The sequence below is a fragment of the Theropithecus gelada genome, chromosome 10 (genome assembly GCF_003255815.1).
Source record: "Theropithecus gelada isolate Dixy chromosome 10, Tgel_1.0, whole genome shotgun sequence".
NCBI classification, from domain to species: Eukaryota; Metazoa; Chordata; class Mammalia; order Primates; family Cercopithecidae; genus Theropithecus; species Theropithecus gelada.
Window position 1 is genome coordinate 71,442,139 of NC_037678.1, and position 72,089 is coordinate 71,514,227.

At 37.4% G+C, this 72,089-nt stretch overlaps 3 protein-coding genes across 3 annotated transcripts; 2 read left to right on the forward strand and 1 right to left on the reverse strand.

The window, feature by feature from the left end:
* Positions 1-26,922: 26,922 nt before the first annotated feature.
* On the forward strand, positions 26,923-29,383 carry DEFB126 (defensin beta 126). Its single transcript, XM_025400547.1, has 2 exons — positions 26,923-27,240; positions 29,052-29,383. Exons 1-2 carry the CDS (start codon positions 27,183-27,185, stop codon positions 29,381-29,383), a joined length of 390 nt encoding a protein of 129 aa, XP_025256332.1. The 5' UTR covers positions 26,923-27,182.
* Positions 29,384-38,941: 9,558 nt separating this feature from the next.
* On the forward strand, positions 38,942-40,642 carry DEFB127 (defensin beta 127). The gene is made up of 2 exons (XM_025400307.1): positions 38,942-39,065; positions 40,271-40,642. Exons 1-2 carry the CDS (start codon positions 39,017-39,019, stop codon positions 40,501-40,503), a joined length of 282 nt encoding a protein of 93 aa, XP_025256092.1. The 5' UTR covers positions 38,942-39,016; the 3' UTR covers positions 40,504-40,642.
* Positions 40,643-61,756: 21,114 nt separating this feature from the next.
* DEFB128 (defensin beta 128) lies at positions 61,757-63,574 on the reverse strand. The gene is made up of 2 exons (XM_025400707.1): positions 63,474-63,574; positions 61,757-62,022 (listed from the first exon to the last, which is right to left on the reverse strand). The coding sequence occupies exons 1-2, from the start codon at positions 63,520-63,522 to the stop codon at positions 61,790-61,792; spliced, it is 282 nt and encodes a 93-aa protein (XP_025256492.1). The 5' UTR covers positions 63,523-63,574; the 3' UTR covers positions 61,757-61,789.
* Positions 63,575-72,089: the final 8,515 nt, after the last annotated feature.

Here is a 72,089-nt window from a genome sequence, read left to right on the forward strand (position 1 = left end):
GCACAGTGCAGCCTCCACTGCTAAGCCTGAGTGCTTTGCTCCACCGGAATACATTCCCAGTGACCTGGGAGCACTTCAGATCCCCCTGAAGTGCAGCTAGAGCTTGACCCCAAGCCACAGATCATCCCAGTGCCCCAGGGCTGCAGCACACAGCTTAGGAGCATGCAGCTGAGATCTGTGGCTGACAGGCAAGTAAAGGAGAAGCCCCCAATCTCAGAGCATTGAGGGGGCAAGAGATGTGTGGGTTCATAGGCCAGCTTGGGAGCAAGGTGTGCCTCCCTCTGAAGGGTTGGTCTGGAAAGGGTGTGGCCCATCTCCCTGCCATGGCCTCTGCCCAAGGAAGCCCCACAGCCTGGAACACCTAACAAAAGAAACATAGAAATGATGCCAGTGATCAGAGTGGGGTCCCTAAAGGCCCAAGAGCAGACCTGGTGAGGAGTTATCTCTCCTGCCCCACTTACCATAGAACATGCCTGCGAATGGAAGGACATGCAGAAGAGCTGAATAAAAGCCTATGTACCAGTCGCTACTTAAGCATCAATGACTAGATCTCAGACCCAACTACAACACCAAAGATGATTCTGCTAATATACACCCCTGTGAAACCAAGTGCAAGAATTTGCCCATACATAAAGATTCTGTACAAAGCCATGGCCCTCTGAAAACATCCAGAAATGAACTCAACTGACTATACTCAACTTACACCACAGTTAAAAGAAAACCAGCCCCCTCCCACCAGAAGAGAAAGAATCAATGCAAGAACCCCAGCAGTTCAAAAAGCCAGAGTGTCCCCTTACCCCAAAATGAGCCCACATATCTCCCCAGCAGTGATCCTTAACCAGACTGAAATGACAGACATAGAATTCAGAATCCAAATGGCAAGAAGCTCATTGAGATTCAGTAGAAAGTTAAAATCCAATCCAAGGAATCCAGTAAAATGATTCAATCACTGAAAGATGAAATAGCCACTTTAGGAAAGAACCGAACTAAACTTCCAGAACTGAAAATTTTACTACAGTAGTTTCATAATATGACAGCATAACAGTATTAACAGAATAGACCAAGCTGAGGAAAGAATCTCAAAACTCAAAGGCTACTCCTTCAAATGAACAAAGTCAGAAAGGAAATATCTTTAAAATTGAACAAAACCACAAAGAAATATGAGATTATGTACAGAAACAAAACTTCTGACACACTGGCATTCCTGAGAGGAGGGAAAGAGAGTGAACAACTTGGAAAATATATTTGAGGATATACTCCATGAAAATTTCCCTAATCTCACTAGAGAGGTTGACATGCAAATTCAAGAAATACAGAGAACCCCAGCTAGATAAAATACAACATGACCATCCCAAGAAACATAGTCATCAGATTTGCCAAGGTCAGCATGAAGGAAAAAAATCTTAAAGGCAGCTAGAAAGAAGGGTCACTTCATATATAAAGAGAATCCCATCAGGCTAACACCAGACCTCTCAGCAGAAACCTGACAAACCAGAAGAGATTAGGGGCCTTTTTCAGAATCCTTAAAGAAAAGAATTTCTAACCAAGAATTTCAAATCCCATCAAACTAAGCTTAATAAACAAAGAGGAAATAAAATATTTCTCAGACAAGCAAATGCTGAGGAAATTCATCACAACGAGACATGCCTTACAAGAGATTCTTAAGGAAGCTCTAAACTTACAATCAAAAGAACAACATCTGCTACGAAAAAAAAAAAAAAAAAAAACTTACGCATACAACTCAAAGACACTATAAAGCAACTACACTATCAAGTCTACATAATAACCAGCTAACAACACAATAACAGGATAAAAATCTCACATATCAATACTAACCATGAATGTAAATGGACTAAACACCCCACTTAAGGGATATAGTGTAGCAAGATTGTTAAAAAGACAAGACCCAATTGCCTGCTGTCTTTAAGAGACTCACCTCACATGTAACCACACCCACAGGCTCAGAGTAAAGGAATAAAGAAAGATCTATCACACAAATGGAAAACAAAAAAGAGCATGAGTTGTTATTCTTACATCATATAAAACAGACTTTAAATCAACAACTATGAAGAGGGACAAAGAAAGGCATTACATAATAATAAAGGATACAATTCAGTGAGAAGACTTAACTGCTGGGCCTGGAGAGACTGGGGCCACCTTTGCCATGGGACTGGGGTGCGTCTGTTCTACAGGCCCTCCTACTCTCAAGCCCCTCCAAGGGCCCCTGCCTAGCGACCCTGCAGAAGCATGTGCACAGTGCAGCCTCCACTGCCAAGCCTGAGTGCTTTGCTCCACCCGAATATGTTTATATTCTAAACATATATGTCCCTAACATTGGGACACCCAGATTCATAAAACAAGTTCTTCTTAACCTATAAAAAGATGTAGATAGCCATGCAATAATAGTGGGAGACTTCAACACCTCACTGAGAGTGTTAGACAAATCACTGAAGCAGAAAATTAACCAAAAAATCCTGAACTTCAACTCAATATTTGACCAACTAGACCTAATAGACACCTACGAAATATTCCACCCAACAACAACAGAATATAACCTCATTCTTCTCTTTGGCACATGGAACATATTCCGAGATTGACTCTATGCTCAGTCATAAAGCAAGTTTCAATAAATTAGAAAAAGTCATACTAAGCACATTCTCAGGCCACAGTTCAATAAAAATAGAAATGAGGCCGGGCGCGGTGGCTCAAGCCTGTAATCCCAGCACTTTGGGAGGCCGAGACGGGTGGATCACGAGGTCAGGAGATCGAGACCATCCTGGCTAACACGGTGAAACCCTGTCTCTACTAAAAAATACAAAAAACTAGCCGGGCGAGGTGGCAGGCGCCTGTAGTCCCAGCTACTCGGGAGGCTGAGGCAGGAGAATGGCGTGAACCCGGGAGGCGGAGCTTGTAGTGAGCTGAGATCCGGCCACTGCACTCCAGCCTGGGCGACAGAGCGAGACTCCGTCACAAAAAAAAAAAAAAAAAAAAAAAAAAAAAAAAAAAAAAAAAAAAAAAATAGAAATGAATATCAAGATCTCTTAAAATTACACAAATACATGGAAATGCTCCTGATACCTGGGTAAACATCAAATTAAGGCAGAAATTTAAAAATTGTCTGAAATTTATAAAAATAGGGACACAATTTACCAAAATATCTGTGATACAGCCAAAGTAGTGTTAAGAGGGAAATTTATAGTGCTAAACGTCATCATCAAGAAGTTAGAAAGATCTCAGATTAACTATCAAAGTTTGCACTTAGAAGAACTAGAAAGAAAAGAACAAACCAACCCCAAAGCTAGCAGGAGAAAAAAAAAATTACTAAAATTAGAAAAGAACTGAACAAAATTGAGATGCAAAATTCTATAGAAAGGACCAATAAAACCAAAAGGTGGTTTTTTGAAGGAATAAAAATGTTGATAGACTGCTAGCTACATAACCATGAAGAAAAAAGAAGATCCAAATAAATACAATAAAAAATGAAGAAGATGACATTACAATGAATCCCACAGAAATACAAAAGATACTCAGAGATTATTTTGAACAACTCTATGCACACAAATTAGAAAATCTAGAGGAAATGGATAAATTCCTGGAAACATAAAACCTCCCAATATTAAAGCCAAAGGAACATGAAAACCTGAACACATCAATAACAAGTTTCTAAACTGAATCAATAATAAAAACTTACCAACCCAAAAAAGCCCTGGAACAGATGGATTCACAGCCTAATTCTACCAGACATAAAAAAAAGAACTGGTATCGATTCTACTGAAACTATTCCAAAAAAATCTAGGAAGAGAGGTTCTTCCCTAACTTAGTCTATGAAGTCAGCATCAGCCAGATACCAAAATCTGTCAGAGACACAAAAAAAGAAAACTTGAGACCAATATCCCTGATTAACATAGATGCAAAAATTTTCAACAAAATACTAGGAAACCAATCCCAGCAACACATCAAAATTAATACATCACAATCAAGTAGGCTTTATTCCTGGGATGGAAGGCTAGCTCAATATATGCAAATCAATAAATGTGATTCACCACATAATCAGAATTAAAAGCAAAAAAATATGATCATCTCAATAGATGCAGAAAAGGATTTGAAAACAACCCAACATACCTTAATGATAAAAACCCACAACAGACTAGGCACTGAAGGAACATACCATAAAATAATGAGCATCTATGAAAAACCCATAGCCACGATCATTCTGAACTGGTAAAAGCCAGAACCATTGCCTTTCAGAACTGCAACAAGACAAGGATGCCCACTCTCACCATGCCTATTCAACATAGTACTGGAAGTGCTACTAGAGCAATCAGGCAAGAGAAAGAAATAAAAGGCATCCAAATAGGAAAAGAAGAAGTCAAACTATCTCTCATTGCTCATGATATGATTCTACACCTGGAAAGCCCTAAATACTCTGGCAAGAGGCTGATAATACTGATAAACAACTTCTGTAAAGTCTCAGGATACAATATCAATGTACATTTCTATGCACCAATAACCTTCAACCTGAGAGTCCAATCAAGAACACAATCCCATTTATCATAGCCATTAAAAAATGAAAATCCCTAGGAATACAGCTAACCAACGAAGTGAAAGGTCTCCACAAGGAGAACTACAAAATAATTCTGCAAGAAATCAGAGATGATACAAATAAATATAAACAATTCCATACTCATGTATCAAAAAGATCAATGCCATTTAAATGCCTTTACCATCCAAAGCAATCTACAGATTCAATGCTATTTCTATCAAAGCACAAAAACTATTTTTCACAGAATTATAAAAAAACTATTCTACCATTCACATAGAATCCAAAAAGTACCCAAATCACCAAAGCAATCTTAAACAAAAGGAACAAAGCCAGAGGCATCACATTACCCGACTTCAAACTATATTATAAACCCACAGTAACCAAAACAGCTGATACTGGTACAAAAATAGACATATCACTAATGGAACAGAATAGACAACCCAGAAATGAAGCCACACACCTACAGACACCTGATCTTTGACAAAGACAACAAAAATAAGCACAGGGAAAAGACCCCCTATTCAATAAATAATGCTTGGGTAACTGGCTAACCATATGTAGAAGAATGAAAGTGGACCCCTGCCCTTCACCAAATATAAAAATTAACTCCACAAGGATTAAATATTTAAATGTAAGATCTTAAACTATAAGAATCCTGGAAGAAAACCTGGAAATACCCTTCTCAACATCCACATTGGTAAAGAATTCTTGGCTAAGTCTCCAAAAGCAATTGCAACAAAAACAAAAATTGGCAAGTGGGACCTAATTAAACTAAAGAGCTTCTGCACAGCAAAAGAAACTCTCAACAGAGTAAACAGACAACCTACAGAATGGGAGAAATTATTCACAAACTACACATCCACTAAAGGTCTAATATCCAGAATCTATAAGGAAATTAATTCGATAAGCAAAAAACAATATCCCATTAAAAATGGGCAAAAGTTATAAACAGACACTTCTCAAAAGACATACAAGTGGCCAAAAAACATGAAGAATTCTCATCATCACTAATCATCAAAGAAAGGCAAATCAAAACAATTACATACCATCTCATACCAGTCAGAATGGCCATTATTCAAAAGTCGAATAATAACAGATGCTAGTGAATCTGTAGAGAAAATGAAACACATACAGTCTTGGTGGGAACAAACATTAGTTCTGCCAGTTTGGAAAGCAGTTTGGAGATTTCTTAAGGAACTTAAAAATGGAGCTACCATTTGATCCAGCAATCTCATTAGTGGGTATCTGTGCAAAAGAAAACAAATCATTCTACCAAAAAGACACGTGTACCTATATGTTCATTGCAACACTATTCCCAATAGTAAAGCATGAAATCAACATATGTTCTCGTCAATCATCAACGGTGGATTGGATAAAGACAATGTGTTATACATACAGCATGAAATACTATGCATCTGTAAAAAAGAATGAAATCATGTTTTCTGTAGCTGGAGACCATAATTCTAAGGAAATTAATGCTGGAACAGAAAACCAAATACTGTATGCTCTCACTTAAAGGTAGGAGCAAAACATTGTGTAGGCATGGACATAAAGATGGAAACAATAGACAATGTGGATTACTAGAGGGAGGAGGGAGGAAGGGGGGCATGGGTTGATAAACTATTGGGTACTATGCTTACTACCCGAGTGAGAGGAAACATAACCCAAATGACAGCATCACACAATATACCCATGTAACAAACCTGTACCTGTATCCCATGTATCTAAAATAAAAGTTGAAGTTATAAAGAAAAATAAGTGTTAGAGTTTATTTCTTGGCTCATAATTCTACTCCATTGATATATACGTTTAGCTGTACTGAGTGGTCTCCAAGATCACCCTCAGGTTTGATGACTCACTAGAAAAACTCACCAGACCTATAAAAACAATTATACTCATGGTTACAGCTTAATACAGTTAGGAGATACAGATTAAAGCCAGCAAAGGTAGAAAGTGCACAGGGTGATGTCTAGGAAAAAACAGGTATGAGCTTTCAGTTGTACTCTCCCTCCAGAATCACATGAGTAGAACTCAATTCTTCCAACCATAAAGTATGACAATAAGTGCAAAATGGTGCCAGTCATTTTCAGTGGGAGTCAATCACATAAGCATGAAGCATCCCCAAGAATGAATTTAGCTACTCAATCTTCAGTCCCTGACCTTTAGTAGTGAAGCTAATACAGCTTGGCCTGAAGCCCCAGTCATAGAAAAACATGTGATTTATTTACCATAAATCACATTGTTAGCATAAACTATTTGGCTTGGGCCAACTCTCAGGTATACAAAGACACTTTATCAGGCAGGATAATTAAAGGGTTCAGAGATTATCTGCCAGGACCTTTGAAATATGCAGGGTCAGGACAACCCCAAATCTTCTGAGTTAACCCTCTATTACACAGTCCAGTCCACGCCCCTTGGCCTAGGCTGTCTTTCAGCAAAACAGTTCTGTATTTCTGAGCATCTACGTTTAGTATAGCATTTATATAACAGAACTAGAAATAGTATCAGTATGAAGAAAGATCTCTAGTTATAGTAGATAAAATATAGCAGTGGAAGGCCCAATATACTATGGTTGTGCTATGCTCAAACACATTTGGAGAAGCTAGTGTGGGGTAGGGATAAACATTTAAAAAACAACTAATCTATTTCATAAAGCCATTACATGCATTTTCATGTTTTTGTACTGATTTGTTACTTGTTTCTCCCCTTGATCTACCACTTTAATCTTACAGCTGCAGAATTATTTAGCCTAGAAATTAGTTTATGGTTAACTAAATCCAATTCTTCCTTAGGCTAGTCATTTTCCATTGGTAATACATCCTGAGGAGGCTTAATGCAATCTCTCAACACATTTGATCATCAGTATCAGTACCATCCTATGACTTATTTAATAAGGTGGTTGAATCTTACCAACAATAATAGTGTCACACTGTATAGCAATATGGTCATGGAACAATTTAGTTTCATTCATAGAACAAATTAGTTAAACTTACATAAGTTTTGCTATGCCTCTCCAACAGAAACAGTCCTTGCTTATATACAAGATATTCTTATGGACAAGCATTGTTATAATTGTTAGAATGATTTGATTATTTCTGGCTTCCATGTCAGCGGAGGACAAAGACAGCTACCCGCTTTTAGTTTTCAAGCTTGGACAGAGACTGGTTTCCATTGTGTGATTTTATATAGTAAGACCTCCCCACCCTCCTGTGGGAGGTCACAGGTGATAGCCCGATAGCTTCAATCCCTGCTAACTGTACTGCAGAATATGTCTTATTCCGAAGCTCTAATGGGGCAAGAATAGTTCATAGTGCATCAACGCACATTTACAAATGCCCTGAGAGATCTTTCATAAGTTTGAAGGCCCATAAGATTCCCATAAGTGTGCCCCTTTTTCCTCAGCAACTAGAGTGTAGTGCTATTTCCCCAAGGTTACTTTGACCTTCATCTGTAATTAAAATAGTCAAAAGCCACTGGTGGATCAGGGTACAAGCCTTTTCCCAACGTTGGATCTTAGCATTATCTAGCATTATTTTTGAGTCTACTTGTTTCATTTTAATAAAGCCTCATCGCTTTCTCAGGATGACCCTCATCTTTTGCCTTCCTCCTAGAAAAGAATTCTCTCCAATCTGCTCATTTTAGTCCACTAATATTTCCTCTAAAGGCTTCACTAAGAGGGAATTCAGCTTGTTCCATGATGCCTGAACTGACACCTAATGCCCCTAAAAAGTCTGTCTTATGCACCTATGTAGTTTAATTCACCATGCATGTTGTTGGCATTGTATACTTATGGCCTGAGTGCAGTTAGGATATGTGGGTTTTACCCCAAATGCGGGTTCTTCATATATAGGTTAGATGAATTGTGGTCAAACTAGATCTAATTTAGTTTTTAGTATGTTTTAATGCCTTTCATAATCTTTTTTGTCTCAGGGTGGGGCCATTACCCCAGAGGAATTCAAGTCACCATGTAATGGCTACTGCTTTAATCCCATCATGTATTAATTGCCTTTCTCTCTTTTTTCAACTTTCATTTTAGATTCAGAGGATACATGTGCAAGTTTGTTACCTGGGTATATTGCATGATGCTGAGGTTTGGGACATGAATGATTCTGTCACACAGGTCTGAGCATAGTACCCAGTAGTAAGTTTATCAAACCTTGTCCACTGCCCACCCAGTAGTACCCAGTGTCTGTTGTTTTCATCTTTATGTCCATCAGTACTCAATGTTTAGCCTCCACTTATAAGAGAATATATGGTGTTTGGTTTTCTGTTCCTGTGTTAATTCACTTAGTATTATGACATCCAGCTGCATCCATGTTGCTGCAAAGGGCATAATTTCATTCTTTATTATGGCTGCATAGTATTTGATGGTGTATATATGACACATTTTCTTTATCCAGTCCACCATAGATGGGCATATAGGTTGATTTCATGTCTTTGCTATTGTGAATAGTGCTGTGATGAGCATATAACTGCATCTGTCTTCTTGGTGGAATTATTTGTTTTCTTTTGCATAGATACCCAGTAATGAGATTGCTGGGCTGAATGGTAGCTCTGTTGTTAAGTTCCTTAAGAAATCTCCAAACTGCTTTCAAACTGGCTGAGCTAATTTACATTCCCACCAAGAGTGTATAAATGTTCACTTTTCTCTGCAACCTTACCAGCATCTGCTTTTTGTTTGTTTGTTTTTCACGTTTGAATAATTGTCATTCTGACTGTTGCGAAACGGTATCAAGTCATGGTTTTGATTTGCATTGCTCTGATGATTAGTAATGATGAGCATTTTTTCATATGTTTGTTGAGAGCTTATATGTCTTCCTTTGAGAAGTGTCTGTGTATGTCCTTTGCCCATTTTTTTATGAGTTTTTTTTATTGAATTGTTTAATTGCCTTATAGATTCTGGATATTAGATCTTTGTTGGATGTATAGTTTGTCAATATTTTCTCCCATTCTATAGGTTATCTGTTCACTCTGTTGAGAGTTTTGCTGTGTAGAAGTTTAATTAAGTCCCACTTTCCAATTTTTGGTTTTTGTTTTTTCCAATTGCTTTTGAGAACTTAGTCATAAATTATTTTCCAAGGTGATGTTGAGAGTGGTGTTTTCTAGGTTTTCTTCTACGGTTCTTTTTTTTTTTTTTTTTTTTTTTTTGAGATGGAGTCTCACTCTGTCGCCCAGGCTGGAGTGAAGTGGCGCGATCTCAGATCACTGCAACCTACGCCCTCTGGGTTCAAGCTGTCCTCCTGCCTCAGCCTCCTGAGTAGCTGGGATTACAGGCGCATGCCACCACGCTCGGCTAATTTTTGTATTTTTACTAGAGATGGGGTTTCACCATGTTGGTCAGGCTGGTCTCAAACTCCTGACCTCATGATCTGCCAGCCTCGGCCTCCAAAAGTGCTGGGATTACAGGTTTGAGTCACCGTGCCCAGCTCCTCTAGGATTCTTAAAGTTTTGGATCTTACACTTAAATCTCTAATCCAACTTGAGTCAATTTTTATATATGGTGAAGGGCAGGAGTCCCTTTCATTCTTCTGCATATGTCTAGCCAGCTATCCAAGCACCATTATTGAATTATTATTTTTTTCTTATTTATTTATTTATTTTTATTTATTTTTTATTATTATTATACTTTAAGTTCTAGGGTACATGTGCATAACGTGCAGGTTTGTTACATATGTATACTTGTGCCATGTTGGTGTGCTGCACCCATCAACTCGTCAGCACCTATTTTTAGATTTCAAAGATTTTCTCACTTTATCTTCAAATATGCCTGTTAATCATTTTTCTAATTTCCAAGAGTTTACTACTTTTCCTTACATAGCATGATATTATTGCTTTATGGATGGAATACACTCTTGAAACTCTCTCCAGCCCCTAAATAATAGTTATTCTAATGTGCCTTTCTTCATTTATTTTCAGTCATATTAAAGATTTTCTCAAATAGATAGCCAGCCAAGATTGTTTATTCATATTTCACATGTATACTGAGCCATTTTATGTGTGCAAACTTGTCCAAAACTTTTGTTTTAAAATACTTGAACTGTGAAGATAGAAAAAACATGTTTGCTGGAATGCATAATACTGAAGTTTACTTCTCGTAGTCTTTCTTTAGAAGTCATCACCTAGGCAGAAAAAGAAAGTAACTGAAAAAAATGAAAACATAATTTCCAGGAATATCTGTGCCAACTCAGGTGATTAGTAAAACAAAATTCTAAGATGACAGCTCTCATAGCCTACATAGGAAGCAACCAGTTCACATTATAGAAGGAAGAATGAATGTTCCAGAGACAAAATATAGTTATGATACACCCTCATCTACTGTAGTATAAAAAAGCTGAAGTCTAAAGTACACAAATGTAGCAGCATAATACTATTAAATAATAAATAATTTAATATTCTATTTTATGGCGTTATTTTAGAGGAGCATTATTTGATCATCTTCTGTTTATCACACATATATCTACCATTTATCTTATATTATCCTTACATAAACACTAAAATAGTTATACTCAGATTGTACACTTTTGAAGGGAGTTAGCCTATTTGAGTCAATTATTTACTAAAACAAAGCTAAATAACAACAACAAAAAAGCCTTGTTGGAATAGGGACCAGGGGAATGATCAGAGCAATAGGTAGCTTGCATGAAAATATTATTAACTCTGAATACTTTCTCATTAACATTAACAGTGTGTCCTGCCTGTATATTTAATCCATTTAGGATTAAACTATTAATATATTGTGTCCTAGGATGGCAGAGTTATTAAGCAGCCCCTATATGCTCCAGGGGATATAGGTTGATATTCTTTAGCTGTCAAAATTCTTCAGCTGACTTAAATCAGAAGTAGTGGCATTTATCACCAGTCAACAAAGTTCTTCTATCCTCCACTTCTTTAGCCTACTCATCTAATGGATGGTGGCACGAACATGAAGTTTCTCTCCTAAATATCTATGATATTTCACAAATCATGGGATATGCCTGCAGGCTGCCAGCACAATCAGATCTTCCTGTTCCAAGAAAGGGATCATTAGTTTGGCCCTGCAAGATGTGCCACCTTTCTTGGAGAACTGGGTGTTCCACATGCAATCTGCTGAGGCATGAACGTGCTCTTGGCATTTCTGTTTATTTGCTCCTTATTACACTGTATTGTGTCAGAATGATGGTTTGGGTTCAACAGTATGCTCACGTAAGCAACTGTTCCAAACTTCCTAAACGCACAGTTGTGGAATGTGACACAATTATTGGCAATGATATTTAAACAGGTTATGTGCTTTTGGTGGGGTCTCTGGGAAAAATTACTCAAGGGAGGGGTGGAGTGATCCAAATATTCAAGTGGTAGACACCCACTTGACTTTGGCCTTCCACTTCCTCCTGTTTGGAACATAGTCATAATGCTGGAAGTAATGCTGCCATCTATAACAACGAAGCAAAAACACTGGGTAACAGTATGTGAACAGAAGAGTAGAGGCTGACTAGCATAGTGAAGCTGTTATATAATTTCTGGACTTTATGTTATACAAGAAAATAAAACCTGAATTTGTAATAAACGAACAACACACCTTTTTCATGTTTTTCTGTTTCACATTACAGTCTAATATACCTTTTACCTGGCACATCATGGATTATAGATAGAATGTGATTTAGGATTAAACTCTCTTAAGTTTAAAATCTGTAGTTTTATTCTTTCTTGTTCCTTCTCTTACTGCCTCCAGTTCATTTCAGAGGATATGAAAAGAGACAATAAGAGACTTTTAGCTGGAAGTTTACATTGTCTTATTGAGTAGGAGGAAAGTAGCTTAATAGTTCTATAAAGAGTATCATTACAATTTTAAAAACAAACAGAAGCATAAATTATATACCTGTAGTCTATCCTGAAAATATTTCCTGAAGTCACAGATTTGGAGTATTGTTGACTTGTGCATAAACTTCCTGAGACCATGGACTATTGTTTTTCTCACTGCTTTATCCCTAGCTCCTTGATCAGAACAGGCAGAGAGAAGATGCACAATAAATAATTGTGAAATGAATAAATATAATAAATGAATATATCCTTTATTACTTACACAAACACACAAACACATGCGCACCAACACATCTGTGAAGTTTTACATGATAGTATAAACATTGCTTTGGTGGAGGAAGTTACTGATTTTCTTTTAGCTTGTTTTCCTGCTTTATTTTTCTTTACCAAACAGGTTTCACTTTTGCTATTAGAATATAATAAATAACAGAAACCTCATGAACAAAGTAGCAGCTGAAAAAAAGAAATGGAAAATTCTTAATTCATATATGATTGCCTCTGTGAAACAGTTAAAAGTGGTCATCCAATTTCAGTTTGAACACTTTTTTCCTCATAAAGTCATCCTACACCTTTGCTTAAATTTAGTTTTAGGTGGATTAGGAGTTAAAAATAAAACATAAACCCATTTAAGAACCAAGAGAATTAGTAAGATAAATTACTTTGGTAAAATGCCCAGGTTCCGGGCTCTGCTGAAGAGATATTGTTGACTCAACCTTAAAATATTTGAAGTCTCTGGTAAGGTGACTTTAGCTAAAGCTGCAACCAGCTCAGAAACAAATCAGAGTGACTCACTATTCTAGCAACTTGACAGAAGAACAATACTAGACAGAATATTAATTACCTTTTGGAGGTAATTATTATTTATTGAAAACTCTACTGAACTTTTATATGTCTGGCATACAATAAAGGTTATGACATATTTTTAAAAAGAAAGAAAATATAACTTATTGTTCAGAGAGGAAATGATCAATACCCAGTCAATGGAATTATCAACCAGAAACTCAAGATAACTGTGATAGAAATATGCTAAAGAATATGGTGGGAAAGTAAATAGTACTGGTGTTTACTGATAAGATAGAGAATTTTACCCATGAGCCAAAACAAAGCAATACAAATTAAAAATTCAATATCAGAAATGGATAATTCATTCAATGGACTGAATAGCAGACTGGGAGAAGCAAAGAAAACAATCACTTCACTTGAAACTCTAATGAATATTTGAATAGAAATTTCCCAAATGAACACAAAGAGAAAAAAAGTAAAGAAAAATTGAATACAACATCAGAGATATGTGAGATATTATCAAATAATTCAACGTGGGTTTAATTGGGTCCCCAGAAGAAGGGAAGGAGAGAATGAGGCAGAAGAAATAAGAGCTAATAGCCTCCTACATAGCAAAATTGATCCAAGAACTTCAGCAAGGTCTAATTAGGACAAATTCAAAGAAAATTTCTAGACACAGTGGATTTCAAACTGCTGAAAACCAAAGACAGAGAACAAATCTTAAAAGTAGCCAGAGGAAAAGGACATGTTATCTAAGGAGGAACAATGACACAAATGATGCTGAGCTACTTCCAGAAAAATAAAAACAGTGGGTGACATCCGCAAGATGGCAGAATAGGAAGTCCCAGATCTCATTTCCACATGGAAACACCAGTTTAACAATAGATGAACCAAAATACCTTTATTAGAATTCCAGAAGAGAAGAAAAGCAATTCAAAGATTTCTCATAAGAAACTTCGAAGGGCAGGAGGAAGTGGCACAATATTTTTAAAGTGCGTCAAGAATAGTAAGTCTCAATCCAGATATCTATGTCCAAGAAAATATCCTTCAAGAATGAGGACCAAATAAACACATTCTCAAATGAAGGAAAACTGGAAAAAAAAAAGGGGTTGGGGTCACTAGTAGATATACCTAAAAGAATAGCTAAAGGAAGTCCTCCACAGTGAAATAAAGTTTTTTTTGTTTTATTTTTTTTAAAAAGGAATCTTGGAACATAAGGAAAAAAGAAGAGAAAAAACAAAAACATCAGAAATGCAATAAACTTTTTACCTACTTTTTAGTTTTCTAAATTATTTTTGACAGTAACAGCAAAAATTATCCCTCTATTGTGATTCTCAGCATAGGTAGAAAAAATATTTAAGTCAATTATATTAGAAATGGGGGGTTATCGTAGAGACATAAAGGGAGATAAAATCTCTAAATTTTATCTGATGTGGTTAAATGATACACCAGTAGACTGTAATAAGTTATGGATATATAATGTAGCACAGACAACAATCACTACAAAAGCTATACAAAGAGGTACACTTGAAAACATTGTAGATAGCCTGTAATCTCAGCACTTTGGGAGGCCGAGACGGGCGGATCACGAGGTCAGGAGATCGAGACCATCCTGGCTAACACGGTGAAACCCCGTCTCTATTAAGAAATACAAAAAACTAGCCGGGCGAGGTGGCGGGCGCCTGTAGTCCCAGCTACTCGGGAGGCTGAGGCCGGAGAATGGCGTGAACCCGGGAGGCGGAGCTTGCAGTGAGCTGAGATCCGGCCACTGCACTCCAGCCTGGGCAACAGAGCGAGACTCCATCTCAAAAAAAAAAAAAAAAAGAAAGAAAAAGAAAACATTGTAGATAAATGAAAATGGAATTCTAAATCATGGAAAAATATCTCACAAAATGGCAGGAAAAATAAGACAAAGAAGCAAAAAGGAAACAAAAACAAAATGAAAGATGTAAGCATTAATATATCAATAATTTAATTAAATTTAAATGATCTAAACATGAAAATTTAGCCGGGCGCGGTGGCTCAAGCCTGTAATCCCAGCACTTTGGGAGGCCGAGACGGGCGGATCACGAGGTCAGGAGATCGAAACCATCCTGGCTAACACGGTGAAACCCCGTCTCTACTAAAAAATACAAAAAACTAGCCGGGTGCGGTGGCGGGGGCCTGTAGTCCCAGCTACTCGGGAGGCTGAGGCAGGAGAATGGCTTGAACCCGGGAGGCGGAGCTTGCAGTGAGCCGAGATCCGGCCATTGCACTCCAACCTGGGCGGCAGAGTGAGACTCCGTCTCAAAAAAAAAAAAAAAAAAAAAAAAAAAAAAGAAAATTTAAAGATGAATATTGGCAAAGTATGTTTTTAGATGACCCAATAATTAAGAAACTCACATCAAATATAATGACATAAATAGGTTATAAGTAAAAGAATAGAAAAAGATATACCATACAAACATTAATAAAAGGTTTGCAGGAGTGACTATATTAATGCCAGATAAAGTAGACTTCAGAACATCAAAAAAAATTATGATGAAAAAAGTGACAAAAGGTCCAATCCACCAAAAAGATACAGCAAACCTAAATTTGTATGCTCCAAAATACAAAGCTGCAAAATATGTGAAGCAATAACTGAGAGAGTTAGAGAGAGAAATAAACAAAACACAATCGGGATATCACCATCCATTTCTTCTCAGCATTGATAGAACAAGAAAGAGCATCAGCAACAGCAATAGAAGAACTCAACAACATTAACCACAGGATCCACGTGGCATTTAAGGAGCATTGCCACTCAACTACAGCAGAATAAATATTCCTTTCGAGCTCAGAGAATATATACTAAGATAGACTATATCCTAGGCAAAAAAAAAAAAAAAAAGAAAAAAAAGGATATTCAACCAATTAAAAATAATTTAAATCACACAAAGTTTATTCTCTATATGATTGACACAGTGAAATCAAACTAGAAATCAATACCAGAAATAAAACAGAAAAATCTCCAAACACCTGGAAATTACACAACATACTTCCAAGTCAAAGAGAAGTCTCAATAAGAATAAAATATACATAGAATTAAATAAAAATGAACCTATAACATATTCATAATTTGTGCTAAAGCAGTGCCAAGAGAGAAATTTAGAGCAATAAATGCTTATATTACAAAAGAAGAAAAATGTCGAATCAATAATCTTAGCTCTCACCTGAATTAGAAAAAGAGCAAATTAAATGCAAAGTAAGCAGAAGAAAGAACATAATAAAGATAACAGCACAAATCAATGAAATTGGAAACAGAAAAACAATAGAGAAAATCAGTGAAATAAAAAGCTGCTTCTTTGAAAAGATCAATAACATTGACAAACTTTTAGCAAGACTGACAAAGAAAGACACAAATTATCAGCATGCGGAATAAAACAAAGAATATCACTAAAGACCCTATGGAAATAAAAATGATAACAAGGGAATACAATAATTTTTTTTTTTTTCGAGACGGAGTCTCCGTCTGTTGCCCAGGCTGGAGTGCAGTGGTGCAATCTCAGCTCATTGCAACCTCTGCCTACTGGGTTCAAGAGATTCTCCTGCCTCAGGCTCCCGAGTAGCTGGAACTACAGGCGTGGGCCACCATACCCAGCTAGTTTTTGTATTTTTAGTAGAGACGGCGTTTCACCACATTGGCCAGGGTGGTCTCAAACTCCTGACGTCATGATCTGCTCGCCCCGGCCTCCCAAAGTGCTGGGATTACAGGTATGAGCCACCGCACCCGGCCAACTAACTCTATACATTGATTTACTTTTTTATTTTAAAATATCCTTGCATTCCCAGTAGAAACTCTAGTAGGTAAAGAAAACAATTCTTGTTTGTAAACCCTTCTTCTTTGATGATATGCATCTACAGCTAAAGATTTTCCATTAAGCGAGGCAGGAGCTGTATTTCACACATTATAAAATGTTGTATTTTACTATCTTTCAGTTCAAAATACATATTAATTATTCCTATAATTTTATCTTTAACACATGGCTTTTAAATAATTTTAAATAATACTTTTTAAATTTTTAATTAAATTTTAAATGCTTTTAAATAATAAAAGTATGCTAGTTAATTTCAAAATATTTGGTATGTTTCTTAACATCTTATTTTTATTGGTTTCCAACTTAATACTGATGTTTTTCTAGATATCACATTTTTAATTGTTTGCTATTTTTTAATTATTTCTGCAATATTTTAGTGTTTTGACATTTATAGGGACTTCTTTAAAGAATCAACACTGTCCATCTCAGTGAGCACTCCATGTGCATGTGAAAAAAAAATGAATATTCTGTAGTTATTGGATGTAGTGTTCTATACATGTTAATTAGATAGAGGTGGTTATTCAGATTTGCTACATTCTTTTTTTTTTTTTTTTTTTTTTTTTTTTGAGACAGAGTCTTGCTCTATCACCAGGCTGGAGTGCAGTGGCACAATCTTGGGTCACTGCAACCTCTGCCTCCCAGGTTCAAGCAAGTCCCCTGCCTCAGCCTCCCGAGTAGCTTGGACTACAGGTGTGTGCCACCATGCCTGGCTAATTTTTTGTATTTTAGTAGAGATAGGATTTCACCATGTTGGCCAGGCTGGTCTTGAACTCCTGACCTTGTGATCTGCCTGCCTCGGCCTCCCAAAGTGCTGGGATTATGAGCCACCACATCTGGCCGTTTGCTACATTCTTACTAAATGTTTGGTCTAGTTATGCTACAGATAACCAACAGTGAATGATAAAATTTCCAACTGATTGCAGATTTGTCTATTTTCAAGTTACTTTTGTCCATCTTTACTTCATGTATTTTTAAGTTCTATTATTAGATACATCAAGTCTTTCTAATGAATTGACCCTTTCATCATTATGAAATGGCCTTCATTATCTCTAGTAAATACTGCTTGTCTTGGAGTCAAATACATCCGATATTAATATAATCACGCCACAATTAGCAAAACCATCAAAAGTGGCTTGTATATCCAACTTATTCTCTGTATTGATTTCTTTCACTTTTGGCCTGAAAAATCTTTACTCACTGAAAAGCAAAGAATATAAAGACAAAAAAAAGGTAAAGAATGTCCAAGGACTGTGGGACAACTGCAAAAGCTGTAACCTACATGTAATGGGAATACCAGAAGGAGAAGAAAGAGAAAGGAACAGAAAAAATATTTAAAGCAACAATTGAAAATTTTCAGTGGGAGTATGATTAGTTTAACCATTGTGGAAGACAGTGTGGTGATTCCTCAAGGATCTAGAACCAGAAATACCTTTGACCCAGCAATCTTATTACTGGGTATATACCCAAAGAATTATAAATAATTCTACTATAAAGACACATGCACACATATGTTTATTTCAGCACTATTTACAATAGCAAAGACTTGGAACCAACCCAAATGCCCATCAATGATAGATTGGATAAAGAAAATGTGGCACATATACACCATGGAATACTATGCAGCCATAAAAAAGAATGAGTTCATGTCCTTTGCAGGGACATGGATGAAGCTGGAAACCATCATTCTCAGCAAACTAACACAGGAACAGAAAACCAAACACTGCATGTTCTCACGCATAAGTGGGAGTTGAACAATGAGAACACATGGACACAGGGAAGGGAATGTAACACACCGTGGCCTGTCAGAGGGTAGGGGGAAATGAGAGGGAGAGCATTAGGACAAATACTTAATGCATATGGGGTTTAAAACCTAGATAACAGGTTGATAGGTGCAGCACACCACCATGGCACATGTATACCTATGTAACAAACCTGCATGTTCTGCACATGTATCCCAGAACTTAAAATAAAAAGAAAGAAAAAAAGCTTAAAAGACTAAAATGAAAAAAAGAGAAAATTTTCCCCAAATTAATATCAAACATCAAACCACAGATCCAAGAAGCTCAGAGAATACTAAGTAGGATAAATGCATTTAAAAAAAACAAAACAAACAAACAAACAAAACAAACAAACAAAAAACCCTAATCATGTCATATTCAAGCTCCATGAAACAAAATATAAAGAAAAAATCCTGAAAGAAGATGGAGGAAAAAATCTTACCTTATCATAATAATAAAGTGGTCATTTCTCCAAGAAGACATAACAATCCTTAATGTGTATGTGTCTAAAAACAGAGAGTCAAACAATGTTTTGATTTGCATCTCCCTGATGACTAGTAATAGTGAGCATTTTTCCGTGTATATGTTGACCATTTGTATGTCTTTTGAGAATGTCTATTTTTGTTCTTTGCTCATTTTTCAAAGATATCATTTGTTTTTATTTCTGTTTTTTTGCTTTCAGTTGAGTCCCTTGTTTATTCTAGTTTGATACAGTCCCATTTGTCTGTTCTTGGTTTTGTTGCCTGTGCTTTTAAGGTCTTAAAATATTTGCCTAGACCAAAGTCCTGGAGTGTTTCCTCTATGTCTTCTTCTAGTAATTTTATGATTTTGGGTCTTGGGTTTAAGTCTTTAATCCATTTTGAGTTGACTTTTGTATGTGATGATAGATAGTAGTCTAGTTTCATTTTTCTCCATATAAATATCCAGTTCCCAGCACCATTTATTGAAGAGTGTGTCCTTTCCCCACTGGATGTTCTTGGTGCCTTTGTTGAAAATTGCTTGGCTGTAAATATATGAATTTATTTCCGGATTCTCTATTCGGTTCCATTGATCTATATGTTCATTTTTATACCAACACCATGTTGTTTTGCTATAAGAACTATAGCCTTGTAATATATTATGAAGGCAGGTAGTGTGATGCCACAAGCTTTGTTCTTTTGTCTCAGAATTGCTTTGGCTATTTTGGCTCTTTTTTGGTTTCATACACATTTTAGGATTAATTTTTCTACTTATGTGGAAAATGTCATTGGTATTTTGATAAGAATTGAATTGAATCTGTAGATTCTTTTGGGGAATATGGTCATTTTAACAAAATTGATTCTTCCTTTTCATGAGCATGGGAGGCATTTCCATTTGTTCATGTCTTCTTCCATTTATTTCATCAATGTCTTGGAGTATTCCTTGTTGACGTCTTTCTCCTCCTTGGTTAAATTTATTCTTAGGTATTTTTTGTAGCTATTGTAAATGGAATTGCCTTCTTGATTTCTTTTTTAGTTAGTTCATTATTGGCATATAAAAATGCTACTGACTTTTTAGTGTTGATTTTTCATTCTGCAACTTTACTGAATTTGTTTATCAGTTCTAGGAGTTTTTTGGCGGAGTCTTCAGGTTTCTTTAAATAAAATTATGTAATCTGCAAAGAGGGATAAGTTAGCTTCCTGTTTCCCATTTAGATACTGTTTATTTCTTTTTTTTGTCTAATTGCTCTATCTAGCACTTCCAGTACTATGTTGAATGGGAATTATGAAAGCAGGCATCTTGTCTTATTCCAGTTCTTAAAGGAAAGGCTTTCAGCATTTCCCCATTCAATATGATGTCAGCTGTGTGTTTGTCGTATATGACCTTTATTTATTTTATTTTTTTGAGATGGAGTTTTACTCTTGTTGCCCAGGGTGTAGTGCAGTGGCGCGACCTCAGCTCACTGCAACCTCCGCCTTCTGGTTTCAAGTGAGTCTCCTGCCTCAGCTTGTCAAGTAGCTGGGATTACAGGTGCCCACCGCCACACCCAACTAATTTTTTTTTTTGTATTTTTAATAGAGACGGGGTTTCACCATGTTGGTCAGGCTGGTCTCGAACTCCTGACCTCATGATCCGCCTGCCTCGGCCTCCCAAAGTGCTGAGATGACAGGTATGAGCCACCGTGCCCGGCCATATGAACTTTATTATGTTGAGTTATGTTCCTTCTGTGCCTAATTTTTTGAGTTTTTATCATGAAGTGATGTTGAATTTTATCAAATGCCTTTTCCTGCAACTATTGAGATGGTCATATTGTTTATGTCCTTCATTTTGTTAATGTATTTTGTTAATGTATCATGTTTATCAACTGGCATATGTTGAATAATTTTTGCTTCTCTGGGATAAATGCCACTTGATTACGACATATTACCTTTTTGATGTGCTGTTGTATTTGACTTACTGGTATTTTGTTCAGGAGTTCTGCATCTATGTTTCATCAGGGATACTGGTCTGTAGCTTCTTTCGTTTTGTTGTGTTCTTGTCAGGTTTTGGTATCTGAGTAATGCTGGCCTTTAGAATGCTATAGGGAGAATTCCTTTTTCAATTTTTTGGAATAGTTTGAGGAGGATTCGTGTTAGTTATTTAGACATTTGCTAGAACTTGGTAAACCGGTGAATGCATCTGATCCTGGGCTTTTCTTCAGGGATTTTTAATTACAAATTCAATCTTATTGCACATTATTGGTCTGTTCAGGATTTCTGTTTCTTCCTGATTTAATCTTGGTGGCTGGTATACGTGTGGGAATTTGCCTTTCCCCCTAGATTTTCCTGTCCATTAGTGTATAGTTGTTCATTATAGTCTCTGACGATCTTTTGTATTCCGTGATATCATTTGTGATGTCTCATTTTTTCTTTTCTGATTTTGTTTCTTTAACACACAAAAGTATAACTCACTGGTAGAGCAAATGCATAAATGAGGAAAAGACCCAAATATTACCACTGCAGAAAACCACTAAACCATAATTATAAATAATAAGAGAGGAAAAAAAAAGAAAAAAAGCTATACAAAACAACCAAAAACTAATTACCAAAACGACAAGAAAAAGTCCTCATATATAAATAGTAAGTTTGATTGTAAGTGGACTAAATATTCCATTTAAAACATACAGATTGTCTGAATGAATTTTTTTAAAAGGTGACCCAATAATATAATGCCTACAAGAAACTCACTTCACCTGTTAAGACACATAGACTGATAATAAAGGGATAGAAAAAGACATCTCATGCACACAGAAACCAAAAGCGAGCAAGAGACAATGGCAGTACGTTCAGGTAGGAGATAAGCTTCCATGACCTCAGCTGCCACCATTCCCCACAATGCCCCAGCTACCCAAAAGACCCTGAGCCCACTCAACTAGTACATTACTAGTATAAGTAGTACGTTACTACTATAGCAGGCATTTGAGAGAGCCACTACAGTAAAGCTATTAGCAACCAAGGAAATCATAAAAAGTCTACATAACTCCTCAACACTCCCATCAGGGCTAATGACTGCGGTTGCCATTGGGAAACCTGAGGGCAAGACTGCCCCATTCAGCTGTGCCCAACTTTGCCCCCACTTTGGGGCTGAGAATGGAGCCCATGCCAGTGTGCATTCCACAGACAGACCATTTCCTGAGCCAATAGTGTTTCTCCCAGTAAACAAAGATCAAATATAAACTCCCTGCTATCACCACATCTGGCTCTTAACTGCAAGAGCCACCTACTGGCCTGGAGGTCAAACTGCACAACGCAATAGAAGTGTTGACACAAGCGCAAAGTGCTTGAGAAAAAGATAAGCGTCTCAAGACCTCTGCCACTCAAGATCTGCAGGAAACTGTTAGCCTCATCACATGCCTAGTACATCGCTACTACAACTGGCATTTGAGAAAGTCACCGCATGAAGGCTATTTATAACCAAGGAATTCATACAGAGTGTATGCTATTCTCCCCGTCATTACCGCAAGTGCTGGTGTTTGTGCCTGCCAATCAGCTATTTGAAGGAAGGTTTGACAGCTTAACTCCACCCAGCTTTATCCTCCCCTTTAGGGGCTGAGCAGGGAGCTCAGGCTAGTGTATATTCCATAGACCTGCCCCTTGCCTGAGGCAACAGAGAGCTTCTCCCAGTAAACAAAGATCAAGCATATACCCACCTGCTTCTGCCCAGGTTTTATTCATAAGCACCACATAGTAGCCTGGAGGTCTAACTGCAAAACCCAATAAAAAACTGGCTAACACAAGTGCTCAGCACAGGGAAACAAGTTAAGCTTCCTGAGACTTTTGCACTCTGGCCCTGCAGGAGGTGGTGGCCTAGCCCAGCATATCACTACTACAACCAGCATTTGAGAAAGCCACCACACAAAGACTATCTATAATCAAGAAACTCATACAGAGTCTTTGCCACTGAAAGCACCCAGAACCAAAGCCAAATAACCCTACACAATGTATATTATAATCACATCCTCAAGGGGGAAAAAGTCCTGACCAAATGAAAGTAAATTTAAAAATAAGAACAGATAGTTGATCCAAATGAGAAGAAACCCAAGAAACAATTCTGGAAGTATGAAAAAACAGAGTGTTACAACACCCCAAAGGATTGTACTAACTCTTCCACAATGAACCCTAACCAAAATGAAATCTTTGAAATACCAAACGAAGAATTCAAAATATTGATTTTAAAGAATCTCAGTGAGGTCCAAGAGAAAGTAAAAAATCAATACAAATCAGAAATACAATTCAGGTTATGAATGAAAAATCTACTAGAGATAGATTTTTTAAAATAGTTTTTTTTGTTGTTGTTTGTTTGTTTTTGCTGTTGTTGTTGTTGTTCTTGAGATGGAGTCTTGTTCTGTCGCCCAGGCCAGAGTGCAGTGGTGCAATCTTGGCTCACTGCAAACTCTGCCTACAGGGTTCAAGTGATTCTCCTGCCTCAGCCTACTGAGTAACTGGAACTACAGATGTGCGCCACTACACCCAGATAATTTTTTTAAATTTTTAGTAGAGACAAGGTTTCACCCTGTTGGCCAGGCTGGTTTCAAACTCCTGACCTCAAGTGATCTGCCCACCTTGGCCTCCCAAAATGCTGGGATTACAGGTGTGAGACCACTGTGCCCAGCCTAAATAGTTTTTTTAAAATGAACTTCTGTAAATGAAAAATTCATCCAGCCTGGGCAACAGAGCAAGACTCTGTCTCCAAAAAAAAAGAAAAAAAAAAAAGAAATTACAGAATATAGCTGAAGGCTCTAACAATAGACTAAACCAAGCAGAAGAAAGAGGTTCAGAACTTGAAGACAAGTCTCTTTTGAATTAACCCAGTCAGACAAAAATAAAGAAAAAAGAAATTTAAAAAATGAACAGAACTTTCAAGAAGTTTGAGATTATGTAAAGTAACTACTGAACCTATGAGTCACAGGTATTCCTGGGGAAAAAGAAAAAGTGAGAAGTCTGGAAAAACTATTTGAGGAAGTAATTGGGGAAAACCTCTTTAGTCTTGCTAGAGATTTAGACATCTAAATAAAAGAGGCTCGAAGAACGCCAGGAAGATACATTGCAAGACAGACTTCATCAAGATATGTAGTCATCAGACCATCTAAAGTCAACATGAAGGAAAAAAATTCTAAAATCAGCAAGAGAAAAGTATATAGTCATGTATAAAGGAAATCCCATCAAAATAACAGTGGACTTCTCAGCAGAAACCTTACAAGCCAGAAGAGATTGGGTCTAACTTTTTGACTTCTTAAAGAAAAAAAATACCTGTCAAACATGAATGTTATATCCTGTTAAACTAAGCATCATAAATGAAGGAGAAATAAAGTCTGACAAGCAAATGCTAAGATAACTCATCATCACTAGACCAGTCCTGTAAGAAATACTCAAAGGAATTCTAAAAGTCAAAATTAAAGTTCAGTACTCACCATCATAAATACACACAAAAGTATAAAACTCACAGGTTTTATAAAACAATTAATTGAGACTACAGAACAACTAGGTAAAAAAAATAACATTACAACAGGAACAAATCCTCATATATCAATATTAACTTTGAATAAAAAGGGATTAAATGCCCCCACTGAAGAGATATAGATTGGCAAAATAGATTTAAAAACATGAACTAACTATATGCTGTTTACAAGAAACTCACCTTATTAATAAAGACATGAATTCAGGTAAAGGGATGGAAAAAGATGTTCTGCACAAACAGAAACCAAATGAGAGGAGGAGTAGCTATACTTAGATAAAGCACACTTTAAATCAACAACAGTAAAATAAAACAAAGGAGGTCATTATATAATGATAAAAAGATCAATTCAACAAGAAGATATAACCATCCTACTAAATACATATGCACCTAACACAAGAGCACCCAGATTCATAAAACAACTACTACTAGATCTAAGAGGGATGAGAAATTACCTAATTGGTACAATGTACACTATTGTGATGATGGTTACACTAAAAGCCAGACTTTACTGCTACTCAATATATCCATGTAACAAATCTGCCCTTGTATTCCTAAATCTATAAAAAAATTAAAATTTAACAAAAATAAATAAAACACATAGCTAAAACTAAAAAAGCAAAAACAAAAACTATGGTAAATATTGGTAAAGATGTGGGGGAAAAAGTGAACTCTCAAATATTGCTAGTGGGAATATAAAATGGTACCACTTTGGAAAACAATTTGGTAGTTTGGTTTTTTTTTTTCTTTTCTCTTTTTTTTTTTTTTGCATGCCAGAAAAAAATATTTACAGGAACTATGGAACACAGAGGTTTATTACATCCATAATTAACATGGAACATTTACTTATCAGTTTGATAAGGACAACACTGAGACATCTTAGGACAGAGAGAAAGGGCAATTTTCAAAGGGAAAAAGCATAGTATATGCATATTTGATAAGTAAAACATACACATACCCTGTGAGTCCGTCATTCTAATTCTAGCTGTTTATCCAAGAGAAATGAAAGCATATGGCTACACAAAGAGTTGCACACAAATTTTCAATGGCAGTTTTATTTGTAATAGCTAATATCTGAAAACAATCATAATGTTCATTGGGGGTAAATGGATAAATAAATGATCATATATGCATAAAAAGGAATACAAGCAATAAAAAGGAATTAACTATTAGTACATGAAACGTATATGATTCAAAATAATTGCCTTGGATGGAAAAAGCCAAGCAGAAAAGTATTCATGCTATATTACTTCATTTACGTAATATTCAAGAGAATGCCAAGAAAGCTACAAGAACAAATAGCAGGTCAGTTGTTGTCTGGGTATCATGGAGGTAGAGGGAGGGAAGGGAAGAGGAAAGAGTGGATACCAAAGAGGAATGAGAAACATTATGTTGATTATGGTAATGGTTTCACCAGTGCATCTTTTGCCAAGTTAATCAAATTATACACTCTAAATAATGCAGTTTAATCAATCATATCTCAGTAATTTGAAATGAAAAAAGATAAAAACTCTTCTCAAAGAACAAAACCTCTAGGACCTTATAGCTTTCAGTCACAATATAGTCAGGCACTCAAAAAAAAAACTTTAACACAAATAAAATTCTCTTTGGTTGCCACCTTAAACTCAATCCCATCCAGAGAACACAACTTTTATTAGAATGACATGTGATTTGCATTTTTAGTTCATGCATTTACTTATATTCACATACATATAACTTTTTCACATAAATTGGAATCATTACTATGCATGTTGTTCTAAAATGTTGCTTGTTTACTCAAAACATGTTTAATAAGATAAAATCTGCTGCACTCTTTTTAACAGCACAGAATTAAATCATATGGATGCACTTCATTTTATGCTACTCTACAGAGTGACAAGACTTCTTTGTGCGTATATCTTTGAGCAGTTATTTATTTCTTTATAAAAGCCTTTTTAAATTTGCAGATCATCAACAAAGCATTAATTTGATCAGTTAAAAAACAATTGCTTCTATCCTTCTCTGAAAAGAATAATATACAGAAACGAATTACATATATATATATATGAATAATATGTCATAAGTGATCAGAAAGACATTGTATTTTAGGTGGAGAGACAGAGAGGTGACCAGACTGCTACATGCAGTAAGATGAACCCTGATAGAACTAACACTGGAGGCTGTGAAAAAACAGCTAGGAGTACCCAGCCTTGGTAGAGCAGCATGATTTCTTCCTGTAATTCTTTCTCTCCAAATTGCCATACACTTCAGCAGAGTTTGCAACTTCTCTTCTAAGTCTTTATCCTTCCCCCAAGGCATGCCTAGCACAGGACTCTTGAACAGTGATGCCTCAATTAGAGTTGCTGGCCAATAGATCGAAGCTGTGTTGGCACAATATCCTACATCCTCCCAATCTACTGGCTGAGCCCAACCCCACCTAAGAAGGACAATAAAGATCTGTGTTCAGAGTCATACTGAATAGAGACTTCTGGACTCTATAGAACCCACTGCCTCCTGATGAAGTCCCTACTGTTCACCCTTGCAGTTTTTATGCTCCTGGCGCAATTGGTCTCAGGTAAACAGAATCTTGGGGAAGAAGAAACACTGGCCTAGAACAGGGTCCTGCACATGGAGTCCCTATTTCTAAGTGGTCTGTGGAAATGGGATCTGGCTTCTCATTGGGAGCAGGGCTGAGATTTGTCCTACTTCTTCAGACCACCGCTGTTCTAAGAAACTTGAAGGCTCTCAGGGTAGAGCAGGATCTATGATCGGAGCTGGGGAGTAGGGTAAGGCAAATCCCATAAAGTTGCCTCCAAAGGTAGAAATGATCTTGAAATCCCAAACTTCTATCCTGTCACTTCGGGTCAGTTCAGTCAAGCTCTGCCTCATTTCACCCTTTTTTTTTTTTTTTTTTTTTTTTTTTGTGGTCAATATTCCCTCCTGAGGTAACAATTACATAATATTACTTCCCCCAGTGTTCTTGGTCTTACAGAGAAGGTCTCTGATTTTTTGTTTGTTCTTGCACGTTGTTAACAGAACAGGGAAGGCTGTTTCTATATATGTATAGGACTGTAAAATGGAAAAGGAAAAAAAAAACTCTGTGTGGAAACTATTTCAAATCTGTATCAGATTTCAGCTCTGTTTGTGTAAGCATTTATTTTTAATTGATTCTGTAGCTTATATTTACAAAACCAAGACAAGAACACTGTAAGTTATTTAGAAATAAATTGGCCACATTTCATCACTGCTTGCATTTTTTTTCACTTGTAACCAACTGATATATGAGTTTATAACCTGCTTTATTTTTTTACCTAAGATTCTATCAGGAAAATTTTCACAGGTTTTGAATATTCCTTGAAAATACAATTTGCAGTAGATGCTTATAATTCTGTCATATTTTTGTACCAATATTAACTTGGAGAGTCCTTAATTGTGTGCCATTTGGATTATTTTTTCTAATGTGTGAGTATTGTAAATAACATTATACAACCTTATTAATATATCATTGTGAGATTCTCTGTTTGTATAGGTAAATTTTAGAAGTTCCATTGCTTGGTCTAAGGATATTATTTCTTCTAAGTTAACTGGCACATATTACCAATGGTTACTACTGGAGTATTTGTATTTTTAACATTTGTATTTCATATTTCTTGCAAATATTTTCAAATATATTGGTTGCTTCTAAAATGCATTATTTATTTGAGACACCTAATTTTCATTTTCATGATGTCAAATCTATTGGTGTTTTCTTTGCATTCTTCCATTAACTTAGAAAGTCCTTCTCCATCTTGAGAACAGTTTTTCATGTATGATTTTGTTTTTTACACTGGACTCAGTCCCACCTTTTACATAAGACACAATGAAATAATGTAACATTCTTTAGTATAATTTCCTAATGGGTGGAAGGTTATATAATAACTCCATAGCCCGCCTCTAGAGATTGTAGTTTATATTCCCTAGAATTTGCAGAAATGTTCAAATTGATAGTGGATAAAAGGAAATTATAATGCTCTCATGGTTGTCTCAAAAAATGTTTTAGACCTATTGCATCCTTGAAATTCTATGAGTTTAAATTGCCTGATTTCTCCCTCTGTCTCTGGAACATTAGTGACATACATCGACACACATCACATACTTGTATGTCTTCCTGTTTCTACACTTTGTGTGTGTGTGTGTATTCTAACATACACATATCTAAAGAATTCTATGTGTGTTTATATTTATAAAATTTCACTTAAACCTCAAAGTAGGTATTTATGATTAGGAAAAACATGCTAAAGCAACTGGAAAGGCACTTGAATAAACAGTGCTCAAAAACTATTGCTATTTTTTATCCTCCTGTGATAAATACTTAGGCTTAATAATCTATATAATTCCTTTATTCAGGTAATTTGTATGTGAAAAGGTGTCTAAACGACATTGGAATTTGTAAGAAGACGTGCAAACCTGAAGAGGCGCGTTCAGAACATGGTTGGGTAATGTGCGGCAAACATAAGGCATGCTGTGTTCCAGCTGACAAACGTTCTGCTTATCCTTCTTTCTGTGTCCGCCCAAAGACTACGAAAACTTCAACAGTAACAGCAACAGCAACAGCAACAACAGCAACAACAGCAACAAGAGCAACAACAGCAACAACAGCAACAACTTTGATGATGTCTAATGGTTTGATGTCTTCGATGACTACGATGGCCGCTACCCCTGTTTCTCCCACTACTTGAACATTCCAGCCTCTGTCTCCTGCTCTAGGATCCCTGACTCATTAAAGCAAAGAGGCTTATTCTGGTGTCCGTTTTCTCTCTACAGTCCCCTTCCCACTTTCCCTCCATTCAACAGTATCTGGAAGGGCACCACAATTTCATTGCACTAGCATGTCTATGGTAGAAATGCAAATAAAATAGGGCCCAGGAACAAGTGAGGGTTAGTCCAAAACACCCACTCAGGAATGATAGATAGCAGCAATGTCATCCTTGAAGACAGTTCTAGGCCCACAGCTTGCCATACCAATTATTATCAAACTTCATGTACATCAGAAACACCTGGAGATATGGCTAAAGCAGAGATTTCTAGGGCTCACTTTTAGTTTCCAGTTCTGCAGGGGAGCTTGAGAATTTGCATTGCTCACAAGTTCCCAGGTGATACTAGTGCTGCTGGTCCAGGGACCACACTGTGAGAACAATTGGCTTATAATATGAAAGGATTGAAAGCCAACTGTGGATGTGATTTCATACAGATTGAAGGCTGCATTTCCTATGTAGTTTTGGTGTAGATAGGAACACAAAATCATCCTACAGAATCCTCCTACAACAACCTGAGAATGTAGGTGTTATAACCTCACTTTAGAGAATAGGAAACTTGATTTCTAAGCATTGGAAGACTGGGACAGACTAAATTAACTACTAAGAGCATTCTGTCACTGCACCATGAGGTTGCCCAATTTTCTTCTCACCCTGGAAATCCTCATTCATAGTTTCCGACTTAAATATGATGAAAGGGAGATCAAGAGCTCTATAAAGTGTCCTGAATGTTAGGACAGGCACTCATCCCAAGCAATAGAATGTTTCCCTTACATTACATTACATTAGTGCTCTGCCTGCACCAATAAGAGAATATGACTGGGTGTATCATAGTCGTCCATCCATGCCTCAGGCCCACTTCCCTGATAATTGGACAGGGAGAATAGGCAATGCCGATGCCTTCACTTTCTGGACACTTACAGTAGCTGTGTTTGTCTTTGTCATCTCAGTCTGCTCACTTATGAAATGATAGTGTTTTACTCAGTATCTTTCTCCCCACCCCTGTCATAGTACATCTTTCTGATTCTGAAAATATAAGATTGGCTTATGTTTTGTGGGGTCAACTTCACCTTTGACCCCATAAGATCCTAGAGATTTAGTGTAGAGATATAAAAGTTGGAGTAAACATTGGTGGAAGGGTTTTCTCCACTATAGACACAAATCCATGAGTGCCATCACAGACTCCTTTTCCTTCTTCACTTGATTCCAGTGAAGATTCATGTTCACTCTACCACCTCCAATATGCACCATGACCTCTATCTCCAACTGCTGCTAGGATCATTGCAATAGCCTTCCCATTGATTGCTCTGCATTCCTTTCACACACACACCTAACTATACTCCACAATGAGAGCCAGAATCACTTTTCTGAAACACAAATCTAACCTTTAGACTCCCCTCTGGCATCTTTGCCCATAGCATCCTAAGACAACTTTTCGGTGCCGCCTTCATCACTCTTGGTGTTCAGAACCTGCCTTGCATTTCCAGTTTTACCTCCAAAGCACTCTCACAGGGCATCTTGCTATCCCGCCACACGTACCCCTTTGTGATTGGTTTGAACTCACTGGATTGCTTCTGGTTTTGAGTTTTTGTACATACTTTTCTGTCTCCATTTATAACTGCCTGGAAAAAAATCTTTATTTTCTTCTGGAGGACTTTGATAACCACACTGTTCTACCCACAATGGCACTACTGCCACCATTTGTGCTCCACTGTTATGACTTATCCAGAATTTTAAGTCATCATGTCACATGCCTCACTCTGAATATCTGCTTATGTCTTCTCCCCTTCTAGACTTTGAAATTTTATTTAGGAACAGGAACCATTTTATCTTCTGTTTCTTCTACCGTCCCCTAACAAGATTCTATATTAATTCTTGTTGAATAAGTAAGAGGGATTCTCAAAGACCTGAAAGATCTTTGGATGTTACTGAAATCTCATTTTTATTTATTTTAGATCTTTTCCAAGAAACAGGATTCTGTCTCCTTTAGAAGATCTATGATCTATGTCATTACATAGTAGAGGAGTTTTGAGGAGTGGCTTGTCCCAAGTGGTAGGACATCATTGCCTCTTACACCTATGCTTATCTTTGTAAGCAGAGCTCATGAACTCACACAAGAAGGTTGGAAGATAGAAGCAAGTTACTTCAGCAGAGGAGAATAGTAGGAAAAAAACATAACTTTAGAGTTGGATGTATCTGAGGTCATTCATGATCCCACCATGTATCCACTCTTGGACCGTAGACAAATGATTTCCCATTTTTTTAGCCTATGTTGCTGAATTTGAAGAACAGAGAAAATACTTACTCCCACTCAAGGTACTTTGAGGGTTGCGAGAGTAATATATTAAAATGTCAATCATATCATAGGGATTTAGCTGTAACAGGTTGTTCCCTGGATAAGAAACAGTACAGCACATTTCCCCAGGGCCCTGCCCACTGGACCTTTGCTGCCTTGCATGAGTATGGGTGATTATAGCCTATGTTTCACCTGAGGGAAGACTCATTATTAGGCTGAGAATAGTGTAACAAAGTTGAGGGTCATGGGATTTATTTGAACAACCAGATGAGATTTTAAAGGCTTCTAGTAGAACTTGCTGTGCTTTCTTTTCAATGATCACCTTGATCACTACCTTGAAGACATCTTAGAACTATTATCACGTTGATTCTAGACGATGAATATAATCTCAGTGCTGCAGCCTGAAACAGTGTCCTGCTTTCCTCTTGCCTTGTATCTCACCCCTCCTTCATGCCATGCTGGAACTTAGGTGGCAAATATTCTTTTCCTGCTTTGGAGTTGACTAATGGCATTAGGAGGACAAGGGAAAAGGAATCTTTATCGTGTGAGAAACTGTGATGTGCCAAACACATTAATACACAATTTCTTTTTTTTTTTTTTTTTTTTTTTGAGACGGAGTCTTGCTCTGCCGCCCAGGCTGGAGTACAGTGGCCGGATCTCAGCTCACTGCAAGCTCCGCCTCCCGGGTTCACGCCATTCTCCTGCCTCAGCCTCCCGAGTAGCTGGGACTACAGGCGCCTGCCACCTCGCCCGGCTAGTTTTTTGTATTTTTAGTAGAGACGGGGTTTCACGGTGTTAGCCAGGATGGTCTCGATCTCCTGACCTCGTGATCCACCCATCTCGGCCTCCCAAAGTGCTGGGATTACAGGCTTGAGCCACCGCGCCCGGCCCCAATACACAATTTCTTAAGCAAAAGCATTGTGTGATAATTATGACAACATGATTAAAGCTGAGGAACCTGGAGTAAAATGTATCTAGGATTACATCTAGGTTTGTTCCTTACTAATTTTACTCATCATGTGGTCTCTATATCAATTTCCTCATTTGCAAGGCAGGTATAACCATGGATCTACCTCTTAGAATTACTCTAAAAATTAAAATAGATATTGCATATAGGGCACCATGATCCCTAGCACTGATGAAGTTCTAAGAAATGTAGATTTTAAAAGGCATATAAGATACAGGTTATTCCAGTTTAAAATATGAAATGTTTAAAAAATAAAATATGGAAATTCTGAGTTTCAGGGAGAAAGAGGATCTTGCACAAGAACAACCATATTTAGAAGGCAATTTTACTTGTTCTCAAGGCCACATCTCTACACCATCTCATGCTAATCCTGACTATATCCTCAAAGCTGACTTCTACTCATATTACATAGCTATGTAAACTATGCACGTGCATGTCTGTGTGCATTCAGACTCTAGTGTTTTTTTGTTTGTTTGTTTGTTTGTTTTGAGACTGAGTCTCGCTCTGTCTCCCAGGCTGGAGTGCAGTGGTGCGATCTCTGCTCACTGCAAGCTCTGCCGCCTCCCAGGTTCATGCCATTCTCCTGCCTCAGCCTCCCTAGAAGCTGGGACTGCAGACACCCGCCACCACTCCCGGCTAATTTTTTTGTATTTTTAGTAGAGACGGGGTTTCACCGTGTTCGCCAGGATGGTCTCGATCTCCTGACCTCGTGATCCGCCCACCTTGGCCTCCCAAAGTGCTAGGATTACAAGTGTGAGCCACCGCACCTGGCCCAGACTCTAGTGTTTTGAATAAATTTTTGCCTTATAAATTAAACAAGATTTAGATTTCACCAGTCACTGATACTCGATCCCAATTGGATATTCTTTCAAAAGTCTGACTTCTCTCCTGAGGTGAGAGTAAGATTCCTGGGCACTTTTCGTAATACTTACCTTAACCTAGCTAAACACAATGAACACTCTTTTCTTTGAGGTGTCAGTGGAAATTAAGAGGAGAGTCTGAACTCTTACCTCCCACATAGGGCTTGCAGAGAGGTGAAGATGGCAGTCCTCCCCTCTGTTGGTAATGGAGACCTAGAAGAAAGGCTGGGCATCCAACTCCCACGCAGTCATGTGAAGCAGCCCAGAGCAACATTCCCCTTCACTGCCTATGCAGTGACAGTAGAGACCTAGCTGGGATTCAGATTTCCCATCCCTCAACCAGTGGTAGCAATTGGCCTGGGGAGGAACCCCTTCCCTGCTGGTGCCATGTCGGTGAAAACTGAGGGGAGTGAACTTGCCCTTCCTTGCCATAGTATAAAAGGCCTGAGGTGGACTTCCCTTCCCAACCAGTTCATTATCATTGAAGACCAAGGGGTGGTCTTAACTTCAATCCCCAGGGCGCTGTGGCTGGCATCAGCCCTCCTTCCAGTTAGTGAGGATAGAGGATAGGAGGGTGCAGGAAAACAGGTGTCTTTAAAACTGAATAACGTTGTTTTTACCACAATTTAAAAAACTGAATAAGAAGACACGGCAGACCCCTGAAACTAGATAACTACACACGGAACTAGCCAGAACTAACATGCAAAAGGTTTAAGAATAGAACTGCAGTGGGGAATACCACCTAGATTTTTAAAATAAAAACTTGTATATATTTAAGGTATATATGCAACATGATGCTTTGATATACATAGACATAGTAAAATGATCGCTATAATCAAATTAACATATCCATCTCTTCACATAGTTATCTTTTTTTAAGGAGACAGCACCTGAAACCCATCCTCTTAGCAAATTTCCAGTATGCAACACCATGTTATTAACTAAAGTCCCCATACTCCCCTTTAGCTCTCTAGACTTTATCCTATTCAACTTCAACTTTGTACCCTTTGACCAGCATCTTCCCATTTCCTCTATGCCCCCCTGCCCCTGATAATCACTGGTCTACACTCCTCTATGTATTTGACTTTAAAAATTCCACATATAAGTGAGATCATGCGGTACTTTTTTTCTGTGTCTGTCTTATTTCACTTAGCATAATATCCTCTGGGTTCATCCATGTTGTTCTGAACGGCAAGATCTCCTTTTTCAAGGCTGAATAACGTGCCATTGTGTATATATACAATTTATTTAATATATTCATCTATTGATGTTGATAGACGATAACGTCTTCATCTATCAACTTAGGTTGATTTCATATCTTGGCTATTGTGAATAATGCTGAGCACAGATATCTCTACATGGTGCTGATTTCATTTCTTTTTGGTATATACCGAGTTGAGGGATTGATGGGTCATATACCAGTTCTGTTTTTATTTTTTTGAGAAGCCTCCATACTGTTTTACAGAATTGCTGTGCTAATTTCCATTTCCACCAACAGTGTGCAAAAGTTCCCTTTTCTTTACATTCTCACCAATACTTGTGATCTCTTGTCTTTGTGATAATAGTCATCCTAACAAGTGTGAAGTGATTTCTCATTGTGGTTTTGATTTGCATTTCCCTGATGATTAGTGATGTTGAGCACCTTTCCATACAATTGTTAGCCACTTTTACGTCTTCTTTAGAAAGATTTCTGTTCAGGTCTTTGCCTGATTTTCAAGTGGGCTATCAGTTTTTCGCTACTGAGTTGTGTACGTTTCTTATATATTTTTAATATTAACCTTATGTGATATATGGTGGGCAAGTATTTTCCTCCCATCCCATAAACTGCCTTCTCACTCTGTTGACTGTTTCCTTTGCTGTGCGACAAACGATCTTCAATGATAATACCAAGAATATGTAATACAGAAATGATAGTCACTTCAACAGATGGTGTTGGGAAAACTGGATTTCCACAGGCAAAACAAATGAAATGGATCCTTATCTTACACCACACGCACACACACAAACTCAAAATGGATTTAAAGATTTAAATGTGAGCCTGGCAAACGTAAACCTCCTAAAATGAAACAGAAGGGAATATATTCATGACTTTGGTCTAGGCAACAGTTACTTGAATACAACCTCAAAACCACAAGCAACAAAAGCAAAAATAATATATTAGTGGGACTGTGGATACATTTGAAACAAACTACAAACTAGGAAAATCTCAGCAAAGGAATAGAAGATACAGGCTGGGTGCGGTGGCTCACGCCTGTATTCCCAGCACTTTGGGAGGCTAAAGCGGGTGGATCACGAGGTCAGGAGATCGAGACCATCCTGGCTAACATGGTGAAACCCCGTCTCTACTGAAAAAAATACAAAAGATTAGCTGGGCATGGTGACAGGCGCCTGTAGTCCCAACTACTTGGGAGGCTGAGGCAGGAGGATGGCGTGAACCTGGGAGGTGGAGGTTGCAGTGAGCTGAGATCACGCCACTGCACTCCAGCCTGGGCAACAGAGCGAGACTTCATGTCAAAAAAAAAAGAAAAAGAAAAAGAAAAAGCAATCAAATGGAAATTATAACTTTATAAAATGTAATCAAAGTAAAAAAAAAAAAGTCACTGTATAGGCTCAATAGTAGATGGAACATGACAGAGGAAAGATAAGACAGATCTATAGAATTACCCAACCTAAAAACAGAGAAAAATAGATTGAAAATTGTTGTGGGAAGTCAGGGACCCCGAAAGGAGGGACCAGCTGACGCCGCGGCAGGAGAACATAAATTGTGAAGGTTTCACAGACACTTATCACTTCCTCAATCAATACCTTTGTGATTTCCTATGCCTGTCTTTACTTCAATCTCTTAATCTTGTCATCTTCTTCGTAAGCTGAGGAGGATAAATGTTGCCTCAGGACCCTGTGATGATTGTGTCAGCTGCACAAATTGTTTGTAGAACATGAGTGTTCGAACAATATGAAATCTGGGCATCTTGAAAAAAGAACAGAATAATAGCAATGTTCAGGGAACACCAGAGATAAGACTTCTCACCGCCAGTGAGCTGGATGGAACAGAGCTGTATTTCTCCTCTTTCAAAAGCAAATAGGAGACATGTCGCTGAATTCTTTTTCTCAGCAAGGAACATCCCTGAGAAAGAGAATGCGCCCTGAGGGTGGGTTTATAGACGGCCCCCTCAAGGCGTGCCGTCTTTTATGGTCGAAGCGGAAGGGATGAAATAAGCCCGGGTCTCCTGTAGTGCTCCCAGGCTTATTAGGACAAGAAAAATTCCCGCCTAATAAATGTTGGTCAGACAGGTTGTCTGCTCTCAAATCCTGTTTCCTGATAAGATGTTATCAATAACAATGCGTGCTGAAACTTCATTAGCAATTTTAATTTCGCCCCATCCGGTGGTCCTGTGATCTCACCCTGCTTCCACTTGCTTTGTGATATTTTATTACCTTGTCATCTAATCAGTGAGTTTAAGCTATGTAAATGTATTATAACTACTGATCTATTATAAGGACTTTTTTCTGCCCTCCAGTTGTGACTTATCTATTCCTCATTTTTTAAGTTTCTGTTGGATAGATCATGTTTTCTTCTGCTAATATGAATATTATAATTTTATTTTTATTTGTTTGTTTTATTAGAAATTTGTCCTTGCTCTCAGGACCCATTCCTATCCTTATATTTATTATTACTAATTTAACATCCAGCTTCAGAAATACAACTTTAATATGAAGGCTTTTTGTATTTCTCCTGACTGCTAAGACTTAGGGTCTTTATTTGATGCTCCACCACCAAGTCACCTGTAAGGGAAGTTTGCATTCACAGGAAGACTGTAAATAATAAAACCAATTCCTTAACTAGGACTTAAGCCATATAAAAGCTGGTGGCAAAAGTAAAGAGAGGTGATCCTTGAGACCTCTGAGGTAACTGCTCTTAAATTTACATTTCCATCTGAAAATGATTTCTTCTATGTCACTATCTCTCAGTGTAAACATATTCTTGTGTAAAACCACTATGTGACCTGAATAATGGCCATAGGGCTCATCTAAGCCAACTGGCTTCTTTATTTAATGCATCTCAGTGGTTAACAGGGTTGAAATTTTTTGAAAACTGCAATCAATGATCAAAGAATGATCTAGGTAAACATCGATTCCTTGTGGCAACGTTTTAATATTTTCAAAGACAAGGTACAACTGGTAGAAAAAAAATACCCTCATGCATCTTTTTTTTCTAACTGTGGTTAAATATATGACATAATGTTGGCCATTTTAGCCATTTTTCCTTTTATTTTTAGTTGACACATAATTGTACATATTTATAGGATACAAAGTGATATATATATATTTCAATACATGTATACAATGTGTAATGATCAAACCAGGGTAATTAGCATATCTGTCACCTCAAACATTTATCTTTTGTATTGGGAACATTCAAAATCCTCTCTTCTAGCCTTTAAAAGTATACAATAAATTGTAGTTAACCATATTCACCTTACAGTGCTGCAACACGAGAAGTCATTCCTCCTATCTAGCTATAATTTTGCATCCATTAGCCAATCTCACTCCATCCACCCCTCTCCCTAATCATTACCAGCTTCTAATATTAATATCTGCAACCCTACTCTCTACTTCCGTGTGCTCAACTTTTTTAGCTCCCATATATAAATAGAAACATGTGGTGATTTTTCTGTGCCTGACATTTCATGTAACATAATGTCCTCCAGGCTATATCCATGTTTTTGCAAAGGACAGAATTTCATTATTTTTATGGGTGAATAGTATTCCATCGTATATATATATTCCATTGTGTGTATATATATGTATAGTATTCCATTGTGTGCATATATATGTATATATGTGTGTGTGTGTGTATATATACACATAATATATATTCTGCATATGGAAATCCAGTTTCTTCAGCATGATTTATTGAAGAGGGTATATTTTCCCCAGTGTATGTTCTTGGTGTTTTTATAAAAAGTCAGGTGACCTCAGATCAGACCCAACTACATCATACCTCCTTTCCAAATGTGCAAGAAACCTACTAGAAATTCTTATTGTTGGAGTTTCAGATTTATGTCATGGTTTATATTGCCATATTCACTTTTGGAGGTGAGTACATTTCGATCTTGGTCCAGCTGCGCAGAGAGTCAAAGTAGGAAAAGCACAGATTCTTCCCACCAGTCTACAGCCTACAGAGTGGCATTCAGTGCAATGGGATGGAACATGCTGTGTCTCTATTCCATGTGGGGGTAAAGTGGGTGACCTCAAATTTCCTGTGTCTGCCTACATGATGCGAAGTTCACAGTTCAGAAGTTTAGGGACACACTTCATATCATCCCATCTGTTCTGGTTCAGTGCATAAGAATCCAAGTCTCTAAGGAAGGTAGCATAGTGTGCAGTTCACTGGACCAAAAGCTTTGGCTGCACCTCTTCTGGAAAGCCTGGCCATGGGGCTCTTCATGATCATTGTAATTCTGCTGTTCCAGAAACCCACAGGTAAACCAAACCAGATGCTCACTCGAATCAACAGTGGGATGGAGTATTTTCAAGAGCCAAAGGGAACTTCATAATCCACACTAAAGGGAAATAGAGCCCTCAAAGATGGCTAAAGTTTATCCAACATCATCAGAAATTTCCTCTTTCTGGAGCCTTATTCCATGGTACCAGCCTTAAAAAGGAATACTCACAGAGCTAGAAAGAGGTCATAATTGCTTCTGGGAAAGATGTGTTGTTATAGAAAGGAATGATCCCAATATCTAGGGATACCTTTATGTCTTTGGATATGGTTTTTACTCTGATGCTCAGCTATATTTCCTTTTACTCAAATATATATGTGTGTGTGTGTGTGTGTGTGTGTGTGTGTGCATTCTCTATTATACTGCAGTGTGTGAATGGAGGAAGAAGCAAATTTTGGAATTAGGTTTAAGAAACATGTCTTCAATATCTACTAGTTTGTCAACTTTGAGTAAGTAGTGAAGACTGTAGGAGCCTCAGTTTCCTCATTTATGGAGATAATGACACCTGGTTAACAGGGGTTTTATTAAATGATATAACCCATGTGAAACTTGGCACATATTAAGAACTTAAAAATTAGAGTTTCCTTTCCTCTTTCAAAACCAGATCTCTTACATGTGTCCCTTATTATAAGAACAGCAATGGCCTATTCCTGGCCCTCTACATTCCTAAGACCCAATAGTTCACTACCTTACTGGATAACATGAAAGTCATTCTTGACCCTGATAGTGGGTTTGAACTCAGGAGAATAGTTTGACTCAGACATAAACACATAGTAACAATATGTTGTTCTCTGGGCATCAGAGGAGATACAGTAGTAAGTAGTGCCCTGGGAGCATTCAGGATGGAGGCAGATTTGCTGAGGTTCCTATGTAGAGCATAGTTCTATAGCCTAGAATCAAGGGTTCAGCTCCTTTATTTTCTCAGACAAGATCTTATGTTCTTGGCGGAGTCTATCAGATGTTAAAGGGAGGCCTAAAACCTCACAGGACCTAAATACAAGTGATCCAGTTAAATACAAACACTGAGGTTGACCTTGTTGGAAAATCCTCTTTGGAATATATGAGGGTCTGCCTTGTGGATACCCCATACCCCTAATTCCTACAAACCTTCTCTATCTTCCCCAAAATCAACGTGCCTTCAGTCTCAAACACTGATATTGTCCTATTGCTCCTTTCTGTGTATAGTAACTGAACAACTTAAGACGTGCTGGGATAACTATGTACAAGGACATTGCAGGAAAATCTGCAGAGTAAATGCACTATGTGAAAATGGGAGATATTGTTGTCTCAATATCAAGGAACTGGAAGCATGTAAAAAAATTACAAACTCACCTCATCCAAAGCCAGCAACACTAGCACTGACTCTTCCTCAAGACTATGTTACAATAACAGAAAAATTCCCAATCTTGAAGACATAAATCAAATACAATTTCCTGTTCACTTGCTTCTCAACCTAGCCTAATAAACTAAGGTGATGAGATCTACATCTTCTTCCTTCTGCTTTCTTTATCCTTAAAATGACCTTCGAGCATATTCTAATAAAGTGCATTGCCAGTTTTCTGTCTCATTTTGTTCTTTAACCAGGGATTGAACACTCATTATATACTAGGTAAAGAATTGGTAAGAACTCAGAACCTCTCCTTGAAAAGGGGATATGACAAGTGCACTAAAAAAAATCCTATAGTCTGCAAGTCTGGAATAAGAAACTCAGAAACATTGACATGTAATTTAGGAGAGGGAAAGGTGAAGCAAATATTCAGGGGAAATACATGAGTACGTTTAGGAATAAAGCAGTGTCTTGTAATAATAAGTAGGATTTCAATGGATTAGGTTTGGTAGGAAAGGCAATTTGAGTGAACAGAATGGCATCAACTAATGGAAGGAAACTGGAAAAGACAGAACATTTCAGGAAACTATACATGCACTTTGTTTGGATGAAGAACAGAGCACTCAAATTTGAACTATGGGGGAAGCCTGATTTCCTAAGCTACTGTGTACCAGCAGTGAACTGGGAAGATAGAGATAAACAAAATTCCACTGTTGTGGAGCTCAGCAGTGGAGCTCACCACTTCCTGATAAAGTGGAGGAAGACCTAAGTAAATAACTCCAACACAAATGTTTTTCGGTTTTTCCTTTGTTGTTGTTGTTAATGTGTTCATCTTTTTTGTTATTGGGGCCGTTTGGAGTTTAGGGGAAATGTAAAAGATCTAGGAATTGGTCCAAATTGTAGTGCTTTTGTTGTCTTGATATGCAAGAAGAATAATCCATGTACCTACTCTGCTGAATTCTTAAAGATGTATCTTCTGAATACCATTAACATGGAAAGTTTCTTCTTCAACTACATTTCACAGTCATTTTCTAGTTTTGTTTCTTATATCGTTTCACCATAACAATTACAAGCATTTTAAAGATTTAGTTCATCCACTGTAACATTTACCACTAATGTGTGGCATGTGTTCTCTTAATATCTCTCTTTCTGGTGTTCTAGGGCTGGGATAGGGAGTATGTAAGACAAGCCTAGAATATCTCATGGTGCCAGAAAGTAAGCAATTGCTTAAAAATCAAAGGATAGGGTCATATTAAAGGGACACAGGAGTCAGTCTAAAAGAGCTTCAAATGACCAAAGCTGCAACAATTTGAGTAATAAAATAAATAAGATAGCATTAGATTATAATACAACATATAATAAATATCTATGAGTCTATGATGATATGAATAAATAATTGAATAAATTAGCAAATTGGTGAGAACAGATGTGCCATACAGAATAATTCCCAATAATTCATACAGATATTCCCTGCTTAAGGAGGTGGAGCTTGACCTCCCTCTCCCTTGAGCATAGGCTGTGTTTAGTGACTTGTTTCCAAAGAGAAGTGTGTGGAAAGGAGTTAAAAAATAATTTCACATGGATAAACCTGATAAGGTCATGTTTCAGATTTTATGGAGAAATCTGTGATATGGTATGATGAGAATGGCACTTCACTTCTGTTTTCTTCCTCCCAAAACCCTGCAACCCAAGACAAACAATAAAAAACATCAGATAAACTCAAATTCAGTGGCATTCTAAACAATATTTGACGAGTATTTCTCAAAACTGTCAAATTTATCAAAAAGGAAGAAATTCTGAGCCACAGTCAAAGATCAGAGAAGGCTAAAGAGGCAGGACAACTGAAGGTAATGTGGTATCCTGGATGGACTCTTGGAACAGGAAAAGAACATTAAGGAAAAACTAGTGGTGATAATAGTAATAATAATAAGTGTAGAGTCATTTAGTAGCAATGTATTTAGCTGTGATGGTTGCATTGTGGTAATATAAGATGTTAACAATAGCAGAAACTGGGTGAATATTTAGGAGCTCTCTGTATTATCTTTGCAACATTTCTATAAATCTAAAACTATTCTAAAACTGAAAATGTATTTAAATTTTGGAAAACTAACCACAAAATCAATTTGGCACATTCCTTTTCTTCTTATTTATGAAAGAGCTTCTCAGTTCTACATTGAATGTTTGGTAGAATCTAATGGTAAAGTCAACTGGAACGGAACTCTTTACAGGAAGTATTGTTAGAGATTAAATTTATTGCAGGTTAAAAGGCAATTCAGTTTTCTTTGTCTTCTAGTCAACTGTTGTATTTTGGCATGTATACTTTTCCCATTTTCTAAGATTTTTATGCTTGCTATCCTAAAATACTTTGTAATGTCTTCTTTTTCTTATTAATGCCTGTAAGATATGTAATGACATCTTTTTCATTTCTGACATCTATTATTTGTGTATTTTCTCTTTTTTCTTGATAAGTCTCACATTCACTTATTAATCTGATTTATCTTTACAGAAAACAAATTTTCTTCATTAGTTTTAGTTTAGTTTCCATTTCTTAGACTGCAACTTGCATTGCCCAATTAGAAGTGATTGAAAGTGACAGGTTCACTTCCAAGTGGAAACTTAAGAGCCAGTGTGTCCATGTGCAGTGGCTCACACCTGTAATCTCAGCACTTTGCGATGCCGAGGCAGGCAGATCACCTGACGTCAGGAGTTTGAGACCAGCCTGGCCATGGTGGTGAAACCCTGTCTCTACTAAAAACACAAAAATGAGCCAGGCATGGTGGCGGGCACCTATAATCCCAGCTACTTGGGAGGCTGAGGCAGGAAAATCACTTGAGCCCAGAAGGCGGAGGTTGCAATGAGCCAAGATTGTGCCTCTGCACTCCAGCCTAGGTGACAGAGTGAGACTCTGTCTCAAAAAAAAAAAAAAAAAAAAGCCAGTGTGTGGTTTAACCATCTCTTATCTCTCTGCCAAGGTGATTGTGGAAGCACTGTTGACATACAGCCTCTGTCAGCCTGAAGCCCTGAGTGACCATGAGAACAGGGTCATTCTTTTGACCTAAAATAGACATCTAGCAGTGCCAGAAATAACCTTTTGGGAAGTTAATCTATGAGAATTGAGGTTTGTGTTTTATTTTGTTTTATATATATATATTTTTAAATCAGGAATAACTTAGACCAGGGTGAACAAACTACTGCTATCAGGTCAAATCCAGCTCATAGCCTGCTTTTTAAAATAAATTTGTATTAGAAAACACACACACACACAGACACACACAAAGATATCTTCACTAATGTTCTTTTTTTCTTGTTTTTCAAAAACTTTTGCATACCATAAAATTTACCTGTTTTAAGTGCACAATTTAGTGTCATATTTCTATTTTTTATTTTCGGTATACTTTTCTTTTTTGTAACTTTGTTAGGCACATGTTTATCTTTATAAAAGAAAAGCCTTCCTTCTTTTATGTTCCTCTCTATATACAGATTGAGCACCACCCGACAAATTTTCATTATAGAGTATGTTCATTGTTATATTATAAACCTCCTCATTTCTCTTAAACATGAGCATATAAATAACATAGAGATTATATAAAGACTATGGATATAAACGTTAATCATGCAATTTTCTCAACTAATTATAGTTACATATACAGTAACATTACTTTGGTGATATGTAAACCAAAATGTAAACAACAAAATTTGAAGGCAAACAGAAAACATCATATGCAAAAACTTGTACACACTTGTTTTTCATACAGTTTGTTTTCAAATATGATCTTCTATCTTGCCATAGGCTTTTTTATGGCTTTAAACAGACATTTATTTTTCATTTATATTGTCCTCTGTTATGATTCTTCCAGTCCTGAACTTCCTGCATCAGTAATTTTTAAAGATATTTTTGGTTTACAGAAGTTTACCAATTATTACCATAATTTATCATCAATTTATTATCAACTCTCACCATCATTTCAAAAGTGAAAGAAATTTCACCACCTAAAAATATGTATGTATGCCATATTAGAAGAAAACAGACTTTTAACTAAATGCATTCCTGTCTCTTAAAATTTTGTTCTACCATTCTAATTTTTTTCATTTTGTTACAGACCAGTGTAAACTTTGTCAGAACCCCATTAGGGCCCATGTATCCATTTAACAACAAAATTCTGTAATTTTTAAATTCTCAAACTCATAATTTATATGACCACTGCTACCCAATTGGTAATAGTCTTCTGAGGAATGTTTCCATTCCGTTATTTCTTGTCTTTTCTAATCACTCTCTGAATCTAAATTTCTCGTTAGTTTTTTTCCCTATAATTAGATGTTGAAGGTGTTTGCTTACTTGTCTTCTTTATTATAATAAATAATGTGTATCCCATCCCTAATGATTAGCACTTTGTCAATTTTTATATATTTATGACAGGTGGACTCACTCTTATTCTAAACTCTGATATTAGTGATATCCAATGCCCCATTTGGAGACCATTACATTAAAAATGCACTTATTAGTTCTGGGACTTCCTAGACAATTTCCTTCATCTTTAAAAATCTGGGACCAACACCACAAGCTTTGTCCCATATGAAAGTTCTCTGCCCAAGTAATGAAGCATCTAAAAATGCTAGGAAAGATATTAGGTTTTAATATAACACACCAATAATTACATTTAATATAAATGATCTAAATCAGGGGTCCCCACGCCCCAGGCCATGGACTGGTATAGGTTTGTGGCTTGTTAGGAACTGGGCCACACAGCAGGAGGTGAGCGGCAGTGGGAGCGAGCATTACCACCTGAGCTCTGCCTCCTGTCAGATCAGCTGCGGCATTAGATCCTCATAGGAGCTTGAACCTTATTGCGAACTGCGCATGCAAGGGATCTAGGTTGTGTGCTCCTTATGAGAATCCAATGCCTGATGATTCAAAGTGGAACAGTTTCATCCCGAAACCATCTTCCCATCCCTGCCAGTTTATGGAAAAATTGACTGCATTAAACTGGTCCCTGCTGCCAAAAAGGCTAGGGACCACTGATCTAAATACACCAATTAAAAGAGATTGTAAGATTGGATTTTAAAAGACCTGACTATATACTGACCACAAAAAAAAAAAAAAAAAACACCCTCACTTTATTTTTTATTGCACATATTTGTGGTGTACAACATGACATTTTGATATACATTGTGAAATGGTCACTCTAGTCAGGCAAATTAACACATTCATCATCTAACATAGTTTCCTCTGTGTGTGTGTGTGTGTGTGTGTGTGTGTGTGGCAAGGGCACCTAAAATCTACTTTCTAAACAAAAATTCCAAATAAAATAAAATATTATCATAGACCTCATGTTGTCCATTAGATCTCCAGACTTTTTGAATCTTACATATCTGAGATGTTTTATCCTTTGACCTACATATCTCCATTTCCTTCCCCTCCAACCACACCCCTGGTAACAACACTTTATTCTCTATCTCCGTGTATTCAACTTTCCTTTTCTTTTTTTTTTAAGATTCCATGTATAAGTGAAATAGTGCAGTATTTTTCTTTCTGTGTCAGTTTATTTTATTTAGCATAATGTCCTCCATGTTCATTCATGCCTTGGCAAATGGCAGGATCTCCTTTTCTAAGAGTAAATAATATTCCATTGTGTATGTATGTCATAGTTTATCCATTCATCCATCAACAGACATTTCAGTTGTTTCAAAATCTTGACTATTGTGAATAATGCTTCAATAAATATGAAAGTGCAGATACCTCTATGAAGTTAAGTGGTGATTTCATTTCATTTCTTTTCTTTCTTCCTTTTTTTTTTTTTTTTTTAAAGACAGATGTCACAGTGTCACTCTGTAGCCCAGGCTGGAATGCAGTGGTGCCACCATAGCTCACTGTAAACCTCAAACTCCTAGGCTCAAGGAATCCTGCTCCAGTCTCTTGAGTAACTGGGACTACAGACACATACCACGCTCAGCCAATGCTTTTTAGGCACAGGGTATGGCTGTGTAGCCCAGGCTGGGCTCAAAGTCCTGGTCTCAAGCAATCCTCCTGCCTTGACTTCCCAAATTACTGGGATTACAAGCATGAACCACCTCACTCAGCCTGGTAGTTCTATTTCTAATTCCTTTAGAAACCTTCATACTGCTAGTGAGCTGAGATCCGGCCACTGCACTCCAGCCTGGGCTACAGAGCGAGACTCCGTCTCAAAAAAAAAAAAAGAAAGAAACCTTCATACTGCTTTCCACAATGGCTACATCTGTCTACATTCCCACTAAAAATGTACAAAGGTTCTCTTTTCTCCACACCCTCATTAACAATTGTTATATCTTGTCTTTTTGGTAATAGTCATACTAGCAGGCATGAGGTGATATCTCACTGCGGTTTTGATTTACATTCCCTAAAGATTAGTGATTTTGAGCACCTTTTCACATACTTCTTGGCCATTGTTATGTCTTCTTTGGAGAAATGTCTTTTGAAGTCTTTGTCCATTTTTTTAATTGGGTTTTTTTTTTTTTTTTACTGCTATTGAGCTGTATGAGTTCTTTATATATTCTGTATGTTAATCCCTTATCAGATATATTTAATATAAAGACAAAGATAAGCTATAAGACTTTATGTCTTAAAAAGCTGGAGTGGCTATATTAATATTGTACAAAGTAGATTTCAAAACAAGGAATACTACCTGGGATAAAGAGGCACAGAAAGAAGTCAATTTGCCACGAAAATATAACAATGCTAAATGTGCATGCCACTAACAATAGAACTTCAAGTTAAAAACTTGTAGAACTAAAAAAGAGAAATAGAGAAATATTCACCTACAATTGGAGATTTTTAGACTGACATTAGCAAGATGGCAGAATAGGAGGTTCCAGGCGTCCCTCCTCTCAACAGAAAGTTCAACTGGCAGACACCCATGATAAGAGCACTTTGGTAAAAATCCCAAAACTTGGAAATAAGACAAAGACACCCATGTTGACCACAGAACTGAATAAAAACCACATTAGAAGGGGGAAGAGAAAGGGTCTGACTTTGACCATGCCATCCCTCCTCCTCTCCCTCGCCCAAGTTGGCACAGCACTACGCAGACAGGATTGCCCTAGGCCCACGGTTTCTCCAGAGGGAAAAGAAAACTAAAGATGAACATTTAGCTTCCTTAGCCATTCCTGGAATATTCTCAGAAAGCCCACTTCAGTCTCACTTCACAGGGAAGGCAGAGGATAACGGTGTGGCTAGACCACCTGGGTTCAGATAGGAAAAAAGAAAAGGGGGCATTGCTCACAGTGACAGTATGAAGATACGGATGGTAGCTCTGTGTCACTGCCAGCAGAGGTACCAGCCAACAGCATAACCCACCTGCAAAGCCAAGCTGGTCACTCCCAGAAGCACAGTGGAAATTTCCATCTGGCTTGAGTCCCTAGAGGGCCAGCCTCCACAGTCAGTCTCAAATCTCTTCCCAAGGCCCCTCACAGAAAGGGAGATACCTGCAACAAAGCATTTCAAACAAAAGAAACAATCTAGACTTGTGCCCCAGGGCATTTAAACAGTGGCTCAAACTCAAAGCCCACCCAAGGAGGGCGATGCCCGCCACAGCACCTTTCAGCAAAACACAGAGGCTGGACTAGCCACACCCAGACGTATAAATGGTGGCTCACCTCAGCCTCAAAGCCCACCCCAAGACTCTGCCTAGGCAAGGGGGCAAGTCTCAACCATGCAACTACCCTGAACAAAACCCATCTAACCTCAGGCCCAACCTGCAGCCCTGCCCAATTTCAGTGGTTCTGCCCAATTTCAGAACCCAAATAGTGGTACTGCCCAGCCAGGGAAAATACCATGTCTCATGTTAAGGGTTCTTACCATGGCTTTAAAAAAGAAAGAGCACCTATACACAGACATTCACAACAGCTTTATTCATAATTGCCAGAAATTGAATACAATCTGAATATCCTTCACTGTGTGGCTTTTAAAAAATCACATTTATAGTACATCCATAGCATGGAATATTACTCAGCAATAAAAAGAAACAAAGTATTCATACAATTTGGATGGATCTCCAAGGAACACTATGAGAAAAAAAAGCCAATCTAAAAATATTACATATCTATGATTCCATTTATATGGCATTCTTGAAATGACAAAATTATAGAGACAGAGAACAGATTCCTGTTTACCAGGGGTTAGGGAAGGAGGGAGAAGGCTTTCACTGTAAAAGGGTAGCACAAGCGGTCTATGTAATAAACTGTTTTGTATCTTGACTGTAATGGTGGTCATAAAAATCAAAGCATGTCATAAAATTGCATAAAACTAAATACATACATGCATGCACACACATGAACAAATGACCACATACATGTAAAATTGATGACATCTGATTAAGGTCAATGGAGTGTATCAATGTCAATTTCCTGATTATAGTTAAACAAAATGTAACCAGTGGAGTGAAAAGGTATATGGGATTTCTCTGCATGTAGGTAAGTCTAAACATATCTCAAAATTGTTTTAAATGTCAACTTTCAGGAACAGCTGATATTTTCTCTGTATTTATCCTAAATCACTAAGGCTTTCATATGATCTCTGCTCCAAAGACCACCATATTTCTTTTTAAATGACATATTGTATCTATTGTGAAATGCATTTATGATAGTCAGTATTCTCATGCTGTGGAAATATACTTTAAAAAGAATATAGTCTTTATCCTATACTGAATCTCTTGTGCCATCCTGTCCTTTTCAAACACTCAGCAGCTCAATGGAGCTTTACAACTTCCATGCACTTCACAAAAAGAAATAAAATAGTGGAGGTTATGCTGATCTCAGCTGGTTTTCATGTATTTGGGGATCAGATGGCTGTAGACTGATATAAGCTAGCCTCTGCTGGGACAACTGGGTTCTTCTCCAAAATGTCTCTCTTGTCCTTCCCGCAGACTAGACTGGGCTTGTTCGCCTGAATGAGGCAGGGTTCCAATGGAGAAGGCAAAGGCACACAAGGCCTTTTGAGGCATAGACTTGGAAATGGCACAATTTCATGCGTGCTATATTCTCTCTTTTTATGACTTTTTGTATTATTTGAATTTGTACATTGCACAAGACTTCCTATTGTTCAGATTTCATCTGCTTTCTTCTCTTGTGTTTTAACATCCTTCACAATTCTCACATCATTACTAAAAGTCGCACTTAACTAGTAACAGATAAGCATTAGCTGAAATCAGTAATTGCTTAACTTCTATCCTACACTACTTTATCACATATTAGTGTCTCATGTTTCATAGTAGAGGAACAAAGTAATCTTGCACGATATCTCTGACGCATACCACTATATTTTTGCTCATGGAATGACAGCAAAATTAATTCCTCTGCTGCCAAACTAATATTCAGCCAATCTTTTATTCATGAAATCTAACTACTTAGACCAGGGGCAATTTCCTTTAGAGTTAGACTGCAATTTATGTACTAATTTTTTTTTTTGCTTAGAGAGAAATTTATTTTATTTTCCTGATATATTTATTATTTTTTAGCTTTTATTTTAGTTTTAGGAATACATGTGCAAGTTTGTTATGTAGGTAAATTGCATGTCATGGGGGTTTGGTGTGCACATTCCTTTGTCACCCAGGTAATCATATTCTGTCTTTTAATGCCTATTTAAAATTATATATATTTAAGCTATACAATGTGATGTTTTGATATACATATGCATACTTAAGCTATACAATGTCATGTTTAGATATACAGAGGCATTTTGAAATGAATACTATAGTCAGGCTAATTAACGTATCAATCTCTTCCCATAGTTACCATTGTGTGCGTGTGATAAGAATGCTTAAGATCTACTCTGATAGTAAATTTCAACTACATAATATAGTATTATCTCTCTCTCTCTTTGTTTTTTTATTTATTTATTTGTTTATTTTTCTGAGACGGAGTCTGTCTCTGTCGCCCAGGCTGGAGTGCAGTAGTGCGATCTCAGCTCACTGCAAGCTCCGCCTCCTGGGTTCACGCCATTCTCCTGCCTCAGCCTCCCGAGTAGCTGGGACTACAGGCACCCGCCACCACACCTGGCTAATTTTTCTGTATTTTTAGGAGAGACAGGGTTTCACTGTGTTAGCCAGAATGGTCTGGATCCCCTGACCTTGTGATCCACCCACCACGGCCTCCCAAAGTGCTGGGATTACAGGCATGAACCACTGCACCCAGCTTTTATTTATTTATTTATTTATTTATTTTGAGATAGAGTCTCGCTCTGTGGCCCAGGCTGGAGTGCAGTGGCAGTATCTCAGCTCACTGAAGCCTCCGCCTCCTGGGCTCAAGCAATTCTCCTGCCTCATCCTCCCAAGTAGTTGGGACTACAGGCACCCTCCACCACACCTGGCTAATTGTTGTATTTTTCTTGCTTTATTTATTTATTTATTTATTTATTTATTTTATTTTTTTTGAGATAGAGTCTTGCACTTTTCTCCCAGGCTGGAGTGCAGTGGCACGATCTGGGCTCACTGCAACCTCCACCTCCTGGGTTGACGCCATTCTCCTGCCTCAGCCTCCCGAGTAGCTGGGACTACAGGCGCCCGCCACCATGCCCGGCTAATTTTTTATATTTTCAGTAGAGATGGGGTTTCACCGTGTTAGCCAGGCTAGTCTTGATCTCCTGACCTCATGATCCACCTGCCTCAGGCTCCCAAAGTGCTGCGATTACAGGTGTGAGTCACCACGCCTGGCCTAATTTTTGTATTTTTCATAGAGACAGGGTTTTGCCATGTTGGCTAGGCTGGTCTTGAACTCCTGACCTCAAGTGATCCGCCTGCCTCGGCCTCCCAAAGTACTTGGATTACAAGCATGTGCCACCATGCCTGGCTAATTTTTGTATTTTTAGTAGAGACGGAGTTTCACCATGTTTGACAGGCTGGTCTCAAACTCCTGACCTCAAGTGATCTGCCTGCCTCAGCCTCCCAAAGTGTTGGGATTACAGGCGTGAGCCACCGCTTCCGGCCACAGTATTATCAACTAAGGTCCCCATGCTGTGCATTAGATCTCAAAAACTTAATCATCCTACAATACTGAAACTTACTCTTTGACCAACATCATTTGATTCTACCACCCTTGCCTCTGGCAATCACCATTCTCTCTGCTTCTGTGAATTTGGCTTTTCAAGATTCTACATATAAGTGATATCATGCAGTATTTTTCTTCCTGTGCCTGGCTTATTTTACTTAGCATAATGTCCTCCAGGTTCATGCACGTTGCACAAATGACAGGATTTCTTTCTGTTTTAAGACTGAATAATATTTCATATTGGATACAACCTAAATGTTCAACAGATGAATGGATAAACTGTGGTATATACCACCTGTTCGTACTTGTAAGTGGAAGCTAAACATTAGGTACACATAGACATAAAGATGGGAACAATAGACAGCGAAGACTTTCAAGGGGATGAGGAAGGGAGAGGAGCAAATGTTGAAAAACTATGTATCCAGTACTATGTTTGCTGCTTGGGTGACAGGGTCATTAGAAGCCCAAACCTCAGCATCACACAATACGCCCATGTAACAAATCTGCGCATTTATCACCTGAATCTAAATTTTAAAATAAGACTGGGCGTGGTGGCTCACACCTGTAATCCAAACACTTTGGGAGGCTGAGGCAGGAGGATTGCTTGAGCCCAGGAGTTCAAGACTAGCCTGGGCAACATAGACCTTGTCTCTACAAAAAATAAACAAAATCAGCCAAATGTGGTGGTGTGCCTGTAGTCCCAGTTACTCAGGAGACTGAGGCAGGAAGATTACTTGAGCCCAGGAGCTCAAGGTTGCAGTGAGCTGAGATGGTGCCACTGTACTCCAGCCTGTGCTACCAAGCAAGATTTTGCCTCAAAGAAAAGAAAAGAAAACTTTTTCTTACATTGTGATATATATACACAATGGAATTTTCAAATATATAATATATTGTCACTAACTGTAGTCACTGTGATGTCAATAGCGCTCTTGAACTTTTTTTTTTCTTTTTTTGAAAATAGAGTTTCACTCTTCTCACCCAGGCTGGAGTCCAGTGGTTCAATCTTGGCTCATTGCAAACTCTGCCTCCCCGGTTCAAGTGATTCTCCTGTCTCAGCCTCCCAAGTAGCTGGGATTACAGGCACATGCCACCACACCTGGCTAATTTTTATATTTTTGGTCAAGACAAGATTTCACCATGTTGGCCAGGCTGGTCCCGAACTCCTGACCTCAGATGATGTGCCTGCCTCAGCCTCCCAAAGTGCTAGGATTATAGGCGTGAGCCACCACGCCTGACCTCTCTTGAGCTTACTCTTCGGGTCTAAGTGATTTCCCTAGCCCCTAGCCTCTGATAACCACCATTTTACTCTTTGTTTCTATGAATTCAATTTTTTTATACTCCACATATAAGTGAGATCATGTCTTTCTGTGCCTGGTTTATTTCACTTAGCATACCGTCCTCCAGGTTCATCCATGTTGTTGCAAATGACAGAATTTACTTCTTTTTTAAAACTGAAAAGTATTCCATTGTGCTTATGTACCACCATTTTCTTTATTAATTCATCCATTGATGGGCACTTAGTTGATTCCATACCTTGGTTATTGTGAATAATGCTGAAATCAACATGAAAGTGCACATATCTTTTCAACATACTGATTTTATTTCCGTTAGCTATATGCCTAGTAATGGGATTGCTAGATCATATGGTAGTTTTCATTTTAATTTTTAAGGCACTTCCATACAGGTTTTCATAATAGCTATGCTAATTTTTATTCCCACCAACAGTGTGCAAGGGTTACCATTTCTCCACATCCTCTCCAACCCTTATTTTCTTTCACAGTATATTTTGGAGTCAGGTAGTGTGATGCCTTCAGCTTTGTTCTTTTTGCTCAAGATTGTTTGGACTATTCAAAATCTTTTGTCATTCAGTCCAAATTTTAGAATTTTTTTCTATTACAGTAAAAAGTGTCTTGGGAATTTTGATAGGGATTGCATTAAATCTACAGACCACTTTGGGTACTACAGATATTTTAACTATTAATTTTTTACTTTCATGAACATGGGATATCTTTCCATTTGTGTCTTCAATTTCTTCCAGCAAAGTTTTATACATTTTAGTGTATAGGCCTTTTACCTCCTTGTTAAATTTATTCCTAAGTATTTTTGTAGCTATTGTGAAAGGATCATTTACTTGATTCCCTTCTCAGGTGTTCTTGTTAGTCTTCAGAAAAGCTGCTGATTTTTTATGTTGAAATTATAACCTGCCACTTTACTGAATTCATTTATTACTTCTAATAGTTATTTGGCAAAGTCTTCAGGATGTTCTATATATAAGACTATATCATCGGCAAACAGAAACAATTTCACTGCTTCCTTCCTATTTGAATGGTTTTTATTCCATTTTCTTGCCTAATTACTCTGGCTAGAACTTCCAGTACTATGTTGATAGAGGTGGCAAGAGTGGGCATTATTTTGTTCTTGATCTTAGAGAAAAAGCTTTTGACCGTTCATCATTGAGTATGATTTTAAATGGGGCTTGTCATATATGACCTTTATTGTGTTGAGATCATTCTTTCTATATCTAATTTGTTGAGTTTTATCACAAAAGGATGCTGAATGTTGTCAAGTATTTTTTTTTTGCATCTGTTGAGATGATCATATGGTTTTTACCCTTCACTCTGTTAATGTAGACAAGTGTCACTTGACCATGGTGAATAATCCATTTAAAGTATTGTTGAATTCAATTTGCTAGTATTTTCTTGAGGTTTTTGTAACTATGTTCTAGGGACATTGGCCTATAACATTTTTTCTTGTATGCCCTTGCTCTGGTTTTATTGTAAGGGTACTGCTACCCCAGCATGATTTCCAAATGGCTATGAACCAGTGACTGCTGTGTGCAACAAATTCTTCCTCCTTTCAGATGGGAGTGTTGTGGTTATAACATTATAAAACAAGTACTGCAAAGTTAGATAGAAAGTATAAGTTTTAGTGTTTGATAGCACAGCAGAGTGGCTATTGTTAACAACAATTTATTGTATATTTCAAAATAGCTAAAAGAGAAGTTTTGAAATGTTCCCAACACAAAGAAGGGATAAATGTTCAAGGTGCTGGATATCCTAAATAATCTGACTTGATTATTACACATTATATGCATGTATCAAAATATCACATGTGCCCATAAATACATACAAATACTATATATCAATAAAAACATTTTTTAAAATAAGTATTACATATATTAATTATATAATAACACTAGAATATAATATAAAAAGGAAAAATATATGTAAAATAAATCTTCATAATAAAATAAAATAAAATAATTTGAAAGACTCTATGAATAAGATTTTGGAGACTAAGACAGCTGCAAGAGCAGGTACCAATAATACTGTCTGTACCAAAAGAGTGAATAATAAAAATATAGAATTTCAACTTAATTTTGCATAAAAAATAAGGTGAACAAATAAACATGCATCTAACAATACTGACCACACCCACGTCTTCTATGAGCATAGAGGGGATAAAAGAATAAAAGAAAAAAAGTCAAAGCAAAGATTAGATCCCCCCAGTCAGAGTAGAATTCAAGGCTTAATTTATCTGTTTAATTAAGTATATCCCTCATCCCCAACTCAGGAGACACTTCTCTGATTTATCTGACACTAAGCCAAAATGGATTCTCCTATCTAATTTATCAGTAGAATCATATAGAGTAGAGGACACATGTAGATTAAGGACAGTGAGCCAGACCCATCTTCACTGTCACAGTGACAGAATGGACCCTCCTTTAAATTACCCCGGGTGACATTGTAACGAAAGACTAAAAAAGAAAGGGGCTTATAAAGTGCTGCAATGAAAAAAAAGGGCTTCTTATGTGAGCCTTACTTTTAAAGCTCTCTAAGAATTAGGTTGAAAAAGGTCATACATTGACTTTCATAGTCTGAAATCATCAACAAAACTGTTTAAAATTCTGCAAAGTCCAGTCACTGTTAACTGTTAACTTCTCCAGAATTTTCAAAAGCCACACTACTAAAAGGAAGGTTCTTGTAAGCTCTTGAAACTTTAGTATATCCAGCTAAATATTTTTCTCCTTCCTCCCACTGAAACAAGATGATGAGCTGCTCATGGAGTAATAAGGTACATTGATTTCTTTATCCCACATGAGTAAATATTAACTCTACAAGTTATTTATGACCAGTGCCTTAAATTAAGCAGCATCAATAGATGTCACCACAAAAGTTTCTCTTCTGTTTGTCTGGAGAGCATTTTCTACCATCATGACCTACTGCAATTTCATCTATCTCATGAGGAGCTTCTTAAGTACGTCCTCCTCATTTATAAGACTTTAAATTTCATATTGAAACAAACGATATGCAATGCTTTTAGAGATCTTAAGAGTAATATTTGTCTAAAAATTCTGTCAACTAGATATTCAAATTGCTACTAAAAATGGAGATGGAACACACGTATTAAATGAATTTCAAATGATATATTGGAATTACCACTAGCTGTCATGTTTGCCCATCAGATCTGCCCTCAAAAAAGTGTTATGAAAATATTCAAACATTTTTTTCTCCCTCTAACTAATTCTTTGCTTTTAGTAGAACCCTCTGTACACACACACACACACACACACACACACGCACACACACACACGGCATTCAGATCTAATTAGACATAAGAAATTTTATTTGTAAAACGGGAGAAATACCTGAACTTCTGTGAAATATTGTCTTGCATAGAAAATGGAGGTTTTACAAGCCAGGAGAGATTGGGTGCCTATTCTCAACATTCTTAAAGATAAGAAATTCCAGTAAAGAATTTCATACCTGGCCAAACTAAGCTTAATAAATGAAAGAGAAATAAAATCTTTTCCAGACACCACAGTACTAAGAGAATTCCTTATCATTAAAGGCAGTCTTACAACAGACCCTTCAGGGAGTTCTAAACATGGAAATGAAGGAACTATATCTGCATCTACAAAAACACAGTTAAGTATGTGGCCCACAGACCCTAATAAGCAACCACACAATAGAAACTAGAAAACAACCAGCTAACAACTTCATAATAGAGTCAAAACCTCACATATTAACATTAACCTTGAATGTAAACACTCTAAATGTCCCACTTAAAAGGCACAGAGTAGCAAGTTGGAAAAGAAAAAAAAAAAAAAACTCATCTGTCTGCAGTCTTCAAGAGACCAATATCACATATATGACACCCACAGGCTCAAAGTAAATGGTTGGAGAAAGATCTACCACACGAACGAAAAACAGAAAAAGAGGAGGGGGTCACTATTCTTAGATAAACTTTAAACCAACAACTACTAAGAAGGATAAAGAAGGGCATTACATGACAATAAAGGGTTACATTCAATAAGAAGACTTAACTATCCTAAATATAAATACACCCAATATTAGAACATCTAGATTCACAAAAAACTACCTCTAGACCTATGAAAAGACTTAGCCACATGATTATGTTGGGGGACTTCAACACCCCACTGACAGCATTAGATAGAAAATTGAGGCAGAAAACTAACAAAGAAATCCTGGACTTAAACTTGACAGTTGACCAATTCAACTTAATAGACATCTACAGAATACTCCATCCATCAACCACAGAATATATATTCTTCTCATCTGCACATGGAACAGACTCCAAGATTGACCACATGCTAGGCCACAGAATAACTATCAACAAATCCAAAATATCAAAATAATGCAAACCAAACTCTCAGACTACAGTGGAAAAAAAACAGAAATCAATACCAAGAAGAACCTTCAAAACCACACAATTACATGAAAATTAAACAACTTGCTCCTAAACCACTTTTGGATAAACAATAAAATTAAGACAGAAATTTAAAAATTCATTGAAATAAATGAAAACAGAGACATAGCATACCAAAATCTCTGGGATGCAGTGAAAACAGGGTTAGAAAGAAAGTTTATAGCACTAAACACTGACCTTGAAAGGCTAGAAAGATCTCAAATTAATGATATTGCATCACACCTACAGGAACTAGAAAAACAGAAACAAACTGACACCCAAGCTAGCAGAAGAAAAGAAATAACTAAAATCAGGGTGGAATTGAATGAAATTGAGGCTCAAAAAGCCATACAAAGACTCAGTGAAATTACAAGTTTGTTTTTGTTTTTTTAAGGAATAAACAAGATAAATAGACTACTATTTTTTGTTAGTAGATTAACAAAAGAAGTGAGACGATCCAAATAAGCACAAGTAGAAACAACAAAAGTGACATTACAACAGATCCCACAGACATATGAGAGATCCCCAGAGACTATTATGAGCACCTCTATGTACACGAACTAGAAAATCTAGAGGAAATGGATAAATTCCTGGAAACATACAACCTCCCAAGATTAAACCAGAAACTGAAACCCTGAACAGACCAATAACAAGTTCCAAAATTGACTCATCAATTAAAAACCTACTAACCAAAAAAGGCTCTGAACCAGATGGGTTCACAGCCTAATTTTACCAGACATCCAAAATCAGCTGGTACCAATTCTACTAAAACTATTCCCAAAAAGCAAGAAGAAAGATACCTCCCTAACTCATTCTACAAAGTGAGCATCACCCTGGTACCAAAACCTGGCAAAGACACAACCAAAAAAAAAAAAAAAAAAAAAAAACTTCAGGCCAATATCCCTGCTGAACATAATGCAAAAATCCTTTAAAAATATTAGAAAACTGAATACAAGAATACTAAAAACAAAAAGTTAATTCACCATGAGCAAACAGACCTCCCTCTTGGGATGCAAGGTTGACTCAACATGTGCAAATGAACAAGTGTGATTCACCACATAAACAGAATTAAAAACGAAAACCATACGGTCATCTCAATAGACGCAGCAAGCTTTTGATAAACCCAACATCCCTTCATTAAAAAACCCCTCAACAAACTAGGCATCATAGGAAAATACTTAAAAATAATAAGAGCCATCTATGACAAACCCACAGCCAGCATCATGCTGAATGGGCAAAAACTGAAAGTATTTCCCTTGAGAACTGGGAATGCTTTCTGGAACATTCCAGTTTTCTGGAACATTCCCAGGAATGCCCACTCTCACCACTCAGATTCAACCTATTACTGGAAGTCCTAGCCAGAGCAATCAGGCAAGAGGAAGAAATAAAAGTCATCCAAACAGGAAAAGAAGAAGTCAAGATATCTTTCTTCATTGACAACAGATTATATGCCTAGAAAACCTTAAAGACTCCACCAAAAGACTCCTGGAACTGATAAACGACTTCAGTAAAGTGTCAGGATACAAAAATCAAAGTACAAAAATTAATAGCATTTCTATACAGCAATAATGTTCAAACTGAGAGTCAAATCAAGAATGCATTACAAACTCCTGATGTATATGGTGGGCTCCTGATGTACAAAATCCTGGTGCTCAAGGGACTGGGAGGTGGAGCCATCTTTATTTTCTTTTTTTTTGAGATGGAGTCTCACTCTGTCCCCCAGGCTGGAGTGCAGTGGCGCGATCTCGGCTCACTGCAAGCTCCGCCTCCCGGGTTTACGCCATTCTCCGGCCTCAGCCTCCCGAGTAGCTGGGACTACAGGTGCCCGCCACCTCGCCCGGCTAGTTTTTCGTATTTTTTAGTAAAGACGGGGTTTCACCGTGTTAGCCAGGATGGTCTCGATCTCCTGACCTCGTGATCCGCCCATCTCGGCCTCCCAAAGTGTTGGGATTACAGGCTTGAGCCACCGCGCCCGGCGCATCTTTATTTTCATAAGAAACTTTCCCCAGGACCTTGATGGAATGCTTTTAGGATGGGGAACTTTAAGGCAAACAAGAGGGAGTAGTAGGGGGACTACGGGAAGGTGGGAGGGACTGGCCCCCAGCCCTATTCTGAACCCTTGCTTTGGAGCCAGAAGGCCTCCTCCCTCCAGGGACAGAACCCCAACCCCCATCCTAGAAACCTGACCTCTCCTCCTCCGACCTCCTTCCCCATTATCCTTCTTGGAGAAACTCAAGCAGAAGCACAGAAGAGCCTCAGACTTGTATCCCAGCTTCTGAGAACACAAGGGAGATACTGCTGGCCACACCTCACGTTCGTTGGTGACATGGAATCTGGCAGATAATCACCACGCGGGGTTCTCAGTCACCCACTTTCAGGGGGCGCTTCCTAGGTCCGCAGGGACAGGGGAAACCAGAGTGTTTCTCAGACAACCAACGTTACTTGAAGATTCGGGGAAAACTATTTGAGAGGGTTATTTTTATATTAACATAATCATGGATATATTATAGAGTAGAAAATTCCTATTATCTTGTTAAAGTAGATTTTGAAGAAAAAAAAAATCAAGAACGCAATCCCATTTTCAATAACCACACACACACAAAAAAAAAAACCTAGGATTTTTTTCTAACTAAGAAGGTGAAAGATCTCTTCAGATTCAGGAAGAATTATAAAACACTGCTGAAAAAAATTATAGATGTCACAAGCAAATGAAAAAACATTCCATGCCTATGGGTTGGAAAAATCAGTATCATTTCAACAGTCATAATACCCAAAGCAGTCTACAGATTCAGTGTTATTCCTATCAACCAAAGCCATTTTTCACGGAATTAGAAACAATTATCCTGAGTTCTTATGGAACCAAAACAAGAGCCTGAATAGGCAAAGCAATTCTAAGCAAAAAGAACAAAGCCAGAGGCACCTAATTACCCATCTCAAACTACACTATAAGGTTACAGTAACTGAAACGGCATAGTACTGATACAAAAACAGACATATAGACCACTGGAACGAATAAAGAATCCAAAAATAAAGCTGCATGCCTACAGCCATCTGATCTTTGACAAAGTCAACAAAAATACGCAATGGGAAAGGGGCTCCTTGTTCAATAAATGGTACTGGGATAGCTGGCAAGCCACATATAGAAGAATAAAACTGAACCCCTACCTCTCACCATGTACAGAAATTAACTCAAGCTGGATTAAAGATAGAAATGTAAGAACTCAAATTACAAGAATCCTAGAAGACAACCTGGAAACACCATTCTGGACATAGGTCTTGGGAAATAATTTATGACTAAGTCCTCAAAAGCAATTGCAACAAAAAACAAAAATTGACAAGTGGGACCTAGTTAAACTAAAGAGCTTCTGCAGAGCAAAAGAAACTATCAACAGAGTAAAAAGACAACATATAATGGGAGAAAATATTCACAAACTATGCCTCTGACAAAGGTCTAATATCAAGCATCTATAAGGAACTTAATTCAACAAGCAAAAAGCAAATAGCCCCATTAAAAAGTGCACACAGGACATGAACAGACACCTCTAAAAAGAAGACATACAAGTGGACAAGAAATATATGAAAAAATGTTCAGCACCACTAATCACCGTAGCAATGCAAATCAAAATCACAATGAGATAACCTCTTTACACCACTTAGAGTAGCTTTTACTAAAAAATCAAAAAACAACAGATGTTGGCAAGGCTGCAGAGAAAAGGGAATGCTTATACACTGTTAGTGGAAATGTAAATTTGTTCAGCCACTATGGAAAGAAGTATGGAGACTTCTCAAAGAACTTAAAACATAACTACCATTCAACTCAGCAATCCCATTACTGGGTATATATCCAAAAGAAAATAAATCGTTCTACCAAAAAGATGTATGCACGTGTATGTTCATCGCAGCACTATTCATAATAGCAAAGACATGGAATCAACCTAGGTTCCCATGAACAGTGGATTGGATAAAGAAAATGTGGTACATATACACAATGGAATATCATGCTGCCATAAAAAAAATAAAATTATGTGTTTTGCAGCAACATGGATGCAGCTAGAGACCATTATCCTAAGAGAATTAACACAGGAACAGGAAACCTAATACCACATGTTCTCACTTATAAGTGGGAACTAAACATTAGGTACACATTGACATAAAGATGGGAACAATAGAAACTGGGGACTATTAGAGGAGGGAAAGAGGAGAGGGGAAAGGGTTGAAAAACTAACTGTTGGGTACTATGCTCTGTACCTGAGTGATGGGATCTGTTGTACTCCAAACCTCAACAACATACAGTATGCCAATGTAACAAATCTGCACATGTACACCTGAGGCTAAAATAAAAGTTGAAATTATTTTCTTAAAAATGGAAAAGCTAACTTCCACCTCAACCAATATGTTTACTTAATTTCTATATCCCGCATCTTACTGGTATAAAACCAGGAACATGGCAACCATTCATTTATGTTCGAAGTGTTCAAGAAATGAGTGACTACATCAATAAATGAACCCAGAGGAAAGCACAGGACTTTATTATGTGGGGAATCAAGTTCACAGAAGGAAGTAGATAAATCTTTCGCTGCAGACTGCTGGATTAGGCAGCACTTTTTATTTAGGAAGAGTGGAGACCAATGAGACAAGGGATTGATTTAGGATTAGACTGTGAAAATGGTGATGGTGGGTAAGATGACGTAATCCTGCTGCACGCTCAGCTTCTCAACAGGTTGTTGATGTGGCTTCTTAAATGGCACATGTTTTTTGTTTTCTTCATCATTTACACAACATAATTTCCCACTTAGACATCCTATTTCATGTATTTCTCCTACCTTGCATTTCTTCCTGCAATAGCCTGTTACATTATTGAAGCATTTTTTGAGTCTTGCCCCATCTGTGCATAGGAAACAACATTGAACCAAGGTTAGTGCGTGAGAAAGAGCAGAAGAGGTAGGTATGTGTTTCCCCACAAGTCATGGCGTCCTAGTGAACATTATGCTGATAAAAGGAAACTCAGGGGCCCCTCCTTGAAAAGCATCCCAAATTAAGGACATTCAAAATCCTGGGCTCTCAGCCGATGTCCACTTGCCTCTGAGAACATTAGAACTGATATGACAAAAGAGAAGAGAGAACTCAATTCCTGGCTATCAACCAGAGCCAAGTCCCACCCCTAGGACCCTGGCAAAACTGACTCTCTCCATCAAGCTCCAAAGTCAGCATGCTGTCAGCTCCACCTCAGTCCCATGTCCCCAGAGACCACTAACGTGTCACCATGCGCACAAGACATGTCACCATTGGCACAACTCAGAGTCAAAGCAACTTTTGAAAGAACATCACAAACAAGACTTTTTAACTTCATTCGGTTTCACACTCACGGATATGGGCAGCAGAAATCTCCCTTTGACAAGATCTCATGGGTCTCAGCAACAGGTTCTATTGAGAACTCCTTCCCTTAACCTGGCTCCTCCTGTCTGTCACTCGTCACATGCCCCTTGATCTCAGATAAATAGGTTGCCCAGGGATCAAATTCAAGTCCATGAATTTGGCTCTAGAGAGCTACATTGTCACCTACTTAGAGTAATGCATTGAGATTCTAAGTCTCTTTTTTCTAATCCTTATTTGTCGCTCTACCCAAAATTTGAAAAAGCCCGAAGCATAATGCTGGAGAACAGAGACATACTCTGCCTATCCTAAACTTCAGAATCAGGGAACACCTCTGAGGGTTAGAGGAACGTATTTTGGGGCCACAAAAATACAATATGCCTTCTTCCTAGCAAGAGAGAAGGAAACTCTCACTGACAGGGTTTCTACCATGAACTTTGTGCTTCGTGCTTGTAAGCTCATATAATCTATACATCAAATAGAATCATGAAATATAGTCATTCTACTCCTTGACAGATGAAAAAATTGAGATTAAAAGGAAATAATGTGCTCGATTCATACAACCAGTCAATGATGAAGACATATTTTAACCTCACATTGACATGACTCCAAAATGTGTGCTATTCTAATCTCTGTTGTAGTACAGGCTGAAAATGAATTTGAATGGAAAAGGGGATGGCCAGGCTCTCAGGTGAAAACTGTGTCCAGCGTTATAAAGATAATTCTAGATGATGAGTTCATGGATGCCTTTGAAGAGGACTCCTAAGAGTCCAGTATAGTCCTGACCTCCTCTTCTTATCTCCCTGGGTCCTCTCTTCTAAGGCATAGACTCAAGTCAGGCAACCAGGAGAATGGGTACTTTTTTATGATTTTGGCCAAATATAAATAATCTTGAAAGTCCTGTTCCCACTCTTACAAATAGTAATATCTCTTCGGATGTTATGGTACATTTGGACAAGTTACCTGTGAGTACCTCAAACAGCAGAATAATGAGAACCAGAAACAGCTTCATGTTTACAGACTTCCCAAGAGAAAGAGGCAGCAGAACTTTGTCCAGTGGTCTGTGTCCCACAGGTCTTTCAGGATGATCCAGGGTTTTGAGAGCTATCAGCGCTCTGAGCTCTCATTTTAACCCACACAGACAGACAGGAAATCCAAGTCCACTCCCCCCAACACACACACCTACATCCCCAAATATGGAGCTCACAGTCACAGAATGTTCCACCATATCTTCCTTCCTCCCCCTTCCTCAGGATGTGCACCCCTAGAGAGCAGGAACTATGACTTTCCATCTGAGCTTTCAACCCATTTGGGTCAAGGTTGGTTGGTCATGTGCCCTGGTTTGTGTGGGATAATCCTGTCTTATTCCTACTGTTCCAATGTTCCATCCATCTAGTGCTGCCTCTCGCAAAAGTAACCCAGTTTGGAAGATAAACTAAGTCATTAGCTGACACAGAAGCACATTCAATAATAATTTTTTTATGTATAAAACTTCTAGATAGTCATTCTAGGAGTAAGATTGCTTTTAGGTTTGGCCAGATAAATTGATACTATTTGAAAGTTTCCCATAAAGACTTGTCCTTCTAGTAGAGCAAAATTCAACAACTGAAATTCTTCAAAAGATCAAATCTCCTTAGCACAGCATTCAATTTATTATAAACTGGTCTCTGCTCTCCTCTCCTGGGACATTTTATGGAACCATCTATGTTTCTCCCAAACTAGTGGGTACACCTTCCTGAACTTTTACTTCCTTAATCTGTTTCTTTTCACATTTAAATCCCTCCTTACAAATTATATTGCACTCCCCATCCCTCCATATAATTGGTCCTAGTGAACTCCTAGTTGTCCTTGAAAACCAAATTTAATCATCTCTACATATGTGAAAGTTTCCCTGGCCCAATAAACAGAGCTGCAAACTCTCTTCTTCGCACCATCACTGTATTTGTACATATTTTTGTTGATGGTCACACTATGTCACGTTCCAATTATTTGTTTATCTGCAATAGTCTGCAGACCCCTAAAGGGCAGGACTCTGGTCTTATTCGACTTGGAGTTCTTAACTCATAGCACAAAACTCATGCTATATGCTCAATACATATTAACTGAATGGCTGAAAAGTACTGAACAAATTACTGCTAGATAAAAGACTCCAACACAATAATAAAGTTAATTATGGCATTTCCTTTAAAAATGCTGTTTACCACTTTTTGCAATTTCTAGCCACGTAATTATAGTAATGAAGACCCATCTAATCCAAATATCTTTCTGTGACAGTATCTGGAAGAATGTTGGAATTTCTTTTTTTTTTAACATAGATGATAATATTAACTTGGTAATTCACGACATGGGTAAAGGACATTTTCTCATGTAACATAATATATAATATAATATAATATGCAATTTCACAATTATAGTCAGATACTTTAACACCCCTTTTGAAAAGTAACTGATAGAGCATATTGACAGAAAATCCATAAGGATATATAAGATGCAAGTAACGTCATCAACCAAATTGACCTAACTGATATTTGCAGAACACTCCATCCAACAGCATTCAAGTGTATAAGGAATGTTTATTGCGATAGAACGTATTCTGCGCTATAAAGCAAGTCTAAGTAAATTTAAAATAATTGAGGACTTACAAAATATTTTTTCTGACTATAATGGCATTAAAATAAAAATCAATAAAAGAAAGATATCTGGAACCTTCCCAAATATTTGAAAATTTAAAAACCCATGGGTCAAAAAAAAAATCAAAAGAGAAATTAGAAAGTATTTGTATTCTCTAAAGGAAATTAGAAAATATGTGGATCAAATAAAAGTGAAAATAGAATATAGAAGCAAAGAGTTTTTAAAAATGAAGCTACTGAAAGCAAATTCCATATTTTCCCTGCCCCCTAAAGTCTTGTTTTTAAATTTGAGAATCTAAAAAAAAAACAAAAAAATTAACACATCCTGTAAAAGTAATGACCAAAATAGTTAAGAGGGTAAGAGTTCACTCAGAAATAAAATTAAACATGTTAAAAAAAAAAACAAACGGGTGGTGATTTTTTGATTTTTTTGTTGGTTGGTTGGTTTTTCTTTATTATACTTTGTTACTATACTTTAATACTATTATTATATTTTAATTTTATTAATTATACTTTAATATAATTTTAATTATATTTATTTAATTATATAATACTTTAATATAATTATTATACTTTAATTTTTATTATTATACTTTAATATTACTACTATACTTTAAGTTTTAAGTATTATATTTAGGTATTAAGTTCCTGTTAATAAATAGAAGAAGAAAAGTGCTAATTGAATCACCTGTGGGTTTAAGGACCAACATCAAAGCTACAATTTTGGAGAACAGCCAACTGCTCCTTTGTTCTGTAATTCAATTTTACTCATTGCTGTAAGGGAGTTGGTTCCATTTCTAAACAAATTAAATAGAGATAACCCAAGGATTAGATGAATATAAGTCCAGCTATGCAGGACATCATTTGCCACCTTAGTGCACAATAAGAACTAAGAAGTTGGACTCTGGGTTAGTGTATGGGATTTCTTTTAGCTTTTTCTAACTAGAATCAAGAAAGATGAGATATTTTATTGTTCTAAACCTTTACTTCAGCCAAGTATGGTGCTCTGGAAGCTTCTCAACCCCACTCCCACTGCCTCCACGTTCAAGACCATGAAAGAAGAGGGAATTTCCTCTCCAAGTAGATGTCCATCTTCTACATCATTTTTTCCTACATCTGATAGATATACTCTAGTAGAACTCCAGTAGCATATTTCATCCAGCCTACAAAGGTGTATTTGTCCCCACCAAGTCCTGCTGATGATTTTCCTCAAATTCTACATCGTTTCTTTCCAAATCTCAAAACCTTCCAGAAAATCCTCCTTGTCTTTTAAGGCTCAGATAAAATAAGACCTCCTCTGTGATGTTTTCCTAACTCCTCTGATAGACTTGATTAATTACTATTTTGAACCCCCACAGCTCTTTCCATTTGTATTTGTAAAACTAATCCCATTTGTGTGTGTGTGTGTGAATTTTTTTAGCTTTTATTTTAGATTCAGGAGAACATGTGCAGGTCAGTTACATAGGTAAATTATATGTCACAGGGACTTGGTGTACAGGTTATTTCATCACCCAGGTAATAAGCATAGTACCTGATAGGTAGTTTTTCAATCCCCACCCTCCTCCTACCTCGAGTAGGCCCTGGTGTTTGTTTCCTTGTTTGTGTCCATGTGAACTCAGTGTTTAGCTCCCACTTATAAGTTAGAACATGTGGTATTTGGTTTTCTGTTCCTGTATTAATTCACTTGGGATATAGGCCTCCAGCTCCATCCATGTCCCTGCAAAGGACATGATCTCATTTTTTATGACTGTGTAGTATTCCATGGTGTATACGTACCACATTTTATTTATCCAGTGTACCATTGATGGGCATTTAGGTTGATTCCATATCTTTGCCATTGTGAATAGTGCTGCAATGAACATACACATGCATGTGTCTTTGGTAGAACGATTTATATTCCTTTGGCTATATACCCAATACTGGAATTGCTGGGTCGAATGGTAATTCTGTTTTAAGTTCTTTTGAGAAATTGCCAAACTGCTTTCCACGATGACTGAACTAATTTACACTCCCACTCGCAGTCTATACGCATTCCCTTTTCTCCACAACCTTGCCAGCATCTGTTTTTTGTTTTTTGTTTTTTTGACTCTTTAATAATAGCTATTCTGACTGGTGTGAGATGGTATCTCATTGTGGTTTTGCCTTGCATTTCTCTAATGATAAGTGATGTTGATCTTTTTTTTCATATGCTTCTTAGCTGAGTATATGTCTTGTTTTGAAAAGTGTTCCCCGTTGCTTGTTTTTGTCAGGCTTGTCAAAAATCACCTAGTTGTAGGTGTATGGTCTTATTCCTGGGTTCTCTATGCTGTTCCACTGCTCTGTGTGTCTGTTCTTGTACCAGTGTCATGCTGTTTTGGTACTGTGGCCCTGTAGTATAGTATGAAGTTGGGTAGCATCATGTCTCCAACTTTGTTCTTTTTGCTTAGAATTGCCTTGGTTATTCAGCCTAGTTTTCGGTTCCATATAAATTTAAAAATGGATTTTTCTAGTTCTACAAAGAATGTCAGTGGTAGTTTAATGGGAATAGCATTGAATCTGTAAATTTTTTTGGGCAGTATGGCCATTTTAGTGATACTGATTCTTCCTACCAATGAGCATGGAATGTTTTTTCATTTGTTTGTGTCATCTCTGATTTCTTTGAGTAGCACTTTGTAGTTCCCCTTGTAGAAATCTTTCACTTCCCTTGTAAGCTGTATTCCTATGTATTTTATTCTTTGTGTGGCGATTGTGACTGGGAGTTCCTTCATGATTTGGCTCTTGTCTTGAAGGTTGTAGGTGTATAAGAATGCTAGTGATTTTTGCACATTGATTTTGTATCGTGAGACTTTGCTGAAGTTGTTTATCAGATTAAGAAGCTGGCTATCCATGTGCAGAAAATTGAAACTGGACCCCTTCCCTACACCATATAATGCAAAAATTAACTCAAGATGGATAAAAGACTTAAATGTAAAACCCATAATTATAAAAAGCCTGGAAGTCAACCTAGGTCATATCGTTCAGGATGCAGGCATGGGCGAAGATTTTAGGGCAAAGATTTTATGACAACGATGCCAAAAGCAATTGCAACAAAAGCAAAAATGGACAAATGGGGTCTAATTAAACTAAAGAGCTTCTGCACAGCATAAGAAATTATCAACAGAGAAACAGATAACCTACAGAATGGGAGAACATTTTTGCAAACTATGCATCTAACAAAGGTCTAATACCCAGCATCTATAAGGAACTTAAACAAATTTACAATAAAAACAAACAACCCCATTAAAAAGTGGGCAAAGAAAATATGAACAGACATTTCTCAAAAAAAGACATACACGCAGCCAACAATCATATGGGAAAAAGCTCAACATCACTGACCATTAGAGAAATGTGAATTAAAACCCCAATAAGATACCATCTCACACCAGTCAGAATGGCTATTACCAAAAGTCGAAAATAGCAGATGCTGGCCAGGTGCAGTGGCTCACACGTGTAATCCCAGCACTTTGGGAGGCCTAGGCAGGCAGATCACCTGAGGTCAGGAGTTTGAGACCCGCCTGGTCAATGTGGCGAGATTCCATCTCTACTAAAAATACAAAAATTAATCGGGCATGGGGTGGGCACCTGTAATCCCAGCTACTTGGGAGGCTGAGGCAGGAGAATTGCTTGAACCCAGGAGGCAGAGGCTGCAGTGAGCCAAGGCTGCACCATTGCACTCCAGCCTGGGCAACAAGAGTGGAACTCCCATCTCAAAAAAATAAATAAATAAAAATAACAAATGCTGGCAAGATTGTGAAGAAAAAAGGAATGCTTATACACTCTTGGTGGGAGTGTAAATTAGTTCAACTATCGTGGAAGATAGTGTGGCAATTCCTAAAGACCTAAAGACAAAACTACCATTCGAACCAGCAATCCCATTACTGGGTCTATACCCAAAGGAATATAAATCATTCTATTATAAAGACACATACATGCATGTGTTCACTGCAGCATTATTCACAATAGCAAAGACATGGAATCAATCCAAATGCCCATGAATAATAGACTGGATAAAGAAAATGTGGTAGGCATGGGCAAAGACTTCATGTCTAAAACACCAAAAGCAACGGCAGCAAAAGCCAAAATTGACAAATGGGATCTAATTAAACTAAAGAGCTTCTGCACAGCAAAAGAAACTACCATCAGAGTGAACAGGCAACCTNNNAAGAACAGAAAACCAAACACTGCATGTTCTCACTCATAGGTGGGAACTGAACAATGAGATCACTTGGACTCGGGAAGGGGGACATCACACACCGGGGCCTATCATGGGGAGGGGGGAGGGGGGAGGGATTGCATTGGGAGTTATACCTGATGTAAATGACGAGTTGATGGGTGCTGACGAGTTGATGGGTGCAGCACAGCAACATGGCACAAGTGTACATATGTAACAAACCTGCACATTATGCACATGTACCCTAGAACTTAAAGTATAATAATAAAAAAAAAAAAAAAGAGAGACACACCTGAGAATGTTCATTGCAATACTATTCACAATAGCAAAGACATGGAATCAACCTAAATGCCCATCAATGACAGGTTGGATAAAGAAAATGTGGTAAGTATACACCATGGAATACTGTGTAGCCATAGAAAAGAACAAGGTCATGTCTTTTGTGGGAATATGGATGGAATTGGAGACCATTATCCTTAGCAAACTAATGCAGGAACAAAAAACCAAATGCCACATGCTTTCAATTAGAAATGAGAGCTAAATGATGAGAACTCGTGAACACAAAGAAAGGAACACCAGACGCTGGGGTCTCCTTGCGGATGGAGGGTGGCAGGAGGGAGAGGAATAGAAAAGATAACGCGCCTCTGTGACACTAGTTTTCCTATGTAACCAAATCTTCATATGTCCTCCCAAACCTAAAATAAAAGTTAAAAAAAAAAAAAAAAGACCCAATTGGAGTTGCAATTTGCTCTTTCCCATTCTACTGCATTTCTGAAACTCAAAGGGTACAAAGAATGTGTCTTGTGTTTTATGAAATGTACATTTGGACCTCCTTTTTTTATTTGGATAACAATCGTAAAACACTACCTAAAGGCATAAAATGGCTAGGGTGAGAATTAATATTGGTTCATAATTATATTTGCTTAATTACTAAAAATGTACCTGTATTCGCTTTAAGTATACCATTTGACTATTGCCCTCCTTTTCGTCCAGAGCCATTAAAAGATTAAAATATTTGAAATGAACAATGTAATGGTTTTGTCTTCATGCTACAGCGTGTTTCAGGTTATTTCCTAAAATCAAAATGAATCCCAAGTTTTATTTTTTTGTTTTTATTATTTTTTGATAAATAAATAATGCCATGATAGGTAGATCTAAAACAGAAGAAGCAGACCCTATGGCCTCAATCCGGAATGCCATAACATGCTAAAATGAGAACTTTCTCCAGGTGTGTATGTGTGTGTTCAAGGCCTCCTATGTATGCCTGATACGTCCAGTCTTCGTTGATGAAAATTGTTAGAGGTCATTATTATATAAGGTAAAACAGAAAGGCCATACGTTAATAATGAGAAATAAATGGTTAATTCATAATTAGTGAATCTGGTTTCAGCACACTGGCCTTAAAGGTGGTCAAAACAGGTCTCCAATATGAACTAAGGATTGAAAAGATTAAAATATTTTTAATAAAAATTAAGTTCAAAGAGTCTTGGATGACTCAGATTGACTCTGCTTCTGGCATAACTTGAATAGAAAATCATATAAGGGTCTGTGATGGGCACTGTGCCCAGAGCTAGTTGGTTTAAATATCATTCTATTTTGGACCCTAAAGATAAACATGGCCTGGTGTGATTTCATCCTGTCTGCGTGGCTGTTCTCCGGAGCGGTAGTCATTTATCTTTGCCCGCCTTCTCTGCCACCTAAATGTGTGCCACCACCCCATGGCGACATGAGTTTCATTAATTAAAAAAATAATAATAAACTTTTTCTCTCTCTTCTTAATAGAAATGACCTTGGAAAATTTCTATTGGTCTATCTTCAAGTTCATTTCTCTTTCCATATCATATCTATACAGCTGTTAGGTCCAAAGTTTATTATTTAAATAAATAAATAAAATTGATAAAACTCTAGCCAGTTGATCAAGAAAAAAGAGATAATTACCAAATTTTCAATATTAGGTATAAAAAGAGGGCATCATTACATTAAAAGTTTTGTAAGAAATGATTCTATACTTTATGCCAAAATTGTTGACAACCCATATGAAACGGTTTTTTTGGGGGGGTTTTTTTGGGTTTTTTTTGTTTTTTTTTTTGAGACAGAGTCTTGCTCTGTCACCCAGGCTGGAGTACAGTGGCGCGATCTCGGCTCACTGCAAGCTCCGCCTCCCGGGTTCACGCCATTCTCCTGCCTCAGCCTCCTGAGTAGCTGGGACTACAGGTGCCCGCCACTGCGCCCGGCTAATTTTTTTGTATTTTTTTTAGTAGATACGGGGTTTCACCGTGTTAGCCAGGATGGTCCGTATCTCCTGATCTCGTGATCCGCTCGCCTCGGCCTCCCAAAGTGCTGGGATTACAGGCGTGAGCTACCGTGCCCGGCCGGTAAGTTTCTTAAAAGATACGAATTACCAAAACTGACCCAAGAGGAAACATAAAGTTTAAACAATGTTGTATCGATTGGAGAAACTGAATCCATAATTTAATCTTCTCATAAAGAAACTTTCGTGCCTTGATGGCTTCACTGGTGAAGTATACCAAGAAATAATAATGGAATTCTACACTAACTCTTTCAGAAACTAGAGGAGGGGACACTTCCGAAACCATTCTTCTAGGTCAGTATTACCTTGGTTCCAAAAACATGCAAAGATATCACAAGAAAAGAGAACTATGAGCCAATATTCTCATGAACATAAATTCAGAAATCTATAATAAAATATTAGCAAACTGAATTCAATGAAGAATAGAAAGGATCATAGAACAGGACAAT

What these genes read in the sequence shown, in the direction of transcription:
- DEFB126 (XM_025400547.1), top strand. Translation starts at nt 27,183, where the DNA reads ATGAAGTCCCTACTGTTCACCCTTGCAGTTTTTATGCTCCTGGCGCAA. An exon ending in CCTGGCGCAATTGGTCTCAG is followed by an intron (nt 27,241 to 29,051) that starts GTAAACAGAATC and finishes TCCTTTATTCAG; the next exon opens with GTAATTTGTATGTGAAAAGG.
- DEFB128 (XM_025400707.1), bottom strand. Translation starts at nt 63,522, where the DNA reads ATGAAGCTGTTTCTGGTTCTCATTATTCTGCTGTTTGAGGTACTCACA. An exon ending in GCTGTTTGAGGTACTCACAG is followed by an intron (nt 62,023 to 63,473) that starts GTAACTTGTCCA and finishes TCCTATGCACAG; the next exon opens with ATGGGGCAAGACTCAAAAAA.
- DEFB127 (XM_025400307.1), top strand. Translation starts at nt 39,017, where the DNA reads ATGGGGCTCTTCATGATCATTGTAATTCTGCTGTTCCAGAAACCCACA. An exon ending in GCTGTTCCAGAAACCCACAG is followed by an intron (nt 39,066 to 40,270) that starts GTAAACCAAACC and finishes TTCTGTGTATAG; the next exon opens with TAACTGAACAACTTAAGACG.